This window comes from Hibiscus syriacus, unplaced genomic scaffold (assembly GCF_006381635.1).
Source record: "Hibiscus syriacus cultivar Baekdansim isolate YM2019G1 unplaced genomic scaffold, ASM638163v2 tig00110984_pilon, whole genome shotgun sequence".
In the NCBI taxonomy this organism is placed as follows: domain Eukaryota; kingdom Viridiplantae; phylum Streptophyta; class Magnoliopsida; order Malvales; family Malvaceae; genus Hibiscus; species Hibiscus syriacus.
Genome location: NW_024062938.1, coordinates 741,299 through 813,387, shown reverse-complemented (window position 1 = coordinate 813,387; position 72,089 = coordinate 741,299). Strand labels below are relative to the sequence as shown.

Below are 72,089 nucleotides of genomic sequence, written 5' to 3'. Positions count from 1 at the left end.
CCGAAAACAAGAGTGGGTTGCTGGTGGTATTGCACTTCTGATCGGAAAGTACACAGAGAGAACTTTAGAAAACACTTGGAGAGTGAATTCTGAATGTTGAGAGTGAGTTCAGAAGCTGAATCCAACTCTCTATTTATAGGCTAGAAATAGGGTTAAAATCGTCCATAAAATATCAAGATTAAAACCCTTCATTGTAACAGTTGAAACATCTATATGAACCTGACTCAGAAATAGTCCAGGTTCATTGCATAATTATTCAGCTGTTATAACTCGTAAAATTATATCATGTAACTCCTGAAATTAAATCAATGTAACTCCTGATATTAACAACTTGTCACCTTTGTACAAAGCTGGAAATCAGTCCAGATACATCTTAACGTTTTTTATTTAATTTAGGAAAAAACTGTTTAATTTCATATAACTCATAAACCAGCTGTTATCATTTAAATTTAAACAGTCATCAGTAGCCTATAAATATCAGTTGAAATCTTTATCATTTTCCATTTATTTCTTTCAAAGAGAAATTCCTCAAGAATTTTCTCTAAAAAGATAGTATCTACGCGGACGTGTCGAAGACACGTATTACCACGACCACGACCATGACTTCGACCTTGACCATGACCACGAGCCGAGCTGAGCCATGTCATGTCGTGTCGAACCGAGCCGAGACGAGACAGATGGCAGAGGCGGCGGTGCACGAGAGTCCCTATTATTCTCTTTCACTCGAGAATGAAGTGGGAAATCCAAACCTTAAATACCCATTCACAATAGTGTTTCCAATAATATGTGGGATTGAGCATTACCAACACCCCTTGCCAACTGGATCTCTATAAACTTGAAGGTGCAGACCCTTCACTTGACGTATGATATCCCATGGAATAGCTTACTTGGTTCTCTAATTCGGCATACTTAGAAGAGAGAAAATGATCGCATATTCAAAGATGACTATGCTAGCATGATGTCCCTCCTCCATCAAAGTTTGACTTTTGCCAAACAAGCAACTTTCTATTAAAAAAATAGCTCCCACTACCAACTTTGGTGTGATGGAAATACAATGGAAACTGGCTCCATGCGATTGGGTTTCTCTTAATACAGTTGGTGTTATGTGTAATTCAGGGAAAACCTCAGTAGGTGGTGTGTTCAGGAATCACAATGGCAAGTTCCTTATGGGATTTAATAAACATATTGGTTTGACTTCAGTCATCATTGCTGAACTTTTCTTGGAGTTATGGATTAGAAAAGTTAGAACTTTAGATGGATAGTTAGGACGCTTTTAAAATGGTTTCAAATGTATCCACCATCAGCCCTTATTCCTTGGTGCGTGAAGTAGCTAATCTTTTGGATCGAGCTGTTGGGAAATAACCAAGTAATTTCCCTATAACTAGATTAGAGAGAATGCAAAATAAAAGCAGAAAAATAATACCCGAAATTGATAATGAAGTTCAGCCAATTTTACCTACGTCTCCGGCTGCAGATCTTTTACTAAAGAGAGAAAATTTACAAGTGTTTACAAAACACTCACAACTCACAAGAAAGCTCTCTAGTATTTGGAGAAAGAAATGATTTGGGGATGATTTTAAAGCTAAATGGGTTAGGGTATTTATAGTTGAAGCTTAAGGACTAATCTTATAAATACCCTAAATTACCTAGACTAATTACGAAATTTGCCCTTCCCACTTTTCAACAATTGCTGTTGATTTCTTCCACAAATTCGTTGTGCACCAAAAGCCACCAAAAAATTGCTTTAATCTTCAACAATTGTTGGCCACCGAATTGACTTTTAATAATCTCCCACTTGAAGACTGATTTTAATCTGTCTTCACACCTTGATCAATGCAGCATCATTTCTGGTCTTATTACTCTAGCATTCCAATTGAAGCTGAACACAACTTCAGTTTGTCTGTAGTCATCGTATTTGTTAACATGTCTGCAAGATTTTGAGCTCCACTAATCTTTTCAAGTTTCAAAATCCCATCTTCTAGAAGAGACCGGATAAAATGATATCCCAATTGTATGTGCTTCGTCCTGGAATGAAAAGACAGATTTTTCGCTAGATGGATAGAACTTTGAAACAACGTGCTCCATCTGATATCAACATTTCCGGCTAAGTCATCATCTACATAGCCTTTCAGTATCGTATCTCCACCTTTGAAACAAAGTGTTTTGTTTGTGGTACCTCGTAGATATTTTAGGATCCATTTGATTGCTTCCCAGTGTACTTTGCCCGAATTATTCGTGTACATGCTAATAGCTCCCACTGCATGAGCAATATCTGGTCTAGTACAAACCATGGCATACATCAGACTTCCAATTGTTGAGGCATACGACACAATCACTATGTGTGCACGTTCTTCCTCCGTCTTTGGTGATTATTCTTTGGAGAGTCTAAAATAAACACCTAAATGTGTACTTACTGGTTTAGCATCTTGAATGTTGAATATGGAGAGTACTTTGCTGATGTACTCAGCCTGTGATAACATCAAAGTCCCGGACTTTGTGTCTCTCTTAATCCTCATACCAAGAATATGCTTTGTAGCGCCCAGATCTTTCATTGCAAACTGCTTCGACAATTTTTGCTTCAATTTTATAATCTCTTGCATGTTTGAGCATGCAACGAGAATGTCATCAACGTACAACAATAAAATAATGAAGTTGTTGTCGAACTTCTTGATGTAGCAACAATGATCTGCTTGGCATCTGGTAAAACCACTACTACTCATGAAGCTATCAAAGTTCTTGTACTACTGTCTAAGAGCTTGTTTTAACCATAAAAGCTCTTCTTCAACCTGCATACCATGTTTTTCTTGCTTGCCTCTATGAAGTCTTCTGGCTGCCTCATATAGATTTCTTCCTCCAAATCACCATGAAGGAAATATGTCTTCACATCTAACTGCTCAAGATGTAGATTCTCTACAGCTACAATTTTCAACACCAGTCTGATTGTAGACAGCTTCACGACTATAGAGAAAATTTCATTGTAATCAATACCTTCTTTTTGATAAAAACCATTGACAACCAATCTTGCTTTGTAGCGTTTGCTCCCATCGTGCTCTTCCTTGATCTTGTAAATCCACTTGTTATAGAGTGCTTTCTTGACTGGTGGTAATTCAACTAATTCTCATGACTGATTTGTCATAAGCGAGTCCATCTCATCTTTCATGGAAGACTCCCACTTGACTGAATCCTTCACCTGAATTGCTTCATCATAGCACTCTGGTTCACCATCGTTAGTCAGCAACAAGTAGTGCAAAGAAGGTGAATAACGCTGGGTTGGTTTAGGAATTCTGGAGGAGCATCTTAGTTCTGGTGTGCCTGGTTCTTCTTGAATTACTTTAGGACTGATCTAAATATCATTTCCATAAATCTCCTCAAACTCAGCAAATTCCTTTGTTTCAACTTCGGTATTGGAGCTACTTGATTATGTGGTTGACCTGTCTTTGTACATCACATTCTCATTGAAAATGACATCTCTGCTTCTGATGATCTTTCGATTTTCATAGTCCCAAAACCGATAACCGAACTCATCACCACCATAACCAAAAAGATACATTTGTTGGACTTGGCATTAAGTTTACTTCTTTTAGCAGAATTTTTATGTATATAAGAAATACAACCAAACACTCTTAAGAGTGAAAGGTTTATTTCTTTCTTGCTCCAAACTTCCTCTAGTATTCTGCCATCCAAGGGAACTGAGGGCCCATGGTTGATCAGGTAAGCTGCAGTGTTGATAGCTTCAGCTCATAGCAATTTGAAGCTGGCATATATCCTCATGCTTCTGGCACATTCATTTAGAGTTTTGTTTATGCGCTCTGCTATGTCATTCTGTTGCAGTGTCATGGGAACCGTTGTCTCCATCTTGATCCCATTATTTGCATAAAAATCTCTGAATATATTGTTTCTATACTCTCCTCCATTATCAGACCTCAATCGCTTGACTTTCAAATTTTCCACAATGGCCTTCCATTTTCTGAAGGTATCAAAGACTTCTGATCTCTTCTTCAGAAAATAAACCGACACATTCCTTGTATAATCATCAATGAAGGTGACATAATATAGTGAGCCTGCAAGAGATGGAACTGGAGATGGTCCCATATATCAGTATGAACCAACTCTAACTTTTCAGCCTTGGGTGTCTTGCCAATCTTTGCAAAACTGACTTTCTTTTGTTTGCCAAAGATGCAATCCTCACATAGTCCAACATCTATATTCTTTAGATCCGATAGTTTTCCTTTTGACAAAAGTGTTTTCATCCCTTTCTCGCTCATATGGCCAAGCTTTTGGTGCCATAGGTTTGATTTTTCATCAGCATCTGCTACTGCAATGATAATCTCTAAATTTGAGGTTACATAGAGAGTATCAGTCTTCTTACCACGAGCAATGACGAGTGCTCCTTTGGTAATCTTCTATTCACAGCCTGAAAAGGTTGTACTATATCCTTCTCTTCAAGCTGTCCTACAGAAATCAAATTTCTTTTGAGGCTAGGAATATGCTTCACTCCTTTCAGCTTCCAAGTGGTCTGGTTTGGCAACTTTAATCGGATGTCTCCTTTTCTGACGATCTTCAAGGTTTCATCATCAGCTAGATGAACCTTCCCAAAATCACCACTGACATAGTTCTCCATGATTTCTTGGCATGGGGTGGAGTGGAAAGATGCCCCTGAATCCAAGATCCATGATTCAATTGGACTGTTGACGCTTAGAATCATGGCATCACCTGTCTCCTCTGTCAAGTTGGCAGATTCCTGTGCGCCAGTATCTTTCTTCGGTGCTCAACAATCTCTTTTAAAGTGACCCTTCTTGCCACAACTATAACAGTTAAAATCTTTCTTTCCCGTTCTTCATTTTCCCCTTCTGGATTTCGATCTGCCACGATTTGAATTTCTTTATGAAGTTCTCCCTCTAGACTCCGTGTGCATGGCTGAGGAGCTTAATGCTTCACCTGATTCTCTTCGTCGAATTTCTTCACTCAATACCAGATTCCGAACATTGTAGAATTTCAATTTAATGTTTTCCGACGAGCTACTGACTGCTGTAATAGTAGCATTCCAAATGTCTGGTGGAGATGATAAGAGAATTAAAGCTCGAACTTCATCATCGAATTTAATTTCCACGAAATTCAATCGGGTTGTGATTGTGTTGAGTTCATTTAGGTGTTGAGTCACTGATGCCCCTTCCTCCATCCGTAAATTGAATAATCGCCTCATCAAGTGAACTTTGTTTGAGGCTAATGGTTTCCCATACATACCGGAGAGAGCCGCCATATGACCCGTCGTGGTCTTTTCCTTTGCTATGTTGAAAGCAACATTGCGGGATAACGTCAGCCGGATAACTCCGAGGGTTTGTCTGTCAAGAAGAGCCCAGTCTTCATTTTTTATGCCCTCTGGTTGCTTCCTGAGAGAGGTTTATATAGATTTTTCTGGTACAGAAAATATTCAATCTGCATCTTCCAAAAGCCAAAATCCGCACTATTGAATTTCTCAATTTTCACATTCCCTTCGTCTGCAGCCATCGCTCCCACTCGAATCTGGCTTTTTTTGGACCGTTTCTGACAATTCTTGCGAACCACCGTGTATTAGAACACCTCCGTCGACAAACTCGTATCGCCGACCAAATTTTACTATTCACGAAATTCATTATTCATGTGAATAGTAATCTAGCAGAAAAATTGACAAAATTAACAACCAAAAGCTCTTGATACCATTTGTTGGGAAATAACCGAGTAATTTCCCTATAACCATATTAGTGAGAATGCGAAATAAAAGCGAAAAAATAATACCCAAAATTGATAACTGAGTTCATCCAATTTTGCTTACGTCTCCGGACTGCTGTAGATCTTTTACTAAAGAGAAAAAATTTACAGGTGTTTACAAAACACTCACAACTCACAAGAAAGCTCTCTAGTATTGGGAGAAAGAAATGATTTGGGGATGATTTTAAAGCTAAATGGGTTAGGGTATTTATAGTTGAAGCTTAAGGACTAATCTTATAAATACCCTAAAGTCGAGGGACTAATTACAAAATTTATCCTTCCCACTTTTCAACAATTACTGTTGATTTCTTCCACAAATTCGGTGTGCACCGAAAGCCACCAAAAAATTGCTTTAACCTTCAACAATAGTTGGCCACTTAATTGACTTTTAACACGAGCTTGGCTTGTGGAATTCATCCTCATCCGTCGTGAAGCAAACATGGCAGCAGACTTCCTCTCCAAGATTGATATCGACTCCTCTAGTCATCTATCCTTGTATACATCAATACCAGATCCTCTCGTTGAACTGTTCAACCGTGACATTTTAAGTCCACCTTATGTTCGTTATAGACATGCCTAATTAATATTATTAGGCTCCTTTTAATTCCCAAAAAAAAAGTCTTTTGATCAAAATAACAAAAGAAATAATGAATGAAGGGAGAATTTTCAGTTTTCAAATATGAACAATGGAGATAAAAGATGAAAAGAAATAAAGTGTTTGGATGCAAAATGAAAGGACGAAAGGAAGTTGTTAAAACCAATCAAAAGATAGTTATAAAAATTAGTTAAAATGAGAAATAAAATCAAGGAAAATGGAAATAAAACCCACTGCAAAACAAATGAAACTTTGGAGGGAAATTGATCTTGGACAATTTGTTTTTAGATTTGTAAATTTTGATCTTTTTACAATTTGATCACTAAATCTAAATTTTGAAAGGAATCAATTTAGTTCTTTAATTAGAAAATCAAATTAAATTAATTAAAAAATATTTTTAAATTTCAATTATTTTATTATTATTTTAAAAATTCCAATTTCATATTAGTTAAAAAATTATATATTTCTCAAAAATTACAAAAATTACAAAAATTCATTCGATTAAAGACATGATTTAATTAACTCGAACTTTTGGATATTACAAGAACATAAATCAATCACAGAACGACAAATGAAATGTATTTTAGGCTAGTAAGCCTTATCTATATGAAAATTCACTAAGTCTCCGCAGGTTGATCTAGGGATGACAAGCGAGCTGGCCGATACAGATACCCCTTCCCGATCCTTATACCCATATAATATTTTTGTATCTACCATCTACTCACCACCTACAACAGGTAAAATATTTAAATTCACATCCGACCACACGGATATATTCTCAAATCCATCCCCACACCTACCACCTAACTGGATACCCACCATCTATTATGTGCCCGTTTATACCCACCTATACCCACTGATAGGAAAAATGACAGTCTTCAATTCTAAAAATATTTATACCTTAACGTTTGGTTAAATTACAAATTATGTCCAATAAAATCTTAATATTTATATAATAGTCTCTAAAATTGTACCTAAATTCATAATGGTTCAAAATTTATATGGTGGTAGTTAGTGGGCGGGCGGATGTGGAACAGGTAGATGTGGTGCGGCGGATACGGAGCGGGTAAGGTTTCAAACTCATCACCTACCCACTACTCATGCGGGTATGACTTTTTACATCCACACCCGCCCACTAACCACTAAACTTATATTCATCCTTGCCTCAATTAGAGAGGATACGGTACGAAATTATACCCGTTTGTCATCCCTATATTGAACACCTCAATACTAGCAGTACACGTTATTTCTCCGGCAGACAATAATACATAGTCGTGTTATAGAAACATGAAATAGTATGATACATACTAAAAAATAGTATCTTCCTCTTATGGAAAAAGAAAAAAACCCAACTCATGCACTATACAATATGATATACAAAATATAGATATGTTTTCAGTCCAGAACATCAGACTTTCCGCAATCCATGACATATAGATGAATCAGTAAATAATATGTAATTGGCATGCTTATAAATCATACAAAGTAACATTCTTACACAAAATAATTTAGTCATATTAAGTTACACAAAATAATCTAATTAGGATGAGTTACATAAAATTTAGCAAACAAGTCACAAAATTTTCAAGCGACAACATACGTAAATATTTAACAAAAGTGAGACACGCTTACATCTAAGGAACAAAGATCACAGAGCACATTCATTTCTTTTGTTGCTAGTAGTACTAGATCTAGCGAGATTAGAACCTACATAAAAGATATTATTTTTCAAATCAAAACGAGTAAATTATGATAAAAATCTATAATCAACGAGTCAAGTGAAAGTCAACGATTAGAATAAAAGTTAATGATTAACGGTCAATGAATTAATTTGATTAATTAATTAATTTGAGTGATGGTTCAGTTCAAGTTAGTGGAATAGTTCGAGGTTATTTGTTTTGGTTCTTGCAACTTACATTCAACCTGAAGCTTTTGGGCCTCAGTTAGGTCTTGGGCCTCATGCATGATTAATAATCGTAAGCATGACAGAGTCAGATGCACCTTGAGCTAGTAGGTTGATTTAGGGGTAGATTTATTAGATGGACTCTGATTGGGTCTGCGAGAGTATTCTAGTTGAGTGGGTTTTAGGTCAAGTTGTAACGGGTTATATAAGAAAACTACCATATAGATAGTTATTTATGAAACTATTATGATGAAGATCACCTTAATATACTAGAGGGATATCCTATGCTGATAATTACAATATATGATGTATAATAAAGTTATGAATATTGTGAATGCAAACCTGATAAAATGAATAAGGTAATCTGATGACTCGAGATAAGCTACACTCTAGACCTCTAGTAAGCATATTGAACTATGTTAATAATATTGAATGCTATAAGATTAAATGATTAATGACGTTGAGTTCATAACATGGTAGCATGCTTATTCTTATAAAATTCATTAAACAATTAGAGTATGTCCAAAGTTCAATCATGAGATGATTGTAACAACATATTTGTTTTACCTTGTTTATTAATATAAGACAGTGTCATTGTTATTTCAGTTATTATTTTTGCATATAAATAATCTGAACTGTGATAAAGTCCTGAAATAGTATTATTATTCTTAAAACCCTTAATCAAGTATATTGTGAGCTTAGACAGTACTAATGCATTAAATCTAACATATAGTTGATTAATGACAAAGAGTCATCATTGATATAGAGATGTCAAAATCAATACATAAGTATGTGTTGGAGAATAACATAGTGGACCGACCCGGTATGAGTATATTTATTAGATCATTATGTGGTACTCACAATATTATTAAAAACTACCATTTTGGAGTTTGAAAGTTTTCTCAAATTGATGAATTTGATGTGTTTGTTCGAAAATTTATGATGAGAAGACAAACACCATATCTCAAAACTAGCATCATTGGGAGATTATCAGAGGATATTAGAGTATTATCATGTTGAACCTTTAGATAAATTTTTGTTGACTTAATTCGAGATTCATGGAAATCAATCTAATGAGAATAAAGATAAGTGAAATGTGAACATTTTGATATTTATTTTATCATGAATGACGACTTATAACAAGCATTGATTGGCTACTAATGACAGCTAAAAAAGGCTAGTGACTAAAACTGAACCATTTTAAAGTTTAGTGAAAAAATGGTACACCTCTAAAGTTTAGTGTCTAAACTATCGTTATTTTTTGGCATAAATAGTCGCATAAAAATGTTGTTATTTTTACATTATCACAGTGATAAAAAGATCCGCTCACATTTTCGTGATGTTAAAATCTAACAATCCGGTGATATAATTAAAATAAAAAATAAAATTTAATATTATAATTGAACAATTAAAAGTTTAGTGTTATAAATAATACATCACTTAAAATTTAATGATATATTTTTTTAATTGAAAGTAAACCAAGAGGTTAAACTAAGGGAACATTGCTATGCATTAACAAGATGCATAACAACGCTTAGAGGAGAGTCGTAGAAGCTAGTTTCAGGAGCGGTAGGTACTTCTAGTTTGGCCAACCCATTAGTAATAGAATTATCAGCTCGAGGGATCCAAATCAAGCATGTTTCCCAAACGAGAACGCACAATGAAGCTATTGCTCTTACGAGAGGGATCAGACTTCGAGCAGCATCAGCATAATTTAGAAGTTTAACAGCCTATGTATAGTTGGATTGGATCATGAGTCTCGGAACACCCTTGGACCAGGCCATGTGAATTATTTCATAGATTGCCCACAGCTCAGCGTGGAGAACGGTTGAGTGGCCGAGGGACTTGCTAAAACCAATTAGCCAATCCCTATTACTATCTCGTAAACAACCTTCTGAAGCACCAATCTTTGTTGCTGAAGCAACACTGTTGTCGTAATTTAGGTAGCACCTACTACGATCAGCGGGTACAGGTCGAGAAAAACTGTGCGGATAGCGGGAAGAAGGGGTTGATTGTTGAAAGTAACACGCCCAGTTGTATGCTCTTTGAAATGTCTCCCTTAGATCGTGCATCTCACTTGCAAAGACTCCCTCAGTTCTTCGCTTCCAAACGTGCCAAAGGATTGACATGAAGAGAAGGTTCCAAGGGATGTCAAACCCCGGTCGGATGGAAGAATCTTTCAAATTAGAAACAAACCAATAACCAATGTTAGATGAAAAAAAACCTGTCGAACTTGTGGAAGAAATAATACCCTCCCAAAATGATTTCACCTCGGGACAACCACAGAGAATGTGTAGAGAAGTTTCATCAGTGGCGTGACAGGCACAACAAGATGCATCAAGAGTGAGATTCCGTCAAGCCCGCTCACTATTAGTCATGAGTCGCTACTTGAATAAGAGCCAGATAAATAGGCGAATACGCTGGGGGCGGGAAGAGACTAAATAAATTTCCAGAGAGCACTGTGTTATTCCAAATCCCTTCAAGAAGATGGGCGTAAGCTGATTTTGTGGCGAAGGTGTTTGCTTCTGACCAACGCCAAACAAGAGTATCGTTCATGTCCGTTGGATAAGAAATGTGTATGCTTAGAATGTGAGACAGAGCCATCGGGGAAACTAAGGAGGCAATGACATTAATATCCCAGACACCATCAGGAGCAGGGATTTAAATAGCGTTTTCGGTCGTATCGCGTTTATCGCGGTTGCGGACATAACGGATGTCATCGCGGTCACTGCGGTGCCACGGTCGTGAATTATTTTAAATTTTGTACGACTTATCATAAAACATAATAATTATAATTATAATTATAAGGAGTCATTTTTAATGATTTTTAGAATGTTTTCTAAGATAAAATGACATATATATATATAATATAGTTTAACAATATAGAAGACTTTAAAACTCTGGTAATAGGTAAGATAATTAATTCATGATAACATTGTGAACCCATTATTATTTAAATTACAGATATTAGGACTAAATTAAACAAAAATTAAAGTTTACATTCTAAACTATAAATTAAATTATAAATTTTAAAAATTGGAAGGATAGCAAATTAATATATTCCTTAAAGATATATTTTATAACTTACTTAATAAAATGGGTCCATAATGTTTTGTTTTAAAACTAATAAAGCCTAAAATATTTTAATCATAAACTCTATTTCCCCCCCCACGTTCTCTCCTTTCTTCCTTATATCTTCATACTCTCTTCTCTCAACACTCAAGTATCAAAATCAGGTAAAAAAAACTCCAAAACCATAACATGTTCTAGCCTAAATCCAAAGCGTGAATGTTTTTCTCTTTTTCTTCAACAATCTTAAGCTCCGACGAAGATTCCTTTATCCGATTACAGTGAATTTCACTCTGGTGAGACCTACAAAACAAGTTCGTTCTTCCTTTTTACTTTTCCATTTTACTTTTCCTTTTAAATCTCCACATGCATATATAAAAAACGTGAATTTGAAAAGGACAAAAAAAGCTTGGTGACGATGAACACAAAAAAAATCATATTTCCTTAATTTCTTTTAGTAACGGTTGGAATAACGGTGGTTGCATCCAGTTATCGGCGCAATCGTCCATTTCTCGTTAAATTGCAGGTGTAATCAACCGCGATCGGTGTGAATCCGTGACCTACCGCAAAAACCATGAATAACAGTTTCGGACGACGACTTTTTGGAACGCTATTTGTTACCCTGATCAGGAGTACTAAGAGCACTCACAAGCAAATTGTTGCAGATAAAGAAAGGGTTGAGAGAATGATCAACTAAATGTTGAAAGTCAAGCATGCAAGCACATGTAATTTCGGTGGAAAGCATGCAAGCACATGCAATTTCGGTGGAAAGTATGCAAGCACATGCAATTTCGGTGGAGGTGCACTTTCGGTGGAGGTGCACTTTCGGTGCAAGTGGCAACAAAAATGTTTATTTTTGGGAAATGATATAATTGCAATTTAGTCATTGTACTTTAGGATATTTATAAGATTAGTCCTTAAGCTTCAACTATAAATACCCTAACTCATTTAGCTTCAAAATCATCCCAAAACATTCTAGTTTTCTCCCAATACTAAAGAATTTAGAGAGTTTCTTGAGAGTTGTTTTCTCCTTTTTATCAAGAGAGAATTATCATTGTTTTCTCCTTGTTAGATCGAGAAAAGTTGTAATTCCTATTTTCTCATAGTGAAATTCTTCTACCTTTGCCTGTGGTTTTTACCATATATTATTTAGGGGTTTTTCACGTAAAATTTGTGTCTTCTTTATCTTCATTTTTATTTTCTCAAATTATCACTTGCGATTTTTCTCTATCCGATAGTTGTATTCCTCAACAATTGGTATCAAGAGCCAGATTAGAGTGTGTAATATTTATTTTTTGTCTTTTTGGTTGCCACCAAAAGGTGGATCCTCCAACATAAGAAAGTAAGAAGGTATTACTCATTCTTTGAAGATTTCAGAGAACTATTCACGATAATGAAATTGTAGGAGCTATCCGTAAAAGAAACTATGGTAACGAAATTTGATATTGAAAAGTTCAATGGGAGAAATTTCTCATTGTGAAAATTAAAGATGATGGTCATCCTGAGGAAAGACGGTTGTCTAGCAGCTATTAGTGAAAGGTCGGTAGATTTCACAGATGACAACAAATGGATCAAAATAGACGGGAATGCTATGGTAAACTTCCATATAGCATTAGCAGATGAAGTATTGTCAAGCATCGAGGAGAAGAAGACAACTAAGGAGATATGAGATCATCTCACCAAAACGTGACAGAGCACTTAAACACATTAAACACTTTATTTTCTCATCTTACATCCTTAAGATGTACAATAGGAGAACAATAACGTGCTGAACTTCTACTTCAAAGTCTACATGATTCGTATGATCAACTCATCATCAACTTGACAAACAATAATGTCACCGGTCTAGTCTTCGATGACGTTGCAACTGCTATTCTACAAGAAGAAAATCGATGCAAGAACAAGGAAGACAGACAAGTAAATCTGCAACAAGCATAAGCATTGACAATGATGAGAGGGAGATCAATAGAACGTGACCAAAGTAGCAGTCACAAATATGGTAGATCAAAGTCAAGAAGTAAGAAGAATTTAAAGTGCTACAACTGTGGAAATAAGGGTCACTTGAAGAATGATTGTTGGAGTCTAAATAAAAACTCCAATCTACAAGGTAATACCGCAAACACTTCAGATGATGGAGATGCTCTATGTTGTGAAATGTCAACCACCATGGAAGGTAGAAAAAGATTTGCAGATATATGGCTCATTGATTCAGGGACAACATATCACATGACCTCAAGAAGAGAATCGTTTCATCATTATGAACCTGTCTCAAGAGGATCTGTGTATAGTTGCAATGAACATGCCTTAGAGATCGTTGGCGTGAGAACCATCAAATTGAAGATGTATGATGGAACAATTAAAGTTATTCGAGATGTGCGGCACGTGAAAGGCCTGAAGAAAAATTTATTATCCTACGAATTGTTGGATAATAATGCAAGCAAGATTAAAACACAGAAAGGAATCATGAAGGTGTTCCGTGGAGCACTTATGGTGATAAAAGGCGAAAAGATAGCATCAAACTTGTAAATGCTGAAGGGAGAGACTTTGCTAGAAGCAGAAGCCTCTGTTGCCTCATATAGTTCAGATTCTGCAATGCTATGGCATCAGAAACTTGGACACATGTCAGAACAAGGAATGAAAGTCCTTATGGAGCAAAAGCTACTTCCAGGCTTAACAAATGTATCACTTACTTTGTGTGAGCATTGCATAACCAGTAAGCAACACAAGTTGAAATTCAACATGTCAAATTCTAGAGGCAAAAGTGTTCTAGAATTGGTTCATTCTGACGTATGTCAAGGACCAGTTACATCCCTAGGAGGAGCAAAAAACTTTAAAGCACGGGTGGAACTTGATTATGGAAATAAGATCAAGTGTTTCAGAACAGATAATAGAGGAGAATACACAAGTGAAGAATTTGATGACTTTTGCAGGAAAAAATGCATTAAAAGACATTTCACAGTGGCGAACACTCTTCAACAAAATGGAGTGGCAGAGTGGATGAACATAACCTTGTTAGAAAGAACAAGAGCAATGTTGAGGGATACAGGCCTAGAAAAATCATTCTGGGCAGAAGTAGTCAATACCACATGTTATTTGGTGAATCGAGCTCCATCAACTGCAATAGAACTGGAGACACCATTGGAGATGTGGACTGGTAAACTAGCTGATTATTCAAACCTCCATGTATTTGGAAGTATTGTGTACGTGATGTACAACTCCCAAGAAATTTCAAAGCTGGATCCAAAATCCAAGAAATGAAAATTCTTGGGGTATACTGATGGTGTAAAGGGGTATCGCTTGTGGGATCTCACTGCCCACAAAGTGATCATCAGCAGGGATGTTATCTTTGTTGAAGATAAACTACAAAGAAAAGAAGACGGTGATAGCATTAAAAAGTCAGAGACTACACATATACATGTGGAAAAGGAGTTTGAACAAGGAGATTCTTCTGAAGCAGAACCAGTACATAATGAAAAAAACCCAGAGAGTTTTGAAGCTCCAACAACTCGTCAATCAGATAGTGTGAGAATGCATCTCAATTGACACTCAGATTATGTTATAGAAGGAAATATTGCATATTGCCTTTTAACAGAGGACGGTGAGCCATCGACATACTAGGAGGCAATAAACAACTCAGATGCTTCACTGTGGATGATGGCGATGCAAGAAGAAATTGAAGCCCTTCATAAAAATAATAAATGGAACCTTGTGCCACTACCACAAGGAATGAAGCCAATTGGTAACAAATGAGTCTTCAAAATCAAGCGAAATAGTGACAATCAAGTTGAGAGGTATCGTACAAGACTAGTGGTCAAAGGATATGCTCAAAAAGAAGGTATTGATTTCAATGAAATCTTTTCTCCTGTGGTTCGACTAACAATAGTTCGAGTAGTTTTGACAATGTGTGCTACATTGAACTTACATCTAGAGCAACTAGATGTTAAAACAACTTTTCTTCATGGAAATCTTGAAGAAGAGATTTATATGCTACAACCTTAAGGTTTTGAAGAAAACGAAAAAAAGGACTTGGTTTGCAGGTAGAACAAATCTCTGTACGGACTAAAGCAGGCGTCGAGGTGTTGGTATAAGAGATTTGATTCCTTTATTATGTGCATTGGATACAACAGACTTAATGCAGACCCTTGTGCTTATTTCAAGAGGTTTGGTGATAACGATTTTGTTATATTGAGGTTGTATGTGGATACCATGTTGATTGTAAGACCCAACAAAGATCATATTGAAGAATTAAAGGAAAAACTGGCTAAGGAATTTGAAATGAAGAACTTGGGATCAGCAAACAAGATTCTAGGGATACAAATTCACTGAGACAGAAGTAATAGAAAGATTTGGCTTTCACAAAAGAATTACTTGAAGAAGATCTTGTCACGATTTAGCATGTAAGATTGTAAGTCAATTTCTACCCATCTTCCTATTAACTTCAAATTATCCTCCAATATGAGTCCTAACAGTGAAGAAGAGATGATGGAGATGTCTGGAGTACCGTATGCATCAGCAGTGGGAAGTTTAATGTTGGCTATAATATGCACAAGTAGTGGGAGTGGTTAGTTGGTACATGTTGAATCCAGGAAAAGAGCATTGGAATACAATAAAGATGATCCTGAGATACATCAAAGGGACCTCAAATGTTGCATTATGTTACAGAGGATCAAATTTATTTATCAATGGGTATGTCGATTCTGACTATGCAGGAGATTTGAATAAAAGCAAATCTACTACAGGATATGTGTTCAAAATTGCTGGTGGAGCTGTAAGCTGGGTTTCAAAATTGCAGTTAGTTGTGGCTACGTCCACAACAGAGGCATAATATGTAGCAGCTACACAAGCCAGTAAAGAAGCAATATGGTTGAAGATGCTATTGGAGGATCTTGGGCACAATCAAGAGTATGTCTCTCTATTTTGTGACAGTCAAAACGCCTTGCAGCTAGCAAGGAATCCAACATTTCATTCAAGGACAAAGCACATACGAGTTCAATACCATTTCATTCGTGAAAAGGTGGAAGGAAGATGGGTTGGTAGATATGCAGAAAATCCATATCAAAGACAATATAGCAGATTTCATGATGAAGTCAATCAATGCTGATAAATTTACCTGGTATAGATAATCTTGTGGCCTATCAGAGACGTAAGCAACATGATGGTACAAGGTAGAAAGAATGATGTGAAGATATGATTGTTCCAATCAAATCTTCAAGTGGGAGATTGTTGAAAGTCAAGCATGCAAGCACATGCAATTTCGGTGGAAAACATGCAAGCATATGCAATTTCGGTGGAGGTGCACTTTCGGTGCAAGTGGCAACAAAAATGTTGATTTTTTGGCAATGGTATAATTGCAATTTAGTCATTGTACTTTAGGGTATTTATAAGATTAGTCCTTAAGCTTCAACTATAAATACCCTAACCCATTTAGCTTCAAAATCATCCCAAAACATTCTAGTTTTCTCCCAATACTAGAGAATTTATAGAGTTTCTTGAGAGTTGTTTTCTCATTTTTATCAAGAGAGAATTATCATAGTTTTCTCCTTGTTAGATCGAGAGAAGTTGTAATTCCTATTTTATCATAATGAAATTCTTCTATCTTTGCCCATGGTTTTTACACTATATTATTTAAGGGTTTTCCACGTAAAATTTGTATCTTCATTTTTATTTTCTCAAATTATCAGTTGCGGTTTTTCTCTATCCGACGTTTTCCACGACACTAAATGACCAATTTTCGGCACCCAAATATCAGTCCAGAACCGGCATGAGGAGTTGTTGCCGTTTGACCAGGATAGGAAAGGCAATAAGACGTCCCAAGCTTTCGATAATCCGCGCTAGAGAGAGAAGTAAATGGGTCAATGGATCGTTAAAGGATAAAAATCAGTAATCTTATACTTTCGCCTTAAGATTTGGACCCGATAAGTGTCTTGTTTTGTAAGAATTTCGTACCCAAGCTTCATCATGAAGGCTAAGTTTTTTTCATGAAAAAGCGGGATTCCAAGACCACCTCGATTACACGACTGGTAGACAACTTCCCAATTGATTAGTAATAATTTATGAGAATGGCTATCGAGCCCCAGATAAATTTCCTAATGCACATTTCAATCTCCTTGAAAATTTGCTTGGGAAAAACCATGGTTTGCATGAAATAAACTGGAATAGCACTGAGGAACGATTGCGCTAAAGTTAGGCGATCGGCTAAAGACAGAGTTTGAGCAGGCCACCTATTGAGCTTTCCACGGATCATGTCTATTATGAAAGAAAAATCTGCAGATCGGCCATGAGTTTTGCCTCCAAATGAAGCAAGTAGCTAGATCGACGTCGTTCCAAGGCTTTTTGGACTCCCCGGAGACGTGCCATAATAATCTTTTTATTGTTCCCAATGTAGCTAAAGGTGGTTTTGTTCCAAGATTCAACCTCTTTTGCAAAACTATCGATGGCATCAACATGAGAACTGAAGAATTTCAATTAGCCAAGACCATTCTAGGAAAGTCTTCATGAGTGAGCCATCCAGAGAAGTATCGAAAATGATTAAAACCAGAGCAGGTACGCGTGGTTCCCACAGAGACAAGTAAAGATGATGGTTCAAACGCATCTGGAGTAGATGGAGAATAGTAGCATCAAAAAATTGTTCATCCCATTTGGTATTACAGATTACCCTGTCTAAGCGAGCCGAAATAATACCACGGGTCCAAGTATAATTGGGTCCCTGGAATCAAATATCCTTTAAGCCAAAGTCAAAGAAAAGATTCTGAAATTCACGACTCGAACGGGAAGAGCTAGCATTGCCGCACCTTTCAGAGTGGTTGAGGGTTATATTGAAATCACCCAAGATAATCCATGACATATGAATAGAAGAAGCAAGGTGATGGAGCCAGACCCAAAGACATTTACGCTTCGAAACATTAGGGATAGCGTAAAGAATAGTGGCCAGAAAAGACTTTTGAATAGCAGTACAAGTAACATGCATGTGAATGAACTAAAGATGGTTGGTAATAACCTCGATGGAGACCGAATCATACCAACAGAGCCATATTCCACCTGAGAAGTTGATGGCCTTAATGCGATGGGAGTTCAGAAAGCTAATAGAATGGATGATAGAGTCAACCTTACTGCCACTTACTCGTGGCTCAACAAACACAACAATAATGGGCTTGTAGTCACGAAAGTATTACCGAACAACATAGACAAATTTAGTATGTCCGTAGCCCTGGACATTCTAGCAAATAATATTGTAATTCATCAAAAAATAATGAGAAATGAGAGAAGTTACACATGCATAGCTTCAACATGGTCACCAGCTTGGTCAATAGGCGGGGCCATTCTTGAGTCCTCGAGGATAACAAGACTTGTTCCAGTATCAATTAGGTTAGTGGGGCCTGGTTCAAACGGGTGGGTGCCACATAGAGCAAAACGAGTCAGACAAACACGCTCGAGATTATTGATGTTTCCTTCCTAGGCCTACATTGACATACAGTTTGGGTCCAAATTCTCCGTAATTTACAGAGCTGAATGATTTGTCTTATCTAGGATCACTTTCCCTTGGACAGACGCGGAAGTGTACTTAAAGTTACTGGTCTGACCCAATGAGGAGATTCTAAGCCGATTAGCTCGGCTGACGAAAATGGGAGCAGATAAGTGTTTACGGCTGCCTAATCGAAATTTTCCTTTATTTGTTCGTGAATCTTTAACACTTTTGGTAGAAGTGAAAGGAACAATCACATTCACATTAGTTTCAGGAACAATAGTAGCCGTGAGGGCCATGATTTGAGCAGGTGGAGGTGGATCAACAGTCTCAGAGGTTTCGGATATGGGAGCAAAACGGGACCCAAGACTTTGTGTGCTTTCTGAAGTGTTATAGGTGATAATAGTTTGGGGTTTGCTCTTATGGGGGCGTCGTTCTACCACTATCCATGGTCCAAACAAGGGTTTAGATTTGTTTTCATGGATATTGGAGGCGTCCGTTTGGTTACCTGCAAAAGCATCATCTGGCACAGCGGGGGTGCAAGTCGGACAATTATCTTTCAAATGTCCATAACGACCGCAGTTAAAACATATCAAAGGAAGAAACTCATATTCCACAGTTTGGACGGACACATTAACAATCAACTTCGATACCAGGGGCTTGTTGAGATCAATCGGGATGGCCATTCGGGCAAATAGTCCTCGACGACCATTTTTTGTATGGTAATTGATTTTGAGAACATGTCCAATGCATTTACCAATCTCAGTGATGATGTTTCGTTTGTAAAGGGTGACGGGAAATCTTGAAAGTCTGATACAGGAAATAATCTTGTTGGGATAGGGCTGCGTCGTTAAGAAGTCTGGTGACCATGGATCAACTGTCAGGTAATTCCCAAATATGGTCCAAGGTCCGTCCTAGAGGGCTTTGAGATAATCCAATGGAGTGCGGGGGAGACCATGTAATAGTTATTCTCAATATCCATAAGCTTGAATGGTTGAAAGGGTTTCCAGAGATCATACAGGCGGTTACGAAGGGCTGTGTAGCCAATTTTCCTTCTGAGAAGCTTGACAACAACGGTTTAGCTGAAACTTTTATTGGAAAGGTCTTGCATCTAATCAGAAAAATCAATGGAGATTAATCTGTTAATCATCCCTCTTGTAACATCATTATCGAGAACTTCAATATCCTCTTCGTCGAATATCTCCTTATCCATGGGAACAAAGGATTTACCACTTATCAGGGTATCTTTTTAGGAAATGGGCAGTAGACGGTTGACGATGGCAGAATTCCCAGATTTCGGGGGGAACGAAGAGGGCATGGATCCATAGAAATTAGGTGGACCTCATCGCAGCGGTAGACGTTCATAGTCGAGGGAGAGAGCATTTGGCTACTTTTAGCCAAAGTTGAACCTAAAATTTATTGATATATAAATTGTAGTTTACACTTTAAAAAATAGTCACTTTCGTGTGAGTTTTATAAATTTTTTCTTACCGGGTTCAAAAAAATAAGATTTGATCACTTTCATTTTGTTTTAATAAATACGTGGTCACTTAAGGTTAACAAACATTAAACATTTAACGGTTTGTTGACGTGGTACAATAAATATATAAAATTAAATTACATCATTTTTTACGTAGATAATACGTGAATTAAGTTTCGGACACTTTTCTTTCATATTTGTACACTTTTGCTTACTAAATTTTTAAAAAAAAAACATAAGTTTTGGTCACATACGTTATTGTTTTATTAAATTTTGGTTACTTACATTAACATTTTATTAAGTTTTGTTCACTTAGACGTTGAATGTCATTAGTTTGGTGATGTAACCCATTAGTAAAATGGTTTACTTTTATTTTAACTCCTAAACTTTAGACAAAATATTAATTATGGGTCTTTTTGTAAATTCAAATTAGTTTAGGAGCAACATTTCAATTTACCCCTTTTTTAATAATTTTTTCTCCCAACTTGCAATATTGCTAATATTCTCCTCGTTTCTTCTTCAGACATCTTTGCTCCATTGAAATAGCCTTCTTTTTTTTATAATAATTAGTTGTAATCATTTGAAGTCAAATTAGGTGGATTCTTAGTCGTAAGAAAATAAACAAAAAAGTAATGAATATCGTGAAAAATGCAGAGAATTCATCATTAAAACTCTGAAAAGATTCACCACCACCACCTCGAGCTAAGAAAACTAGAGCTTCTTTAATGACAACGTTATCGACTACACAATACCAGGTTTCCATCTTCGATGCGTTCTTAACCAATGAAATCCCTATGATGCAAAAGATTGTCGAGAACGTTCATCGTATCGGAACGTGATTGACCTCCACGATGTTTAGGAAGATCAAATCGGTGTTCACTTAGTTCTAGAGCTTTACTTTAACGATGAGTTGTTCGATCGAGTTGTAACGAAAATGAGGTACTTAAAGGCGGGCACGGTCGTGGTGGTGCGACATATTGTGCAGCCGCTAGGATTAATGGTGATTATTGAGGATCTAGAATAGAAAATTTGTTTGTTCTTGAGTAAAAACAAACATTTGACGTTGAAGATCGTGGATTTTGGATTAAGTTCGGTAGATAAATTCACTCATCCAATTATTTGTTTTGTTGGATCCATTGATTATGTTTCACCAGATGCATTTTCTCAAGGGAAAATCATTACGAAGAGTGGTATCCGATTATCAGGTTATTTAGATCTATTGATTTGTCTTGTTGTTCCTTGTTGGATTTGACATTCTACGATATTAATATTTGGAAATTGAATTTTATTTTGTATAATTGAGATTACCCAGCTTCATTTTATCTCTAGATGCATACCCTCTCATTTTTCTCTAAACTTGTGGTGTTATTATTTGTTATCGGAAGTTGGAAATCTTTTATTATTCTTGAAATACAACATGAGTTCTTGAAAGAAGGCAAATGGAGCAATGGAGCAGAGATGTCTGAAGAAGAAGCAAGGAGAAGATGAACAACAATGGGATTGGGAAGAAAACGTATTAAAAATGGACAAATTGAAATGTTATCCCTAAACTAATTTGAATTTACAAAAGAATTGTAATCAATATTTTATCCAAAGTAGGGGTTAAAATAAAAATTAAACCATTTTACCAACGAGCCACGTCATCAAACTAATGACATTCAACGTCCAAGTTACCAAAGCTAAATAAAATGATAACATAAGTGACAAAAACTTGATAAAACGAACATCAACAAATCGGTAAATGTTTAACGGTCATTAACCTTTAGTGACTACATCTTAATTAAAACGAAACAAAAGTGACCATTTCATAATTTACCCTAAAAAAATTGTATCCTTGAGTTAAAGAAAATCTCGTTCCGCCATAAACATCTATGACGCCGTGTACGAGATATGCTGAAAATTTGCTACACACAAAAGTATCTTATGAAAGTTCTTTATTTCCTACATTATTTGTTTTTATGTCTAAAAATTATATTAATAACTTTTTCATTATAAAATTTTACATTTTACTTTCTGAAAATCTAAAAAATATTTTATTTTATTTTATTTGACTTATTAAATTTAATTCTCATATTTTATAAATTTTAAAATTTAAGTTTACTGTAAGTTGTTGATTTAAAAATCAATATTTTAATAATTTATCGGTATAAAATTTAATAGTTTAATAATGTACATACTATAAATTAATAAAGATAAAGAATTTCATGTGTTTATTAATAATTAGATAAATTTCTGAATTTTCACGTATTGTGAGAATGAATTTCTGATAATTAAAGTAAAAGGATGTGTGGGATAGGGATGAGTGTTCAATTGAGTCAAGTTAAAAATTTCGAGCTATTAGAGTTGACGAGTCGTATTTTACAACTCGAACTTAACTTAAATTTTTTTTGAGTCGAGTCGAGTTTAAGAAATTTAAGTCGAGTTATTCCAGTTTCTATACTAATTTTATTATAATTATTTAAAGTATTATGGCAATGATTTGTTTCAGTTTTTTGACTTTATTTAACCATATATATATATATATTATAATGTTATTTAATATATCAAATATAATCTAAAATTATGAAATATATTTGTAATATTATATTTTAAAGAAAGTATTTTGAGGATAAAATATTGATGATAATATAAATGAGTCAAGGAATTGATGATAAGAAAGAATTTGTAAACAATTGTAGTCAAAAGATCAAATTGAGTTAAATGCAAAATTAAAGGACTAAATAAAAAAGAGAGTACATCTTTAGTAAAAAAATAACAATTGAAGTTACATAGATATTCTATTATGGTATATGAGCATGTGGTTTAAATTTGTTGAAAAGCGAACTTAAAATAAATGATAAATTGAAGGGATAAGGAGATTATGAAAAATTGAATGATTAAATTGAAAAATAAAAAAATTATTATCAAAAAGAAGAATTGAAAGTACACACGTATTATACTATGGTTTAGGAGCATGAGACTCAAATTTAGTAAAAAGACATACTTAAAATAAATTACGAATTGAAGAAATAAGGATATTATGAAAAATTGATGGACTAAATTGAAAAATAAAAAATTATTATAAAAAAGATGAATTGAAAGTACACATGTATTCTACTGTGATTTAGGAGCATGTGATTCAAATTTGGTAAAAAATGAACTTAAAATGAATGAGGAATTGAGAAAATAATGAAATTGTGACTAAATCGTAAAACTGTCAAAATACTTAGTTAAATTTTTAGCTTTTCGAGTAATTCGAAAATTTAAAATTTCAACTCGACTCGAACTCGAAAACCGAATTTATAATTTAAGTTAACTCGAATAACTCGAAATTAAAAATAAAAATCTAATCGAGTCGAGTTTTTCTTACACCCACTAGATATGGAAATCATAGTTATAAAAATACGACAAAAATGTTAATTCTGATCAAAAATCAAATCCTGGCCGTCCAGTAGCCAACTTAGTATTAATGGCCATGATTGTCCCAACAGGAAAACGGCACTCGCAGTTCGAAACAAATACAAATTAATCGAGAGAAAAAAAATTACAATCATCTTTGCTCGAGTCCGGGAAACTTCTTGTTGGCGAACTTTCCCAAAAAGAAAAAAAAGCGCCTCCACCAAAGGCTCACAGCCTCCCATCGCCTCTGCCGCCCTTTCCTAGGGTTTTGCGGCCTTGTATCCGCGAACAGAACCAAAAACACTGCCACTTATCCATCTCGCCTCAATCTTCAGGTTATTTACTTTCCATGCCACTCTCTTACCCCTTCCGTTTCTTGTTTATCATAATCCAAATTTTTGCACTTCATTCTAGTGTATTTAAACCTGTTTTGGTGTTGCACCATATCTGTGGCCACTTCGCTATCTTAAGCTTCAATTTCTCATTTATTTTATTTTTCTTTTTGTAGCTCTTGATTTTTCCGAATGGCTAAATCATCGAATCCGGAAGGGAAGACCGGGGTTCGTATAGTGGTGGCCGGTGATCGAGGCACTGGAAAGTCTAGCTTGATTGTGACAGCCGCCGCCGAAACTTTCCCAACGAATGTGCCTCGGTTGTTGCCGCCCACGAGGTTGCCGGAAGATTTCTACCCTGACCGTGTTCCAATCACCATCATCGACACCTCCTCCAAGTATAGTTTTTTTTTCGTACACTATTTATTACTCAATTTTCTTTTTTGAAAATTAATATTTGAAGCAATATCTAATTTCCGTTGGTGTAAATGAATTTATAGTGACATAACTATAAATTTCGTGTAACAGCTTTAGGTGCGACTTAGTTGGATTTAACGAAAAAAATGTTGAATGCGATTAGAAAATTTCTTGTTTGTTTTGTTTATTGTCGTGTTTTTGGCTTAATTTTTTAGTTTCTTTTTGGTTAGTCCGGAGGATAGAGGTAAACTAGCAGAAGAGCTGAAGCGAGCTGATGCTGTTGTGCTTACTTATGCCTGTGATCAGCCTGAAACTCTTAACCGATTGAGTACTTTCTGGCTTCCGGAACTTCGCCATTTAGAGGTTTGTATCTTAATTTGCATTTGTACTAGCACTATTATTTTTTCTGGAAAACATGTGAAGGGGAGATGAAGTTAAAAAATGTTGCTAAGCTCTTCCAGCCCTTAATTCTGCTTTATGTGTCTGAGTTGGATTCAATTCAAACTCTACAAAGTTGACATTGATATGAGCAAAATGACTTGTGAATTAAAATCATATCTAATATTACATTTTCATTTTTCAATTTAACAGTATTTGAACCTGTGTCTTAGAAACGTAAATATGCTTTTGGCAGCTAATTGGCTCAGTTAAGGTCACCATAATATATGCCACTATGTTTGCTTAGGTGACCTTGTAAACTGGGTGGGGTGTTATTTTCTTCATGAATCGACTGCTGCAGAAACTGATGTAAATTATTATTGACCAGGTGAAGGTGCCTGTAATTGTAGTAGGCTGTAAGTTGGATTTAAGAGATGACCAGCAACAGGTGAGCTTGGAACAGGTGATGTCACCAATAATGCAACAGTTTCGAGAAATTGAAACTTGTATTGAGTGTTCAGCATATAAACACATTCAGGTTTGGATATAGGCCCTCTGTTGTTCATTTTTTCAAAGTTAATATGAAATGCAAATGCCATAAACATGATAAAATTTAGACTGGTTTCAGCAAGGATTCTTGTTTTTTTCTTCTTGATCCGATTTGTGCAAATGTGATAGCTGACATCATTGTGGACTTGTAGTTAGTTGTATGACACTAATTGATATTTGTAGAACCCGCTGGTACTATCAGGAATTGAAACTTTACTGTATATCCTTTTTTTTATAGATCCCTGAAGTTTTCTACTACGCGCAAAAGGCAGTGCTTCATCCAACCGGGCCTTTATTTGATCAAGAAACACAAACTCTGAAACCACGGTGTGTTAGAGCCTTGAAGCGAATTTTTATTCTTTGTGATCATGACAGGGATGGTGCTCTTAGTGACGCTGAATTGAATAATTTTCAGGTTCCTCAAATGTTCCTTTTTATATCTTTTACTCTCAAAATGGGTGGTATGAGGTTGAATGATGGGCTGACTGACTGTTTCATGAATAATGATTCTGCTATCTGTTGCTTGATGTATTGAAATGCTGATCTATTTAAAATTTAAATAATCTTTATGTCAATGCTAACTTAAGAGATCTGATGCTCGAGCATCTAGGAATCTAATAATTTGTTGTAAAACAGGTCAAATGTTTCAATGCTCCATTACAACCTTCGGAAATAGTTGGTGTGAAACGTGTTGTGCAGGATAAGTTGACTGAAGGAGTCAATGAACGTGGTCTCACGTTGACTGGTTTTCTTTTTCTTCATGCACTATTCATAGAGAAAGGACGCCTTGAGACAACATGGACTGTCTTGAGGAAATTTGGATATAACAATGATATCAAACTTTCAGATGATCTAATTCCATATGCTTCATTTAAACGTGCTCCTGATCAGGTAGTGCTTAACATGAACTCTCTTTCTTATGAAAACGCTGAATAAGCGCATTTAAAGCTGTTGCTCCATTTGTTTTCATTTTCAACTTGCATTGTCTGATCATTAGTTTTTGCTTATAAAATTGTCCGCATGAGCAATAGTTAGAATTGGTAATAATTCTTTCTGCTACAGAGTATTTTTTTTAAAATTTCTCGTGAACTCTGGATTTTGATATGACCAATCTTATTAGTATTACATTCGGTGACCAGTGGAATACCTGGCTGTGGTTTAAGTTGAGCACCGCCAAAATTGGCTGATTTTCATTAGGCCAATTATGAATTTTGCTGTTTCTGATTGGCAATAATCTAGTATAGATTCATCATTTTTTGAACTACTGCTTATGACTCTTTGCACTTTTGTGTTGCCATTTGTGTAGAGCGTGGAGCTGACAAATGAGGCTATTGAATTCCTGAAGGGGGTCTATGAATTATTTGACAGTGACTTAGTATGTCTTTGCCTATATTTATTTTATTTGTAGTTCCCTTGCCTTTTCCATTGTCCTGTCCAGTTTAAAATGTTCAATATTCCTATTTTCTTATAAAGTTTTTGAAGTTATATGAATTGTAATATTGTTATTTTCAGGACAATAACCTTCGGCCTATCGAAGTCGAAGATGTTTTTTCAACTGCTCCAGAAAAGTATGGTTCCCATTTGATACATTTTACTTCAATTTCTTCTGCTAGATTGTGATTTTTTCAACTGTTGTAATAAGCTTTATATGAATTTTGCACACCTAGGAGATCTTTATTATTATAAGTTGCAAATGTGATAATGTTTGAATCATGCTCGACATTTTCCCTTCAACTTCAGTCCTTGGAATGATGCTCCATATAAGGATGCTGCAGAAAGAACTGCTCTAGGAGGGCTATCACTTGATGCATTTTTTTCAGAGGTATTCCTGCTTTGCTCTTGAAAATGGGAATATTATACTCAGAACTGCATAGTTTTGCTATTATGGGTCAGACGAGTACTTTAATTTATGAGTTATTTTGTGTATTGTAGTGGGAGCTTATGACACTCTTAGATCCAGCTCGTAGCTTGGAGAACTTGATATACATTGGATATCCTGGTGATCCTTCCTCTGCCATCCGTGTGACGAGGAGAAGGCGTCTGGACCGAAAGAAGCAACAATCAGAAAGAACTGTTTTGCAGTGCTTTGTTTTTGGTCCAGCAAATGCTGGGAAATCTGGATTAATTAATTCTTTTCTTGGCAGGTATTCATTAGAATTCTTTTCCTGATAGCTAGTTCTTTTTCCACGATTTGTTTAACTTTCTTTTACTTTAATGTAGGCCGTATTCCGATTCATATTCCCCAACTGCTGATGAGCAATATGCTGTGAATGTTGTGGAACTACCTTGGGTAATTGCCATTAAATTATTATTGTGATTCAATAATGAAAGAAGTCCCCACCTCTAAACCGAGGGATTTACTTTGTCCTTTGAGGGAATTGGGGACTTCCACACACATGCATTTCTTGCTGTTATGGAGTCTATACCATAAAGTGGGGTGTCATGGGTGCACTGGAAAGACATTTTATAAGGTTCAAGTGGGATAATATTCGAAGTTGTATTTACTTTAAGATGTAAAAACTGTCAAAATCTACATGCTTCTTGCAGTATCAAATCAATTCCTTTTGTAACTCTTAACACAATATATATATATATATTGTGTTAATATTTCAGCTTTTGGGTTAGTGATTTCTTTTTAATATTTTTTCTTTGTCATTTTTAGGGAATAAAGAAAACTCTAGTGTTGCGAGAAATCCCTGAAGATGGAGTTGCAAAACTGCTGTCTAGTAAAGAGTCACTGGCTGCCTGTGACATAGCAGTATTTGTTTATGACAGGTAACTCGAGGCATGGTTGTTCTGAAGTAGGATTTTAGATTTAGAGGTATCAGCTATTCTTGGTTATTCATTTTCAGTTTTGTGATCATATTCATGAAAAGGGTTACTCTCATGTGCTTGGATTGTGCTCTTTGTGCTGATAAAATGATTATAATATCATTTTGTTCCATGTTTAATTTTGTAAAAAGTCATATAGGTGCATATGCCCATCTTTTTCTTTTTGTAAGTTCTACTTCATGATTGTCTGGTTTTGTTAGTTCTGACGAGTCTTCATGGAAGAGAACAACTGAATTGCTTATGGATGTTGCTGGTCATGGTGAAGACACTGGCTATGAGGTGCCTTGCCTCATTGTTGCTGCTAAAGATGATCTGGATTCATTTCCAATGGCAATACAGAATTCTACCAGGGTATCATGCTTTAGTCTTTTTTACTAATTTAATTTTCTTGCGTGAATAAGTAGAATGTCTTTTTCTTTAATAAGTAAAATGTCTTAACAGTGTCATAAAGTGAAACTTGTGTCCTTGAAGAGGTAACAGTGTTCTTGACATTGTTGATCTATCTCTGATATGATAGTGAAATAAGTCCTGCTAAATTTTCATTTTGAAGAGCTGGAGTGAAAGTGCATTGTGTTTCAAAATTTTCTTTTTCAGGTCAGCCAGGATATGGGGATAGAGGCACCGATACCTATCAGCTCAAAATTGAGTGATTTCAATAACATATTCCGAAGGATAGTAAATGCTGCTGAACATCCTCATTTGAGCATTCCTGAAACTGAGGCTGGTAGAAGTCGGAAGCAGTACCATCGGCTCGTAAACCGATCACTCATGTTTGTTTCAGGTATGCTGATTGTATAGTATCTCAGAACTGTTTTATTTTCAATGCACTTGAAGCTTTGGGTTCTTGAAAATATTGTTTATCACGGTGAGATATTCTGATGACACGTTGCTGTGCACATCTTTTACAATTTTCTATCTTCTTCTGCGGGTGATCAGTACTGGGCATTTCTCTGCCTTCGTCCACTTGGATATAATATATAGTCTTAAACCCTTTGATAAGATCTAGTTCTGATTCTGTTTAAGCCTGTGCATTGGAAATTTACACACCTCAGCTTTAATGTTTGTTCCAAGGGGTGTTGTCGGTACAATCTTGCGATCTTGTGTTTACGATTAATGATTCAGCTGGTCGGAGGGAGACCGAAACCTTTAGGACTAGTTTGAAGAGAGATCAAGATCTTTTAGGACTTTTGATGAGAACCTTGTTTTCTTTATTCAGCTCTCAATTTGCCTCTCTTATAAGAAAGTAACTAAAAACCACGACTCCAACTAAGGAAGGACTTCTAATAGTATAAGATATTCATAAATAATATCTTTAATACTTTCCTAATAAAATAGTAACTGATATCTCCTAAAATAATAATAATAATCTTTTCCTAAAAGTAATTAACCATTACTCTCTATTAAGCAACTGCAACAGTTGTGACTTTCTTGGAGGGATTAATACGTAAGCTGAAGTATGTATTTGAGGCTTTTCCTAGTAAAAATTATCGTTAAACTGAGATGGTACTTGCACTGCTTCAAAATTGCTTCAACTTGAATGGCATGCCCTTTAGCTTTATCAGTCACTATACCGAACTGTTGATCATTTCCAATGCTTTAACCTTTTGCAGTTGGAGCTGCTGTAGCCATTGTTGGAGTTGCAGCTTACCGCATATATGCAGCAAGGAAGAATGCCTCTGGTTGAGGGACGATGACTCTCCCGTCTCCGAGACATGGATGTGGTAATCTTAGAAACAATTTTGCATGCTTTGTCAAATTTCTGTGGTCCACTTTTCTGGATTGTATTCAAAATCCTCGTGTAGGGGAAAAATTGCAAAATGCGACTCCCCTATTTAGTTGTGGAATTGTTTGATCTGTACAATATCAAGAGAAAATGAGTGAACCGAGTTATTGTGAAATAAAAGTTTTGCCTATACCTTCCGATCCATTTTGTTGCAATGCTCGTTGCTTCCCTATTTACTCTTTTTTTTTCTGAAAAAATCTCTGTTTTTGCACATTTTGAGATACAATTGAATAGTGTCAAAGGTGTTGCCTTCAACCTCATCTTGAATAGGGGTGTAAATAAATCGGGTTTGAATGAATAAGGTTGTGTTCCTATTCGTTTGTTTATTTTTGGAAGTTTTCTTGTTTGGTTTATGTTCATTTAAATGTTTAATAACATATTTGTTTAATGTCATGCTTGTGTTCGTTTCTTTATTTTTAAAGATGTTTGTGTTCAATTCGTTTAGCATTCACGAACACATTCATTTAACATTTGCGATCATGTTCGTTTATATGTTCAAAAATGTTATCGAACTAAACAAACAAAGAAAATTAAATAGAGCAAAACCAACTAAATGATGAAATTACGCTATTAGTCCTTAAGTTCCTTAGGCTTTAAAGCTTGAACTTCAAAGGTTATCTTATATTCAATTTAGTCTCCATCTTCATTAATATTTAAAATTTTAAAAATAAAAGAAAAATGAGAAAAATAAACGAGTCGATAAATCAACTTATAAATGAGTTTGTTTGTTAACATAAACAAATTGACATAATTCTATTTGTGTTCATTCATTTATTAAATAAACACAAATTTTATTCATACTCGTTTGTATAAACAAATAAAAACGAACATTGTACAAATGATTCACAAACAGTTCATCAAATGTGTTTTTGTTGTCATTTACACCCCTGATCTTGAATTTGGAGATTTTTCTTCTCTAACAAACAGGAGGCCTCATATTTTAGTTCTTTCAGTATTTACGGTATTATTTAGACGATTTTGGATTTAGATTCAAATAAGAATCTTTGGTTGGTGTTATACAATTGAACTGTGTAATTTAAATTCACTTCCTCTGCATCTGTAACAGATCTGAATATCTGAATTTGATATCATATTTTAGATCTGAAGTTGATATTATATTTTGAGCTTGAAATTTTGATTTAAGAGTTGAGATGGTTAGTGTATTGAGATAGATACTGGGTTGATATTACTATATAAATTGTATAATAAAGGGTCTAGCATACCAAATAATTTTTCAAGTCACAAATCATCCCTATGCCATTTGAACTTTGGGTCATCGATTCCTTAAGGTTGCACTATAGGGCTGGTTCTACCTGGTGATTCGCCGGCCTCTTCTGGTATCATCTTTCTTCGAACGACGGCGGTGAATATGCTGGTCAGTTCGGCTTTCCCCATCATCTTCTTGTTGGATCTTAAGCCAGTACTTGTCGAAGACGTCGGTCTTGACATGAAGTCGAAAATCCAAATTGAACAAGAACTTCATCTCCAATCTGTTCAGTTCCTCTCTGCTAACTCCCCCAACTTTCGCGTAATAAGCATTGTTATAACACCTGCACATCATCTCAATCATTGGCTAAAACAAAATTTATAGCATGTATATCTAAACAGTGTTCTCGAATTTGAAACTCAATCAAAAACAAATTTTATAGCAGAACACACAAAAAACATCCTAGCCTCTTCTCTATCTCTGTAACAGAAGTTAAGACATGGAACATATGTACTGAACTTACTGGTCATCCATAAATTTGGCAGCCACCAGGACACTTGTGATCAAGAGACGATGCACGTTGAGCGAAGTAAGGTAGGCATCGATTCGTTGCAGGAACCTGTCGATATATATAACGGCAACAACAAAGCAAGAGTTGCTGCATTTGCAGTACTTGAAGATGCGTTCCACGTACTGTCTAATGTTCAAGGAAGGTTCTTTTGAACCATGGAATATGGTAATACTATCCTTGATTTTCGATCTAACCAATAACTTTTCGTTCCCTCGGACCGATCTTTCGAGAACCGAAGACAGAAGAGATAGAACTGTGGGAGTTCCAGGAATCCAATTACCAGAGTCATCGAATCCTAAACCAATATAAGGATTGGAGTCCCCAGGTTTGCCTCCACCCATCAATGTTGCCATATGCTTGCCTGATTCTCTGTTTTCCTTTTTGTGAGGGCTTGATTTGTAGTTTGTTCCTTTCTTTTAGGGAGAGTCACAAAAGGAACATACTTGTTTTGAAATTAATTGCAAGACTTTGGTCCTGGTGGGCCAATTCGGATTGCAATTATTCAAGCCTTTCTTTCAGTCACCCTTATCCTCCGACTCTATAAGCATAATGAGAAGAAGAACCATAAATCTGGGTTTAGTATAATAAATTTATGCAATCACTTATAAAAGATGATATTCTTAATAGATTTTAAATCCGTACCTAAGCACGAACCAAGCGATTTCAGTGGTTAAAGGAACGATCTTAGAGGTTTCAGGTTTGAGCACGACGTCTGCAGGGTCATTTGTACATTTATTGTCAAATAATTGAGAATCATTCGAACAAATATTACCTTATAACCATCACAGATCAATCAAAATAAATAAATTTATATCTCAACCTTTCTTGAAAATCCCAGATAATCTTTTCATCGGTGGTTGAAAGAATGAAAGTGACTTCCTAATTCTAATCTTTAGATTAATTATGATTTACTTTTTAGCTTAAAAATGTGGGCAACCTTTCTTAGTGGCCATAATCGTTTCATCTTCAAACACCATTTTGCATATGATGTAAGATCCCAAATTCCTCAAATGCCCTTTGAGATATGTTGGCATCTTTATATATTTTCTTCCCACCGTTTTGCCTTTGATATAGTCTAAAGAAAAACGGGTAATTTCATTCCAGACCCTTGATGATTTATGCAATTATAAATTAGTGTAAATAGAAATTATACTTTGACTCCCCCAAACATTTATAAATTCATTTTGACCCTCAATGTAAAATGGGTAAATACTAGAGGTCAACTATGCTCAAATGAACATTTTAACCACTAAACTTTCAAAAGTTACAAAATGGTCATTAAAAATTTCAAATCATTACAACATGATCATTAAATTTGTCAAACTATTAAAAAACGGTCATCAAATTCTATCGAAACGTTACAAAATGGGCATTAAATTTGTCAAACTATTAAAAACTGTCATCAAATTCTATCGAAACGTTACAAAATGGGCATTAAATTTATCAAACTTTTAAAATTTATTGCAACGCTGAAGTGACCGTTTTGTAATAGTTTAATAAATTTAATATTCATTTTGTAATTTTATAATGTTCAGTGAACAAAAAAAATATTTAAACATAATTCAGTAACCTCTAATGTATTTCACCCATAAACATTCTAGCCTGGTCTCTGAATTTGCATGCCATGTTTCATCTCACAAGGTATCACATCAACCAATAAAATGAGACAAACACATAAGAGAAATCAAGTATGGACAGCGAGGTCAAACCAATCAACAAATGTAATTTACAACCGTGGCATTGTGAAACAAGTTTCTTTTATTTACTTCAAGCCATACCTTGTAAACAAAAACATGTTCGTCTCATGACCTTAAAAATTCTGTCATTTAATAACCGAATAGGCATTAAAGACGAACCCTGATTTAATCCGCTCACGGGTCATATCTGTCTTGTAAACCTTTTTTGCTCATCAATGGGGATATCAATCTATTTGTCAACCGGGAAGGGAAAAATGACATGCGTAGCTTGGAAACGGATGACACTTTCAGTGACTTCTTGCTCGTGTTGGGGCTGGTGGGAGCAGTTGCACCCTTGAAATTTCATAAATTCATTCTACTCTAAAATTTTACAAGTTTATCTCCTAGTATAAAATCATCCGATCACAATCATACATGATAATACTATCTTTAACAATAAATAACACATCAATCGATTTGAATTTTTGTAGAGATCTAATTTCTTTTCTATATCCTCAACAATAAAACATTGTGAATAAATAATTATATTTTTCATGTTATTATTCCATGTAGAGAATTGAACTGTCTTCTAATTTTCTTAAATTATTTATGCCCAACTCATTATTCCTAAAAAAATAGTTCTTTTCTACTTTCTAGAACTATTATGCTAATGTTGTATTATTCGACACGAAATCTTTTTTTTTTACTTGATCTAATTGAAACATTTCTCATTAGAATGTTGTGTTCTAACACACAGGAGGAAACAATAGATGACCTTGAGCCGGTGGTGACACATTTTTCTCGAGTTTATTTTGCTTACATCCAGTCCAACAGTTTTATTGATGTATGCAAATTCCCTTGTTATCACCGGAAAAATCAAAATTATCGTCGATGAATATCACACACTAGCTCAGCTCACATAGTTTCCATCTAATAACTGATGCCCATTAAAGCAATTTCTGTCCATAATTTGCATTAAAGATTAATATTTATTAAAGCAAAGGTATCTTTAATGACATCATCCCATTCTAAAATAGTAAATGTTTTTGTTCCTAAAAGTATGTTGGATAATATACGTTTATAAATAAACCTTTCCAAAGAGAGGCTACCAACACGACCTGATAGGTACGAGTCAGACTTTGGGTTCTTTACAAAGGCTGGAACTGTTAATAACTTGATACACACTCCATTGGCTCAAAAAACGTAGAAAATACTTTTAGTTGAGAAGCATCGGGTACTCTTGGTTCTTGGTACAATTTACGACCGCAATGTTTTCTCGACATTAACACTCGACACTATGCATCTTTATAATACATGGAAAAACAGTTTTAATAGTACATGCTAATGAAGGAAATATAATTCATTACCTGCTGCGAATTTATGCTCCCTTTCCATCCCATGAATTCAAATGTACATTTCCATCTAGGCCAACCCTGTCTGCCTCTCCCAATTGAGGTCTGAAGAGAATTGAGAGAGTGCAGCTCTGGGATCACCATCTGAAATGGACAAATAGTATTGTGCAGTTCCATCATCAACTTGCATGCTTCTCTTTAAAGAATCTATCACCCTTCTCTTGCCCCGATCGGAGGTCACTCTATTCGACAATGTTCCGAGCTTTCCCTCAGGCTTGCTGCCAGGATACAGCACGGCCACTTCACGCTTTGCGTAGGCATCTAACTCTATATAGCATGTTCCATTTATAAGAATGTCTGGATTGCTTATAGGGATCAATAACCTCTCCCTTGAATAAATCCCATGGTCGCTCATCATGTTATTCACTCGCTTTATGTCCATAACCTACCAATACAACATGGAGCTCAATACAAAGTTCATGTTGTCATACTAAAAGAAAACACTGGCAACAGAGTAGGGATAAATTTTAATCACCAAATATATGAAAGTGGTCAGGAAGTCATAATTATCTTCGTTCAACTCACATTTGAACCCAGTATAGGATAAATTTTATTAGGTTATTGTGATTATTAGTGTGTGTGTATATATAAATATATATACTTGCATTTTCGATTCACGGAAAGTGAATTTATGGACTTCCATTTAATTCATGTTTCCTTGTGTTCAAATTGTATTCCATGGGTACAAATTGGATTCATGAACAGTAGCACACCCTATGCCACAAGAAAGAGCAACCTATATTCAAAATCAATGGTACAAGCTGCAAGGCTCAAGGAAGAATCATTATGTAGATAGTATATGAAGCATGTGATGCAAGAGGCTAAGTCCATAGAAAAATGATATGATTTCAAAGGCTTTATATGAAGAACCACCAAATGATTTTGGGTTTATCATTTATGTGATTTATCAGCACCATTCTACCTTAAAATAGGCAAACTATGTGTAGAACTAATATTTTGATATAACAAATAAGGGCAAAAAATTTTTGGACCAAATTGAATTTGTTTAAACATTGCAAAAATAATTCAAAGTTTTTAAGTTTTTCAAAGGTGAAACAGGCAATTTTAGGCCTGTTTTCGAAACCCCCTCAAAGGTTTCGAAATCCCTTGTTCAAATGATCAAAATTTTAAATGAAGGTTTCAAAACCCTCTTTAATGGTTTCGAAACCCCTGCACAGAATTGCAGATTTTTCAACTCCCAAAGACTCCAAATCATCCCGAACGGCTATAAACGACTAGTAACTCATTCTAACATATAAAAACAAGTTGAGGAAACTTGAAGAAGGTTACCAACACCTATCCAAACATTCATACACAAGGTAAAAAAAATTCAATCGTATTTTATTTCTCTTGTAAATATTTGTGTTTTGAGCTTAATTGTATATCCTTAGGTTTTGTTTTTATGAGCTAAATTTTTGTAAACACCAACCTAGAGAGGTCTTATTGTTTAGACATTTCTTATCCTTTGTAAAGGGGTTTTGGTTCTAGTTTAACCAAGTGAAAAACTAGGGAGTTGTAAAGGTTACTCTCTATCCTTGAAAAAAAAAGAACAAATTAGTGGATTTGTTGGAAAATCCTAAGTGAGGAACTTAGGTAGTGGATGTAGACTTCTTTGAGGAAGTTGAACCACTATAAACATTGTGCAAATTTTCCTATCTTCATACTCCTTACTCCCTAAATTTCAAAAAGCCAATTCACTCCCTTGACATATTTCCGTTGATCGATCGAGCTTCATAAATCCTAACACTATGGATTCTAGAGGAGGGAGGCAATAATCAAAGATCGTTTTTAGCCAAGCTTGGAAGTAGGGCTATTGCTTTATGGTCCTCCAAGAGGTAAATCCACCACAATAGCTTCCATGATGATCTTTTAGTCTTTGACATCTACGATCTTTAGTTGCTAACAATAAAGAATGATGTAGTGTCTAGGGACACTTTGATTAATACAACACGTAATTCTATTATTGTTGTCACTGACATAAGTTGGTCACTTGATCGGAAGGGATGCAGGAAAATAAAAGCAAGGCAACGATAGGGCTAATCCAACCATAAGAATCTAAAGCTGAAGTGGTAAAGGCCACTGGTCAAAGCAAGGTTACACTATAAGGTTTTGAGTATTCTTCGGTCTGCTTCTGAAGGAGAAAGAATCTAAAAGAAGAACTACTCATGTTGACCTACTTGACCCAGCTCTCATTCAAAGAGGAAGGATGGATGTGCTCATTGAATTATCATATTGTTGCACTGAAGCATTCAGAAATTATTGGGCTGATCAGTTTTTCTATTCAATTATAAGCATGAAAAGACTTCATACCATTAGAGAGTTTGGAATCAAGACCAGAGTTACGTTCAACCATGAATCATTAAATGAAGATCTTCTGAATTCTTATAAATTCTCCTGTAAGTCCTATCAAAAAAAAAATTCTCCTGTAAGCTGTGATCTAATGGGAATTCTTAGTAACTTGTATAGCTAAACCACTAATTAACTTGCCATTGAGCTAAGCACGAGGTGAAAGTTAAATTGCTAAAATACAAAGGTTTCACAACAGAAAAGCAAATGACAATCAGTGATCAAGTAATTTCAGCTACCATAGTCACCAAACCCAAAAGCTCTCAAGTCTCAACCAACAATAACACTGATCAAATTAAATCCTGTGTTCGTACCGTTTCCCTTTTTTTCTTTTGGTCAACAAGACAGAATTCATTTCATTAGAAATTAAACAGAGGTCCCTACAAATATTTTCCCAGCAGCAGCATCGACAAGCAGAAAAGTTTGGATAAAGCCGGGCAATTCAATGAAGGATAACAAAATGATTAAAAGAGTTCATTAAGATAAGACCAAGGCTCCTTCCTTTTCTTTGTCAAATTTCCTACCCATTTTGCCTTAGGGCTTAAGCCTCTCCAATCACATCTCCATGCAAGTCTTAAATTTCCATTAGAAGCATAACACGCAAATTTCAAGAGGAATACAGGAAAAGTATAGACAGTCAAGGAAGTTCATTATTATAAACTGTTCATATAAGTAAAATGCGATTCACTTTTGACCTTTTGATTCAATAAACAGACAATTGTACTAATAAAAGGACAAAAGATTAAACAAAAAAGAATCATAAATTCCCCATTTCTACCCTTTTAATAATGCAAAAGACAAATCCAGAAAAAAAATCATAAAATTTCCCATGAATTGTTTACCTGAGAAGAGTACTTAACAGCAAGACTGGCGACAGTCTCTCCCCTCAAAATCCGATGCGAGATAGCGAACTTCCCAATCCCATTATCTCTCCAGAAATTTCTAGAGCAAGGCTTCCCTACCACATCGAGAAGCTTCCAGGGAGCCTTGAATGCCTCCACAACCATATCTTCATCGGAAGCGACGGCGTTCCAGGTCTTGCATACGCAGCTGGCACGTGCCAAATCCGAGAGAGAGAGGTTCTCGAAAATGAGACGGAGAGTGTCTGGGCACATGAGAGCTGCGAAATGGGAGTTCACCGGGGAGATTGTGGCAGTTGAATCGATAACGACGGAATAGGAGGAGGAGATCAGGGGGGTGGTGATGGTTGATTCGTCATCGTAATCATCGCAGCAACACCTCATTTTGAAGACAAAACAGATAAAATTTCTGACTATCCCTTTTATTCATTTAAATCTCATGAATCATAGCCCACATTCCCAAATCTTTGGGTCATTTAAGCAGCCTGTTAAGAGTTGAGAGGGATTTTAAAAGTTGGGTAAATTATATGAACCACTTAGTTGTGGGACAGTTACAAATAGGGTTGTAAACGATTGACTCAATTCGTAAAGGTAAAATTGAGCTCGACTCGATTTGAAATCTCACGAGCTTAAAATTATTAAATTCAATCAAACTCAAAATAAAAAAAAATTAAAGCTAGACTTGCAAGCTCACTACTCACTAGCTTAAAAATTTGGAGATGGAATCTAACTCAAAAAAATTGAACTCAAAATATTCTTAGACTCAACTTGATTGAAGCTCAAACTCAAGCTCAACCTTTGAGTTGATGAGTCGTATTTTACTTGAAATTTTGATTTAACGAGTCGTATTTTATATCTCGAACTTAACTTGAAAATTTTTCAAGTCCAATCGAGTTTAAAAAAATTTGAGCCGAGCTATTCGATGCGAGTTAGTTGAGTTTCTATGTTAATTTTATTATAATTATTTATAGTATTATGGTAAGAAGTAATTCTAATTTTTTTGACTTTCTCTAACCATATAAGATATATATATATATATATATATATATCATATTTTTTCACATTATAATGCTATATAATATATCAAATACAATCTAAAATTATAAAATATATTCACAATATTATATTTTAAATAAATTATTTTGAGGGTAAAATATTGATGAGAGTATAAAGTAGTCAAGGAAGATGGGAATAAAGAATTTATAAACAATTATAGTTAAAGGACCAAATTGAGTAAAATGTAAAGTTAAGAGACTAAATAAAAGGACAATACATTTTTAGTAAAATAATAATAATTAAAGTTACATAGGTATTTTATAGTGGTATATGAGCATGTAGTTCAAATTTGGTGAAAACAGACTTAAAATAAAGAACGAATTGAAGAATAAGAAAATTATGAAAAAATGAGGGATTAAATTGAAAAATAGAAAACTTGTTATAAAAAATAGGAGTAGAAAGTACATAGATATTCTACAATGATTTAGGAGCATATGATTCCAATTTGGTAAAAAAAATAGACTTAAAATGAATAAGGGATTGAAGGAATAATGAAACCCTGGACTAAATCATAAAATTGTTAAAATACTTAGTCAAATTATTGATTTTTCGAGTAACTCAAAATTTCAAATTTCAAATCAACTCGAACTCAAAGAATTTATAATTCGAGTTGAATCGAATAACTTGAAATTAAAAAATATTAATTTTTCGAGTCGAGTCGAGTTTTCCTCACGCCTACCCTTAAGTATATGAAAGTCTTATATTATATTGAAAAAATAACATATAAATGTTAATATTATGAATAATTTAATTTAAAAATCTAAAAATTTATTTTTTGAGTTGCTCGCGAGCTTTTGGAGTCAGATATCAAGTAGCTCCCTTCGGCTTGTTAAGAGTTCGAGTCGAGTCCATTCACTTCGAGAGTTGATCAAGCTTTGATTGAGTCGATATCGAGCAGCTCGCGATCTATCTTATCTCGTTTATAGCCCTAGTTCCAATTTGATCATTGATCATTAATCATTATCATATTTAATTAGGCACTTAACTATGTAAATGATATTAATTAAATCATATGTAGTTAACATCTAACGAAGAAACTGATTTGATAGTTAAAAATTTGACATAATTACATATCTAATTTGTTATTATTTACGTATTCTATTAATTTTTTACTAATTACAATATCACTAGTAATATATGTCAGTGTTTAATTGGATGAAAAGTTTTGAATCCAAAATTGGGGAAAACGAGAGTTGAACTTCAAGCTACGTTGGAGAGGTGGAGCAACTATAACCATTAAAACAAGTCATTTTGTTTTGTTAAAAGTTTACAATATTTTTTTATTAAAATTTATCTAATGTGTGAAAAGTGAAAAATTATTAATAAATTAAATTTAAATTAAAAAAAGATAATGACATGTTAGAGAATAAAATTTATTGAATTAAATTAAATTTATTACCAAATTGATAGAATATAACGAGATTAAATGTGTAATTATATTAATTTTTAATCACCGTGGTAGTTTTTCCATTAAATATTTTTTAATGAAAAGAAAAGCAATCAACTAGCTTAATTTAAGCTCTACGTTGCCTGCAAGATAGTACATCCAGATTATACGCAGTTGCAGTAGACTCCATGGTGTCACGACCGTCTTTTGGGTGGGCTCGAAATTGGGTTTCGACTTGAATAAAACGTTAGAGTAGCCACTGATTATTTATTTTAAAAACAAATAGGTTGATCGGATACCTCGATTTCTCACCTAACCTGCATCTTACCAAAGATATGTCAGATTCTAGAGATAATTACAGTCAAGGAAGGGTTAACACCCTTGAACTGCCCTTTTAGTATTAATTAATTTCCAGTTGTCTTAATTATGAAAATGATAAGTTAAAGTAAAAGGTAAAATTTGATCCAAAATACTTACCTTTAATAGATTTTAACATATACCCTTAAGAAAATCAAGAAAAGTGTTAGATGTAATAAAATGCATAATCGAATTAAAAAATACATACCGATGAATTAAAAGGAATAAAATAAAAACAAAGCAAATAAAGGACAGTCGAATTGAAATAAAAAGAAAGAAAAATGCATAAATATAGGAATACTAATTGAAAAATTAAATATAAACAAATACTATAATAAAGAAAAGAAACAAAATAGAAAAAAATAAAAATACTAAAAAATAGCTAAATAAATAAAATAATAAAAATAAATAATAAAAGGTAAAAAGGAAAAATATTAAAATAAATAAAAGAAAGATAAAAAATAAAATAAAATAAAATGATAAAATAAATAAAGATGAAATAAAAAATTAATAAAATTAAATAAAAAATAAAAGGAGAAAAAATAATGGAATTAAAAAAATGAAAACAAAAATAAGAAAAACACAAAAATAAATAAATAAATTTATATCTAATAAAATGTATTATTAAATAAATAAAAAGAAAAATAAAAAAAGAAAAGAAAAAAGTAGATAAAAATTATATAAATATTAATGCTAAATTAAATAACAAAAATAATATATATATATATTAGTAATAAAGGACTGATTCGAAATAAAAATAAATTGGGGGGGGGGGTAAATTTCAAAGCAAACCGAAGTTAAAATGAGAATTTAGGGGAAAATTAGGGTTTTAAAAACGGGGGACTGAAACAGTAATTCTCCTTTTTATACAAAAACATGGTGATCTTGAATCCCTGGATCGAGTCAGCGGGTCCAAAATACGGGTTGATGGGTCACTATAAAACCTAAAATCTTAATCAAATTTTCATAATTTCCCCTCTCAATAGATCAAATCGAAGAGCCCGAAAAACCTTTGAAATGTTCTTCATGGAAATGAAGAACACGGCCGTGAAACCCAAAAATTGGTCGGTCGCCGCCTCGTCGACTTCCGTTCATCGGCGGCGAACAATAAAAAAAATTATTTTTAAAACTAGCATCGGGGAAGGCTAGATCTGAGATTGAAAATATCGGCTCTCCCCTATGTTCATCGCCGTTTTCGAACCCAAAAAATAGGGAAGGAAAAAACTACATGCAAAGGCACAAAACGAACGAGGTAAAAAAAATACATTCTTTATTTCGATTTCACTTTCGAAAGTTTACAAAAATTTCTTGCTCCGATTGCCTTGTATTTCTTTTGTATTTTTTCTTGTATTTTCGTGTTACATGTGCATAGATATATATATAGTCTAAGAAAAATCATATTTTTAGTTTGTTTTAGAATTTCTTTTGGACTAAAACATTTCATTTGTTGGTTGTTGGTGAGTCCCACGAGTCCACGACGTTGATGGCCGAGAAGAACGGTTGGTTGATTGAAGAAAACGACAGGTTGGTGCGTGAGGCGTGAGGCGTGAGGAACCTTCGAAAGGTGGATACGACACTGAGGAAATGGTGGGAAGCTAGGGTTTCAAAGCCTAGCTGACTCGGGTCTGGACCGATTCGGGTTGCTCCAGTGGATCCGGGTTGCGGTGTAATGCTGGGCCGTAATTTGTACTTGTGTTTGGGCCTGAAAATGTAATAAAAAGTGTAATATATATATATATATTATAAACATAAATGTAATATATATATATATATATATATATATATATTATAAATATGTGATATATAACGTGTATACCATATGATATACAATAAAAATGGGACGAAATAGTGTGTGTACAACTGCCCCTCTTTGCCCATTATCGTGTAACGAAATAGAGCAAAGATTTAAAGACATCAATTTCGCCCATCATGAATGTAACATTTAACGTCCTCTGTTACGGGAGTCAATTCTCGTCTTATCAAATATCATCTATTATAGAGTTGGAATCCGATGATTGATTTGTTATAGCTGATTTGGTATGAATTACAAATGACTCCCCTGCCGTGGGGTTGAGTCGAATTGAGCATGATATCCTTCAACGTGAAGTTGAAACGGAGCTTAAAGTATTGGAAAGTGGCTCCTGGATCGTCTTCTAGCCCAATACATTTTGTCGTGAAACTTGGCCTGAAAACTTTTACATGAAACTGGTTTTTTCTTGTTGTGTTACAGATTACTCATTCGTCGTGAAGTTAAACACAATCCTCATATTCTGCCATGTTGTTGGTACAATCGAAATTCAGTCTGCTAGTGAATGGGTAATGATTCCCTTCTGGGGAGACCAGTATGGCCCCGATGACATGTCCTAATGCATTTGATGCACAATCAAAATGCATTCTCCAAGAACTATCTGTTAAAGTACTTGTTTCTTCTAAGGATATGGTCATCAAGTCTTCGTCTGGGAAGTCGAAGTCTAGCGGCTTATATTTTTCATTAGTTCTGTTTGCCAAGAAATCTGACATGACACTCCATTTTATGGATTTCTGGCTCACATACTCGATGTCAAAATTCAGATAACATCATATGTCATCGGGCAAACCTTCCAGAGAGAGTAGACACACTCATCATGTATTTTAGTGGATTTAACTTGGAAATCAGTCAAGTGGTGTGATACAACATGTATTGTTTGAGTCTCCTTGTAGCCCAGACTAATGTACAACAAATCTTCTCGATAGGAGGATATCTGACCTTGCAATCAGTTAACTTCTTGCTCAAGTAGTAAATGACCATTTTCTTCTTTCCAAATTCATCATGTTGACTCAGGACACACCCAATTGAATTTTCGAATATGGATAGATATAAGAAAAGAGATTTTCTCGTGATAGGGGACATCAAGATAGGAGTGTGATATAAGTACTCCTTTATCTTCCCGAATGCAGTTTGACATTTCTCATCCCATGCTCTAGGGTTGTTCTTTCGGAGAAGGTGAAAGATTGGGTCACATTTATCGGTTAACTGAGATATAAAATGTGCTATGTAGTTAATCTACCCAAAAAACCTCTAACTTCTTTTTGTGTTTGTGGAGGAGGTAGATTCTAGATAGCCTTAACCTTATCGGGATCGACTTCGATGCCTTTTCTACTGACCACGAAGCCTAACAGCTTCATAGATGTTACTCCGAAAGTTCACTTTCGAGGGTTCAATCTCAATTGAAACTTTCTTAATCTCTGGAAGAGATTTATCAGATTCTCGGCATGTTCATTCTCGGTTTGTACCTTGATAATCATATCGTCGACATAGACCTCGATTTCTTTGTACATCATATCGTGGACACAAGGTCACAATAGCTCTCTGATATGTTACCCCAATATTCTTTAATCCAAAGGGTATCACTTTGTAGCATAAAGTTCCCCACATTATGACAAAATGGTCTTTTCCATGTCTTCAAGATGCATCTTAATTTGGTTATATCCTGAGAATCCCTCCATGAACGAGTAGAAGACGTTCCCGGCAGTATTGTTCACCAGAGTGTCTATGTACGGCATAGGAAAGTTATCCCTGGGACTTGCCTTGCTAAGGTCCCGATAATTGACACACATGCACACTTTCCCGTCTTTATTCGAAACCAGCACTATGTTGGCCACCCACTCCGGATACTTGGCCACTTGAAGGAAACCATCATCGAATTGCTTATTGACCTCTTCTTTGATCTTAAGGAGCATTTTGGGTCGCATTCTCTTTAGCTTTTGTTGCACGGGTTCTCATTCTGGTTTGATTGACAGCTTGTGGACAACCATATCTGTGTCTAGCCCCGGCATATATTGATACGACCATGTGACCACATCTTTGTATTCTTGAAGTAAGACTATCAAGTTTTGTTTTGCTTCAACCAAAAGAGTTGTGCCGATTTTAACTTTCTTACTCTCATCTTCAGTGCTCAGATTCAAGATTTCGATCTTCTCCTCATGTGGCAGTATTTTTTTGTCTTCTCCTTCTACCATTCTCAACAATTCAGTAGGCAAGTTGCACTCCTCTTCATTGTCGCGTTCATCAACTTCCCCGAGACAAATGACCGATTCAAAATCCACCTCCGGGTCAGGATCATCAGTGTCTGCATTATCGTTATCTGGGGACTTAAAGGAAAAAAAGAAAATGTGTATGCGTGAGAGGAAAATATCCCACACGGAACAACTAAAAATTAAATTCGAAAGAGAATGAAGTGGAGTACTGAAATGAAGAAAAGTAAAAAATTGAATTTAAAATAAATGAAACAAGAAAACTGTTTGCCATGAAAGAAATTGCATGTTTTATTGAATTTAAATCAAAATGTTTATTCACCCTTACAAAAGATCGCCTACTGCCCCGAGTATAGGCAAATAGGGATAGTTTGAATATTACTCTAAAAGACACTTGAAAATCACATGTAATTCTTCCACCGACCAATTGCTAAGCACAAACCCAGGTGGTAGTGGGCGGATTTCGAATCTATTTACATCTTCCGCATTTTCTGTGATTAAGACGTTGATACTCAAATCTTTCAGAGTCACTTCCAAATTTGATGAGGTGGTCTAAAACACATAACCACCTGACTTAAATATGTCGTAAAGAGGTGAGAAGACCATAGGTTCCCATTGAAACTCAGTTCCAATTAATCTAGTCAATCGTCTTTCTCAGTTCTTCTGAATTTCTTTCCTCTTTTGTTGGTGATTGGGCTGAAAACCAATCTCAAACTGATATAGTTTTGATATAGGAATGAATGGATTAATCATTCCTTGCAGCAGCTTCCCAAACCCTCTTCCTGTCTTGACACCTCTTCCCAAAGTCTACCTGATCTTCATTCTAGTACACTTGGAAAGTCGGGGCTTAAGAATATTTCTTCCTTCAGCCATAAATGTGGCATTCACAAATTATAAGGAGAAGAATGAACATTCTACCGCCTCTTCATCTACTTCAATGTATGGAGCATCCGTGGTCACACTCGCCACGATATATTCTTCAGCGTTAATCAGGGATTCAAAAAACAATCGTGTAACGGTATAACGGCCGTTATATTACGGTATCGGTGGCTCCCGTTATCGATATCAGCCAAAATCACAGTGTGAAACGGAATCAAACCTATAACGGCCGATAACAGCCGCAATTTAACGAGTAACGGTCGATCGCGGCTATAATAGACCGTTTTTCCCGTTAATCCCCGTTACAACACCAAACATCACCAACAACACAGTTACTTCAAAAAATGGTATTTTTCTTTTTTTTACAGGCAATTCAAAGACGGAAATACCATATTATCTCTTAGCCTTACCAACTGGGAATGAAACTTTGTGGGTGAGAATTGCGTATCAAGCTCGCTAGCCCTCTTACTGGAGGGAAAAACATCCATAACTGTAACATACAACAACAAAGTAAGATTTTTTGGGTATTTTTGGTAGGAATCAAGCTAGCAAGCAAAGAAAAGTTAAAAACATGAAAAAATAAAGAAGAAAATGGACGAATTTTAACAAAAAAAAATCTATATTTTCACAATATTTGCTCTGCGTTTCTACCTCCCCTCTCACTCACGATACAGAAGAAGGGATTTAATAATTTTTTAGTTATATTTTATGTTTTAAATAATTATTTTTTACTTTTAATGTTTTAGGCTTGGACCAAAACAGGCCCAATAATAAGTTTATTAATTTTTTACTTTTAATGTTATAGGTTTGAACCAAAACAGACCTAATAAATTAATTATTTTTTGGATTTGATATTTTTTTACTTATGTTATAGGTTTTTAAAAAAATAAATAATGTGTTATTTTTAATTTTATAAGTTTTAAGTTATAATATGTTGATTTTGGTAAATGAATAATAACGGGTAATTTATTTTTATATATTTTATTTTTTTGAGTTTTTCCTATGTTGATAGTCTTATTTCTTTTAAATAATAATATATTCACAATGTTATTATTAATTAATTATCGTATCTTATCACTGAGTTTAATATTTGATTAAACTATATTATATATATGTTATTTTTCGTTTAGAAAACATTCTAAAAATCATTAAAATGATTTTTTAAAATTATAATTATAATTATTATAGTTTAGGATAAGTGGTGAGAACTTTAAGAAAATTCACGATCGCGACATCCGCAGTAACCGCGATGGCATCCGTTATGTTCGCAACCGCGATAAACGCGACGCGACCGAAAGCACGACCGCAAACGCTATTTAAATCCCTAGCATTAATAATTACCAGGGCTCTATCGATAATAAACTTAACTTTTTGATGCAGTGTGGATGGTACTGCACTAGCTTGATGAATCCAATGTCTTTCCAAAAGACAATTGTAGGAAGACATGTTGTTCATTACTAAAAATTTAATATTATAGGTGACAGGTCTGATGGTTAACGACACCTCAATCTTGTTAATCACCTTCCTTTTGGTCTCATCAAATACTCGAATTACGTTCTGGTAGATTCTCATGTGAGAAGTATCTATTGGCAGTCTTTTTAGTCTAACTAAAGGCATTATGTTCAGGGATGAAACATTTTCGATTAACACACTCGGTATGACGTGCCCCTTACGATAGGTAGTGATGTTTAACGCTTTAATTCGATCATTTTCTTTAGACGAAATCTCATTATCCGAAAATGAGATGAAATTATTGAATTGAATGTTGTTTAACAGTCCATCCATCTTTGTGACTGGTATATGGAGAGGAATTGGATTGCAAAAATGGTTAAAAATGTAGAGGAAATGGTTAGTGGATGTAAGGTTTATGATGTTGAGACTTCAGAAAAGATTGAATTAAATAATCCCAGACTTTGTCAGTTTGCTGACAGAGAGGGTTGTGATGATAATATTTTATATTGCCTGTCATCTCAAGATATTAAAGCAGAAGGGATTGCTGATTTTAGAAAGCATTGGAGCAAGGGTGAACCTGTGATTGTTAAAGAGGTGTTTGACAGCTCTTCCATATCAAGTAGGGATCTGCGGGTTATATGGAGAGGAATTCAGGAAACGGCAGATGAGAAAATAAAAGATGAGACCAGAATGGTGAAAGCCATAAATTGCATAGACTGGTCGGAGGTAGGCGCTATGCTGCTGCCTGCTTATATGTGTGATTTTGATATGTCTGTAATTTGATTGAAATTATGTGTCGCATTCTTCTTATATATCCACGTCGGGTTTGAAATGATGTCAGGTTATACACAGAGGGACGGACACATGAAAATGGGTCCTTGGAAATGTTGAAGTTAAAAGATTGGCCTTCTCCCAGTGCTTCAGAAGAGTTTCTGATGTACCAGAGACCCGAGTTTATTAGTAAACTCCCTTTACTTGAGTTCATTCATTCTAGGTTGGGTCTCCTAAATGACGCTGCAAAATTGCCCCATTATTCCTTGCAAAATGATGCTGGACCTAATATTTATTTATCTTACGGGACCTATGAAGAACTTGATAGAGGGAATTCAGTAACCAATCTCCATTTCAAAATGCGAGATATGGTAAGATGCATTTTCCCTGTCCCTGACTACATTTTGTGCAGAATTTTTAAACGAAAAAGAAGAAAATAAAATCCTGTTGATTGATTATTACAATGATTAGTTGTATCAGAAATGTTATATGTTTTTATTTTTGTCTCAAAAGTGTATCGAAGGATTAATCTGTGTTTTATGCTGGAATTTAATGCTTGAATAAGACTTTGGTTTTTGGTATCATCTTGCTGCAATTCCAATCTATCATACTTGCAAGATCAAGGCCTCTTTTTGTATAATTCTAGCTTAAATGTTTTCATCTGAAAGAGACAATGAATTTTCTATTGACACATTAAAGAAGTCTGGGTACCTCCTAGGCTTTTTCATAATGATTAAAATCAAATCTGAATCTTCTGTGTTGAAGTGTACTCATTGACTTGAATTGTTTTTCAGGTGTATTTGTTGGTTCATACAAATGAAGTGAAGGTAATTGGTCAGAAAACAAAAGGGGATATACACAAAACCAATGGGGAATCTGAGGTAAATGAGTCCTTGGGGGATCCGAACACAAGGTCAGATGAAAAAGGGTTATGTGTTTTATCTATTGATGGACCTGATATGGATGATGAACACAAGAGCACATCTGATGTACATGAGGATCAAGAAACTGAAACAACAACGATTGCAGAGAAACTTGTGAATTTTGAACAGTTAAATGGGGATAGCAGGGATGTGATAGGAAATCCTAAAGCGGGAGCTAGTTGGGATGTCTTTCGTAGACAGGATGTTCCGAAGTTAACTGAGTATATGCAAAAGCATTGGAAGGATTTCGGGAAGCCTGAAAACGCTGAAAGTGGTTCTGTATGTTTATGCTCTTAGTTGTAGAAGCTACATCTTTAAGACATTGTATAAAAACCCATGTTGATGATTTTCTATTCTCAATTTTAGGTGACGTGTCCTCCGTATGATGAAGTGATGTACCTGAATGAGCATCATAAGAGAAAACTTAGGCAAGAATTTGGTGAGGATAAGATGACAACCTTCTTCTGTAAAATGTTTTTAGACCAATTTTATAGTATATTAAATTGGAGTTTGGGTTAAAACAAGTTTTCCCCTACTTCTGTGAAAAGTTTATAAGATTAAATTGGAGTTCTGGGTTAAAACAAGTTTTCCTGGAAAATCTTATTCTAATTTTTAATGCAGTGAAATATCAATATTTTCTTTTCGTTGCTATTATATAATCATTAGTATAGAAGATGATGAAGTTGGTCCTTTTCGTTTACAGGAGTGGTGCCATGGTCATTTGAACAGCATTTGGGGCAAGCTGTCTTTCTCCCTGCTGGTTGCCCTTTCCAAGTGAGGAACCTTCAGGTAGGTCTCTCTGATAAATAACCTTCCATGTTTGTTGGTGTTTGTGGTCATTGAATATGTCCAATATAACAATGTTTGAAATTAACTCTGCCGACAGACAAACAATTATGGCCTGGTGTTGTATAAAATAAAGGTCACGTTGTTCATAAACTCTGGACATAATTTCTGTTGTATCTAATTTAAAGTTATGGAACAATAATTCCTTCCAGGGATGGTGCATTATTATGGAATTTAAATGGGAAAAAAATGAATTTAAGTGTTTAATCTGTATCTTTTTGAATTAGTAGGCTGAGATCGGCGAGACTTGATAAACTCAACTTTTACTGTATTTAAGTTAATGATTTTATCTCATTTAGAAGTTTATTATTTGGATTATAGCCATACTAAAATTGACTTATTTCCTTGTTGAACTTTCAGTCGAATGTTCAGTTAGGATGACTTCTTATTTCCGGAAAGTGTGGGGGAGGCTGTAAGAATGGCTGAAGATATCCGCTGTCTTCCAAATGACCGTGATGGAAAACTTCAAATTTTGGAGGTCAGCCTAATAAAATTCTCCCCAAAAGTATTCAGAGCTTCTTTTTCGTGTGTTTGTGAAGTTCATGGACTTTAAATCACAAACTTTACCATCATTTTCAATCAGGTGGGGAAGATCTCATTATATGCAGCTAGTTGGGCTATTAAAGAAGTTCAGAAAATGGTGCTGATCCAAAGTAAGTAAATTTTAATTTATCATCATGGTCTCTATGTTAGCATTTCACTTTGGTCTTATTGGGGACAGAGAAAATGGTCATCACCCTAGCTGACCATTTTCCTTTTAGAAGTGCAAGTGCAATTAGGCATTCGATTTTGCCAAACTATGGGAGTCAGGGTGAAACACTAGGCCATTCAGTTCTAGAGCTTACCCTCCCCATAACTGCTCAGCTTTTCCGACATGTTACTTCTTCATTTTCCTTTTCCTTTTCTCTTTTGCTGAATCCACTCTTTCAAATCCTACCTCACCGCAGACTGGGTACCGAGCTTGGGTTTGAAGATCCTAATTTAACTGCAGCGGTTTCCGAGAATCTAGAGGTTGCCAAGAGAAGTCAAGTAAGTTGTGCCTGAACTTCTGTATAGTAATTGTAGCTTTGATAATGGAACTATAGTTTCTCCAGAAGCCATTGTGGGTTCCTGAAGGATTTTTAATGTATAAATGTATTTATATGTAACCCTCTAATGCACTAACTGTGGAGAGACCTAATTAAATTTCTTGAATTCAGCCAAAATTCTTAAATATTAATCCATGGCTACAAGAATTTTATACTTGAGAGCAAAATGAACTAAACAAGTGTAGTTTTTGTTTTTTCAAGCAAAGTCTTGTTGGCCACGTGGACGGGCGCAAAGTTGTGTTAGGAGGGTAAATTTAAAAAGTTTTAGAGGAGAACGAACTTATAAAATTTTAGGGGACGAAAATTGTAATCAATAGAAAATATGCATAAAAATTTAAAATATAGGAAAATTTCAAAAATTTCAGAGGGACTGACTCTAGGAGATTTGTTGGTAACACGTTAGGAGCAAACAAATGTACCTTCCACAGGCTTACCTTCGATGTTGCATTGACTCTACTATGTTAGGGCTTGATAATTGGGTTGCTTGTCCTTCCACATCAAAATTGCTTATGTTAAATAATTTTACCCTTTGTTCTTAAAAAGTATTTTGATGCTATTCTCAACTCAAAATATTACTTTACAAAATTAAAACATGCTTATGCTTATATTATACTATATATTTTGGCAACTTTCACATGCCGTGTTAATAAAATAAATTCTAAATCAAATTTTGACACGTTGAGTAATTTAATCCAAACATGACATGCATATGGTTTTAATACTAAAAATCCATAAATTTACTTGCTAAACATTACACATATCAAGATAATATAAACCAAAATATCTCATGTACGTGTCACTCCTTATCAAGAACAAAAAATATATGTGATTTAACTGTGTTGTTTCTCGAACATATAATAGTATATCATAACACATAACATTATGTTAGGAATTTATAAAAAAAAGGAAAATAAAGGAAATAAAATCAACATAAAATAAGACACATGTAAGAGACGAGATTTAACATGATTTAGTCTTATCTACCTCTACGAACGAGAGAAACAAATAATCCATTATAAACATAGAGATCACAAAGAATACAAATACATAATATTCTAATAAATATATCAAAACCTCATGTATCCCGAAATAGTCTTCCAACATTCATACAAAACTCACTTTGTAACTTAAATTATGAAAATTACAAAGACTACAAAAGGATTATATATCTCCAAAACAATTCTCTTTCATTATTCTATAGGTTATGACATACTCTCTATTTATAGAGTCACCAAGAATCTTTATTTCATAAGAATTCTTCATTAAGTAAACTTAATTATCAAGTAATCTTCAACCAATATAATTACAACAAAATTCAACTTAATTTTCAATTAGAATTTGAATCAATATATAACAATCTCTGTTGACACAAATTTCATTAGAAAATTGATCTTTGAATCTTCAACAACTTCAATTCTTATGTAACATATGTTGAAGTATTACTTGATCGATTAAGAATTATTCCACGCAACTGAAAACTCATTGCAACAAAACTCCTCTTGCATTTCTCCAATATCTCTAACAAAATTCCGTAACAATAAATTCCTTTGAAACTCCATTGTCACAACCTAAAATTAGAGTTAGAAGTTTGAAGTGGTATTTCGAGGACCAAATTGATCTCTTGGTAACCTCTTTGTCCTTTTTGTGAAATTGAGGGGTTTAGGGACACTTAAAGTGATTTAACCATTTTCCAAACTTGGAAATGAAAAAAAAAAGTTGCGTGGATACGGCCAAGGTGATTCGTGTAACACCCAAGAATTTTTTTAGGACTAGTTTTACGATTTCTTTAAAGATAAATAATAATTAGAGAAATTGTAAAAATTTAAGTCACGTGTAATAATTTTTTTTAGAAGATTAATGTTTCAATTGGAAGAAGAAAAAATACATTTGAGTAACAGCGAAAATAAAGAAAAAGTTGTCTTTATTAACCCATTTATCCTATTAAATTATGGATACTAGCACAAGCAATAAACATGAACCATTAAATTTTGATGCAAATTTTATCTTCATTTCCACTCATTGGATTTGAAGTAATTTAGAGTTTTTTAGGGTAAACTACATGCTTAGTATCTAATTATCGCTTTCATTTTATTTTAGCCACCCAACTGTTTTTTTAAATCATATCTAACGTTTAGTTTTAGTTTCATTTTGCTCATTTGTCGTTAAAAATAACAATAATGTTGACATGTCATCATAAAATAATGCCATGTCACCAATGAAAAAATAAATAAAATTACAACATCAACAGTTATGTTAGTTTTTTAACAGTTGGAGACCATAATGAAACCGAAAACGTAATATTATGTATGATTTTAAAAATCAAAACGAAACAAAAGTGATAATTAAGATACTAAATGTGTAATTTACGTGGCGTTTGGTTCGCTGGAATGTTTCTGAGGGAATTGGAATCTGTGAAGGAATTGAAATCTGTCAGGAATTGTAATCCAATTCCATATTTTGTTTAGTTGGCAGGAATTGAATTGGAATTCAATTTCATATTCTGTTTGGTTCGCAGACATGTCAGATGAATTTGATTTCAGTAATGTAAAATGACAAGATTGCCCTTATTATTTTTTTTGCTTAATTTTAGTTTGTTTTATAAATTACATGTAGCAATATATTATAAAAATTTTTAAAAAATTAAATTTTAATTTTATTGATTGATTATTCATTTCAATAAATTATAAAAATCATGCTAATAAACATCATAAGTTAAAATCATCCCAATTAGGGATGGCCATGGGTCGGGTTTTTGGTCCACCCGACCCGACCCGAGAACAAGGGAACCTCCATCTGAGACCCGACCTGACCAAAATAAAGTTTTACCCGACCCGACCAAAATAAAGTTTTACCCGACCCGACCCGAATATATGAATTAGAAACCCGACCCGAAATAATAAAAAAATTATTTTTATTAAATAAAAACAATGACTTAATTGAAAATATATATATATATAGGGGTATTATTGTAATTATTCTTAAATATATAAGGTAAAATTATATATTTTTTGGGTCGGGTCAGGTATTTTTCACCCTAAACCCGAACCCGACCCGACCCGAATATCACACTTAAAAAACCCGACCCGACCCGACCAAAATAAAGTTTCACCCGACCCGACCCGAAATAATAAAAAAATTATTTTTATTCAATAAAAACAGTGACTTAATTGAAAAAAATTATATATAGAGGATTATTATTGTAATTATTCCTAAATATATAAGGTAAAATTATATATATTTTCAGGTCGGGTATTTTTCACCCTAAACCCGAACTCGACCCGACCCCGAATACCACACTTAAAAAAACCAACCCGACCCGACCAAAATAAAGTTTCACCCGACCCGACCCGAATATATGAATTAGAAACCGACCCGACCCGAAATAATAAAAAAAATATTTTTATTCAATATATGAATAAGTTACCGAAAGATTGATGAGTGTAGTATGATCAAATTTCAATTCCCTCCAACAAGGGAATTGAATTCCATCATAGAATGGATGGAATTCACTTTCCCTCATTTGATGGAAAGTTGAAGCCATGAGGGATTCCAATTCCCTTGGAAAACTTGAACCAAACATGGGAAAGTGGTGGAATTGGATTCCAATTCCCCCTAATTCTAAGGGTTTCATGCGAACCAAACGCCACCTAAGAGTGAATATATATATGAATAAAATAAGAAAAAGACGCACAAAGTATTCATCATCTTCCTCAAGAGCTTGGCACTAGGGTTGTAAAATCGGGTAATCGTTCAGTTTCAATCGGATCCTAACAGGTCGGGTAAAATCGGATACAAGTCAAGTCACGTAAATTTGATGCTTCAACTCGGATCAGGTCGGATCCATGTCAAATCTGGTCGGATCATTTTCAAGTTGATTTGACACCAGCTACAGTTCGGGTTCAGGTCGGGTTACTTTCAGTTCGGATCGATGTCAGTTCAAGTCAAAACAGTTCAGGTTCGAAGTAGTTAAAAAGCAGGTTAATTCAAGTTCGGATGGTCTTCAGGCGGATCTCGTTCAGATCGGGTCACATCATTGGCAGATAAAATTCAGGTCGGATCTCTATCAGATTGGGTTGAGTTCAAATCGGATTAATTTTTATTTTTGGATTAATTATTTTCGTCTTTCGCAAATGTTGAATTGCAATTTGTAATTATATATGATTTAGAGTAAATTACTAAGAATATAAATAATCATGGTTCAATTTTATGAAAAATACAAATTTAAGAATTAAATTGAACATTCTTAAATTGAACAAATATGAAATTACAAATAAAAGTTTAAATAAATTAAACAACACACATTGATGAGGGATGAAATCAAAATAATTTTAAATTGTGAGGTTGAAATTAATATAAAAAAGTACTAAATTATACCCATTTAAAAAGTTATGGGCCAATTAAAAAATAGAAATAAGTAATAAGTATGGATCAATTTCATATGCAAATAAAATTTAGAGGACTAAATTGAACAAATACGAAATTACAAATAAAAATTTAAATAAATTAAACAACACACATTGATGAGGGATCAAATAGAAATAATTTTAAATTGTGAGGTTGAAATTAATACAAAAAAGTACTAAATTATACCCATTTAAAAAAGTTATGGACCAATTAAAAAATAAAAATAAGTAATAAGTATGGGTCAATTTTAGATGCAAATAAAATTTGGAGGACTAAATTGAACAAATATGAAATTACAAATAAAAATTTAAATAAATTAAACAACACACATTGATGAGGGATCAAATCGAAATAATTTTAAATTTTGAGGTTGAAATTAATACAAAAAGTACTAAATTATACTCATTTACAAAGTTATGGTCCAATTAAAAAATAGAAATAAGTAATAAGTATGGGTCAATTTCAGATGCAAATAAAATTTGGAGGACTAAATTGAACAAATATGAAAATACAAATAAAAATTTAAATAATATTAAACAACACAAAAGGATCAAATATGAAAAATATTGTAAAATGGACTAAATTGCATTAATTTCAAAAGTTGAGAAAAAAATTAAAACAACTAATATATATATATATATAAATAATATAAACTATATAGTTTATATATATATTATGTATAAACTATATATACCATGTATAAACTATAATACTATATAGTTTATATATGAACTATTGAACTATATAGAAACTACATAGTTTATATATAAATTATATATGAATTATATATAAACTATACAATTTATATTTATATATTATCTATAATTATAAATAATATATATTGTATAAATTATATAGTTTATTAATATAAACTCTATAGTTTATATATAGTATATATGGTTTAGGGTTTATATTTATATTTATATAAACTACATACTATAATTTATATTTATATACTATATTTTATACTATTTATATAAACTATAGTTTATATTTATATAATATATATATGAACTATAGTTTACATATGAACTATAGTTTACATATAAACTATATAGTTTATATACTAACTATAGTTTACATATAAACTATAGTGATATTTATATATGAACTATAGTTTACATATGAACTATATATATAAACTATATAGTTTACATATGAACTATATATATATACTATAGTTGATATTTATATATGAACAAGGAATGGCAACGGGGAGGGTTTTGCTCCCCCTGTCCTTGAAATGAATCCCCGTCCCCGCTCCGTTCCACATTAGGTTTTTTATCGGGGCGCCCCGTCGGGGATTTTTTTTGCCCCGTCCCCGAACCCGACCCGAAATGTTGTACCCGAACCCGAGAAAAACCTAGTAGTCGTATTTTTCATAAAAATAGAAAAAAAACGATCACAAAAAACTGGAAAATTAGTCTACATGATTTACAATTCAAACTACAGTCATAAATTCAAACCCAATTCTAAATAATTGTCTAAACTCCAAAATAAAACACATACATAATTAAATACAAACTTGTTCCTATATTCAAATCATACAACGAAGATGCATACGTAAGTCAAATAAAGTCATCCAAAATCGTCGTGCCACTTTTTTCACTTTCTTTGTTAGCTCCCTACATTGAGAAATTTATCAATAAATCAACCAAATTTTACTTTAATAATTAATATAAAAAATATAAAATATTATATATATAATCGAAGCGGGGCGGGGATACCTTACCCCGTCCCCGAACCCGAACCCAAAAAAATCCCTGAATTTTACCCCGATACCCAACCCGACCCGAACTTAGTCGGGTTTCGGGTTTCCCCGTCGGGTTCGGGTCGTTTTGTCATTCCTAATATGAACTATAGTTTACATATAAACTATATAGTTTATATAATAACTATAGTTTACATATAAACTATAGTTGATATTTACATATGAACTATAGTTTACATATAGTTACATATGAACTATATATATAAACTATAGTTTATATTTATATACTATATATTATATATATAAACTATATATTATATAGTATAATTTACATATGAACTATATATATAAAAACCATATAAACTATATAATGTAGTTGATATTTATATACTATATAAAATAATTTATACTATAGCATATATAGACTATATAATATATATAAACTATATATTATATAGTTCATTAGTATATATAAAATATATGGTATATATAAAACTATACATTATATAGTTTATTAGTATATATAAACTATATAATATATATAAACTACATGGTATATATAAACTATACATTATATATATTTCATTAGTATATATAAACTATATAGTATATGTAAACTATATATTATATAGTTCATTAGTATATATTACCTATATAGTATATGGTATATACAAACTATATATTATATAGTGCATTAGTATATATAACCTATATAGTATATGGTATATACAAACTATATATTATATAGTTCATTAGTATATATAAACTATATATTGAAAAGTTCATTAGTATATTATAACCTATATATTAATTTATTAATATAAACATATATATTAATTGAAAGAATTGGAAAATATATAAGGATCAAATTGAACAAATTTTAAATATGAAGCTTAAATTAATAAACTGTAATATTAAATTTGGACTAAATTGAAAAAACTTGAAATATGAAGCTTAAATTAATATATTGCATCATTAAATTTGGACTAAATTGAACAAATTTAAAACTAGGAGACCACGCTACAATGCAACACAAAGTTAAAAAACACGGGTCATACCCAAATCCGGAACCCAAAGGAACCCGTATAAAAGGCATTTTTTTTTCATTTTCAGTATTTTCCTCTATTTTTCTCATTTCATTATTTTGCTCTCTCTGTAACTCTCCGATTCTCTCAAACCCTCTGCATTCTCTCTAGAAAATCAACCGTGTTCTTTATTTGTTCATCCCAGTTCTTCCCCAAAACCATCCTTTGATCTTCAAAACACCAAAACCAAAACATTTTCGTATTTTTTTCGATAAAACACCCAAATATTCATCTGTGTTCTTTATTTTTTCATCTAGTTCTTCCCAAAACCCTCATTTAATCTTAAAAAACACCTAAACACAAACCATTTCGTGTTTTTTTCAATCAAACACCCAAATTTTCATTGGTGTTCATCCGTGTTCTTCATTTGTCCATCTCAGTTCTTCCCCAAAACCCTCCTTTGATCTTCAAAAACACCGAACCCGAACCATTTCGTGTTTTTTTCAATCAAACACCCACAAATTCATCAATTGTTCATCCGTATTCTTCCCCAAATCCTTACAAACACCCAAAACTTAAAATCAACTTGGTTTTTTGATCAAACACCAAAACCCAAATTATTTATCTTCTCTAACCCTAACCCTAAACCACTATTCATCTTCCCTAACCTCTAACCCAAACCCTAACCCAAACCTAAATGAACCCTAACCCTAACCCTAACCCTAACCAAACCCAAACTTGAACCTAAATCGAACCTAAGCCCTAAACCCAAACCAAAACCAAACCCAAACCCAAACTTGAACCAAAACCCGAACCTAAACTCGAACCCGAACCCGAACCCGAACCCAAACTATTTAAAACCTTTATTTTTTCCTTCGGTTTCATGGATAGTTTGTCGTACGAGTTAAATTACTCAAGTATTTCTCATTCTTTTTTTTCATTTTTTTATTTTAATATTCAAATTAATTTATTATTTATTTGTTTTGTAGGTCTAAACCCAGAAGATCAGAATTACCATCATTCTGAAAGAAGTAAACTGCCCATTCTTTTCTTTGTATATGCTTGATATATATTTATATATAATAGTTTATTGCTGTTGATGTAAATTATATACTGGTTTATTACTGTTGATGTAAATGATATATTGGTTTATTGATGTTGATGTAAATAATGTACTAGTTTATTGTTGTTGATGTAAATGATGTACTGGTTTATTGTTGTTGATGTAAATGATATACTGGTTTATTGCTATTGATGTAAATGATATAATGGTTTATTGCTATTGATGTAAATGATATACAGATTTATTGCTGTAATGTAAACTAACCGTGTTTTTTTTGCAAGGGGATGTAAATGATATACTATCCGAAGCAATTGATTTAAATAAATCCTCTAAGAGGAAATCCACTGGTTCATCCGATTTTGGGAGAAGAACCTCTCTTGTTTGGGACCACTACACATTCACCAAATCCGATGATGGTTCTGTTTATGCCGAGTGTAAGTATTGCAAAGTTAAAAGGTATAAAGCTTATTCTTATATTGGTACATCTAACCCTAAAAGGAATACTGAGAAATGCCAAGCATATAAGGATTTTCTTGCTGAAAATCCCGGTAGTGTAGCTTCTTTTGATCAAAACAAATAATGTGAATTGTTTGCTGAGGCTATTTTGTGTCATGGTTGTGCATATAGTATTGTTGAGCATGAAAAAATTAGGGATTTACATCATTACCTTAATTCTTATGTTAAGGATATATCTAGGTATACTGTTAGGCCTGTTCATTCGGTTAAAACCGAACCGAATTAACCAAACTTTTTTTTCTTTAACCGTTAACCGAACCAAACTTTTGTTCGAAAATATTATTCGAACCGAATCAATTTTGGTTAATTCGGTTAATTTTCGAATTAACCGAAAATTTTACAAATTTAATACTTTATATAAAAATTAAATGTTTTTTAATTCAAAAAAAGTTTATAATTAATTTAAATAATATATAATTATAAAATAAAAATTTCAGATAAATTTTCAATTAATTAATATTGATTTAGGTTTAAAAGTTATTGGATCTTAAATTATTAATTGGGTTTTAAATGGTTTGGGGCTGAGCCCATATGTTATATATAATATATTTAATATTTTTTAATTAAAAAAACAATTTACAATTAATTTAAATAATATATAATTATAAAATAAAAATTTTATATAAATTTTTTAATTAATTAATATTGATTTAGGTTTAAAAGTTATTGGAACTTAAATTATTAATTGAGTTTTATATGGTTTGGGCTGAGCTCATATGTTATATATAATATATTTAATATTTAAAATTTAATTTCGGTTAATTAACCGATTTCGAACCGAATTAACTGTTAACTGAATTCTAAAATTTTTCTTAACCGTTAACCGACTGAACTAATTCGGTAACCGAATCGAATTAACCGAACTAATTCGGTTCAGTCGGTTAACCGAATTAGTTCAGTTATTTGAACAACCCTATATACTGTTACCAAGTATTGCATGTTGGAGCATGAAAAGTATAAGAAATTGCTACTTGATTCAATGCATATTATTTCAAGTCGTGTTTGTTTTACATGTGATGGTTGGTATGCATACACTTCACATTCTTATTTTGCTTTTACTACTCATTATGTTGATAACAACTGGAAACTTCAGTCTAAAATTCTTAATTTTCGTCGTTTTCCTCCTCCTCATGATGGGGAGTCAATATTTAAGTTTGTTAAAAAGATGATATGTGAGTGGGGTCTTGAAAAAAAGCATTTACCATTACACTTGATAATGCTTCTGCAAATGATAGAATGGTTAAGAGACTGAAAGATGATTTGAATGTCATTTCTTCTCTTCCCTGCAATGGTAAGTACTTCCATATAAGGTGTGATGCCCACATTTTGAACTTGATAGTTCAAAAAGGTTTGAAGGTAATTGATTCTTCTTTTAATAAATTACGTCATATTTTTTAAGTTTATTGATTCTTCTGATTCTCGACTTTGTGCATTTGAATTAGCTGTTAAAGACTGATACTTCTTACTCTGGTAAGTTAGTATTGGATCTTCCTACTTGATGGAATTCTACTTACTTGATGGTTCATAGGGCACTTGAGGTTAGATTAGCAATTAATTTGTTTGTTAATAGGGAAAATGAGTTAGATTTCATTACTCATCATGAGTGGGAAATTGTTCAAACAATCTGTGATTTTTTTAGCCTTTTTATGAAATTACTACTCTGTTCTCTGGTTCTATGTATCCCATTTCTAACTTGTATTTGGCTAATGTTGTTTCAACTGAAAAATTATTATGTGATGCTCATAATGATCCCTATGAAGGTATTTCTGCAATGGCTAAACACATTCTTGAACTATTTGAGAAATATTGGTCTGATCACTCAATGATTCTGTCTTTTGCTGTTTTACTTGATCCTAGATATAAATTACAACTTCTGACAGAGTTGTACAATGTTCTTTATGTTGAGGATAAGGTTCAAAGGAGGGTAAGTCTCATTTATAATGAGTTTCTTGAGTTATATTTATTTTATTCAAAAAAATGCACCTTGTGGTTCTTCCTCTTCTTATTCTTTCCAAATTAACAAATCCCTAGGCAAAACTGAGTCAAGTTCTAATCAACCTCAAGCTTTTAGAAAATCAGATCTATTTCAGGTTAGTAATTACAATTTTAAGTTGAATTTATCTTATTTATTTCTTGTTTTCATTTACTAATCTTTGTCTTTTATTTTTTAGACTTTCGATGTCAATTTAGCTACTTCAAGGAGTGGACGATCTGATGTTGATTCTTACATCAGTTTGCCTCTTGTCCCTCATACTGGAGAAATTGAATTTGATAATTTGGATTATTGGAAAAATCAAAGTATTTTATATTCAGTACTTTCTCGCATGGCGAGAGATATATTGGCTATTCTAATTACTTCGGTTACATCCGAATCCTCCTTTAGTATGAGAGGTCAAATTTTGAACAAATTAAGAGCTAAACTCTTACCTAAAAATGTTGATATTTTTGTAACAACCCGTAATTGGTTGTATGATTTTGAGTTGGAGGATAAGGACGAAGAATACTTTTCTGTGGTTAACGAGTCTTCGTTGTAAAGGTAATTCAAATTGTTTTTTATGTTAATGTCATTAATATTTCAAATTGTTTATTAATTATTTTAATTTTTCTTTGTAATTTTTAGGGTGTTTAAAGGCCTCTGAAATCATTCAAATTAGAGATTTTGTCTTCTTTATTCCCTTCAAAGGTAATTTAATGTTTTATATTTATTATGTTTATTTAATAAAAGTTTCAAATAGTTCATTAATAATTCTTTTCTTTTGTAGGGTGCCTTACTGCCTTATAAGATGCAATACTTGGTGCTTGATTATGCTTGATTCTGTTTTATATTGTTTGTTTCTGTTTGATATTGCTTGCTTCTACTTGATATTTGTAAGGGTTTGGTAAAGTCAGAAATATTTGGCACTGTTGGCCATCGAATTCCCTTTGGCTTTACCACTGATTTTATGCTTTCTTAATACAGGATGCTTGCTGAATCGATGCAACGATGCTTGCTGAATTGGTACATTGATGCTTGCCCATTGCTGTTGTCTATTACTCATTGATGCCTTGTAAATTATTGTTGATGGTCTGACTTAAATCAATTTTATAACCTTATAAATTCTTATCTAAATAGTTACTCATGTTGAATTATGTTGGTGGCATTTTGGCTTTTAAAGCTAGAAAGTTGCCCATAATTAAACATGTTGGCAGCATTTAAGTATAAGAGCTCGATGATGATATTTCTGGTAGTATAGTTAGGCTTTTTAGCCTTGTAAACATTAACTGTAAGATATGAGAGCATTTATTTCAACATAAATTTATTTTGTTTAGTTGATTTTATTGTAATTTTAGTGTTTTCAAGTGTAATAAAATTACCTTCATTTATAAATATTTTTTTAGTATTTGTAATGTTACTCAGGTTTTTAATCTTTAATAAGACCATCATTTCAATTAATACATTTTGATTTTAAAATTTCAAGTTAAGTTTACTTAAATTATTAATCGATTTTTACATTAAAAGTAAATTAGATTTATGAATAATTTAACTCAGTTAATATAATTTAATAAAATCAAATTCAATAAGATAATATTTAAATTTAATTTAGTGATTATAAATAAAATTTATAATATAAGAAATATAATGAAATTTATGAATTGGAATTAACATAAAAATCAAATTTATAATATACAAATTATAATTAATATAAAACTAAATTTCAAAAAGTAATCATATTAATTTAATTATCATAATAATTTATGATAAAATTTCAAAAAGTAATCATACTAATTTAATTATCATAATAATTTAATTATCATAAGTTTATTATAAATTTAAAATAATATAATTATATTAATTGTAACTTCACTTATAAGTCAGGATAATATTAGATCACTTTAACAACATGTCAGATCATTTACAGGTCAAGTTGAAAACAGGTCGGGTAATACCAGTTATTTACCAGGTCAATCTCGGGTTCAGGTCGTTCTCATGTCGGATGTAGGTCGAGTTCAGATCCACAATTTCCAGGTCCAACTCGGGTTCAGATCAATACCAGTTCTGACTCAAGTCGGTTTCGGATCTTCACAGCGCATGTCAAAAACAGTTTTAACTCGAATCAGTTTCAGTCAATTTTACAGTTCGGTAAGCTTTTTACACCCTACTTGGCACCATTTTCTCTTAATGCGAGGGCTCCTCTTCCTTTTTCATTTTTCACTCATTTTCACTTGGAATTTATTTTAGCTCAACAATTTTTTTTTATCTCCATCAAATTTCTTTTAATTTGAGAGCCATAAATAAGATTTGAGGGATTTTGGATATATCCTAGGTTTTCATGAAAACAAATTAGAGAAAAAATTAGGGGTTTTAATGAGAATATAATTTAGGGATTGAGCATGTAAAGAATTTACCTTTGTTTAGGTTAGGAAACGAATTTCTAAAATTTCAGAAAAATTTTAGAAAGAGATGAATTTATAAAATTCTAAGAGGGAGAAAATATATTTTTAATAAAAAAATACATAGAAAAAAATCTAAAATATACTATAATTTTAAATTTACATAAACATGTCTGCTCTCATCCGCTTGGATACAAGTCTTTAATGCGTATACATGTAATATGTATACATTTTATATAAAATTTCATGTTAATTGGTGGATGATATTTTCATCATTATATGCTCTTCTATTTTCAAAAGAAGAATAAGGGATAGGAGGAAAAGCTTAAAAGTAGAACATCATCTAATCTTTTGATATTTTGGTAAAATAGTATAAACCGAGAGTATTTGTAATAATTATGTTGAAAATTGTAATCCATAGAGGCTTGTAATAAACCTCTCATGATTCATGTTCCATAGATAACAATAGAACAGCGAGAATCCCCATCTTAGTGACTGAATAATATGAAAATTGCTTACAAATATTAATCAGTATTGCATACAAATTGAAGCATATCACAATAACAAATTCTAATTGGACACTAACTACATAAGACTCCACAAACTCTTATCCAAGCATATAATAGTCGAGTCGAACCCCAAGTTCGATTTAACTTAAATTTATGTTCGAATCTCGTCATTTAACATTTTTGTCCCTTTTTCTTCGAAGAACAAACTCAATACAAAACAAAAACCCAGTTCAATTAAAGAGGAAACTACAAGATACGCTAAACCCTAGAATCTAATTCCATGATGGTGCTGAGGTTCATTGGATGCATGTACTTGGTGGAACCAGTCATGATATGTTGAACAATCAGCCTATTAGCCCTCTCAGAAGGATGGAAAGGATCCCAAAATGCGTAAATGTCTCGGTTCGGGCATAGGTTTGATGCTACCGTACATAGTCCGATTCCATTGTAAGCCCCTTGTCCACAGCAGGCTACCTTTGATGTAACGAAACCTAGCCAAAACATATTATGCACAAGATTAGTATGTGTATTAAACCATTGCCAATACATAAGTTACTTGGATGCAAGTCTGAGCAGGGATGGATCGAAAGAGTGTTGGAAAGTATGGTCGTACTTTTAGAAATTTTAAATTCTTACGTCGTTTAGATATTTTCTATAGACAATATAATTTCAAACCCCTAAATTTTGTAATTTTGTACTCCTAATATGAAATATTTCGTTTGGCCCGGGTCTGAGTATCGAGATACGGGTGCCTCTCTTCTAATTTCTTTTCTGTATATTTGAAGGGTTTGTTTTAAGAGAACCCCTTGGCTTCTCAAGGTTGCAAATAGTCATTTCCATTTATAGCTTCAACAATAAATTTAGGGTCCTTTGTTTTTATCATTTCCCAACAAACATCTATCCATCTTTTGTATCTACCAAATCTTGTCTCAAAGCTTTTAGAGTTTGGTGAAGTTTGTGGATTTCCACAGTTACGATAAACGTAAGGCAATCGAAAACGCGACCGCAAGTGCAGTTTAAATCCATGATCCGGATATGTTAGAAAAAAATGAAAAGCTAAAGAAGAAACCGTACCGAATTCTAGAGGGTTACCGATCCAATCCATGTGCATTTCGTTTGCATTAACGGTAATGAAAACAGTTGATCCAAGCTCATTGTTGACTTGGTTGAGCATTTGAACGAGCTGTGGGTTGAACAAGGCTGCGGCTCGTTGCAGCTCAACCGCACATTCACCGGCTCTGCTGTGTTGAGCCAGTTCGGCTGGGACGCACCCAACGGTCCAGTTCCGGTCACCAAAACCCTTCTTGCCCCCAACTCATGTAGCCTCTGCAAAGTCAAATCTATTATATTAGGTTTCGTACTCATGTCTCCTAAATAGTTATAGTTACGAGGGTATGACCTTTAAATGATTATTCAAATATATCAAGGGTCTTAGTGGCAAGAAAAATTATTTTTCTTAAAAGTTTTAGGTTCGAATCACTACAATTGTAAAGATATGTACTATCAATAGATTTTAAAAGGTTTTTGTTTGATTGATTTGTATACTATATAATATTTAATAAATATAAAATTTTGATATTAAAATCTATAATCTATAATCTATATCCACAAGGTAGTGACGAAACACAATAAAGATTAATGGGGCTACGAACTCTGAAATCTTGAGAAATTATAATTTAGGTTTCTTAAAATTTAGAGTATTTAATTTAAATCCTACAAAATTTTTAGAAATTCATATTAATTTTTAATATTTTTGAATATTCTTAATTATATCCCTCTCATAATTTTAAAACTTCTCATTAAGTCTTTCAATTTTTTTTAAATTTTAGTTAGATCACAATTTTTTGAAAAATATAAACTGAAATTTTCAAAATTTTAATTTAAACCTCTAAATTTTTTAAAGTTTAAAGTTATAAATTTTAGGGTTGCTAATGAATGGTTGCTAGTTTCTAGACATTAAGGGTCCATTTGGTTCAAAAAAAATATAGATTATTTTTATTTTTATTTTCTAAGAAAATAAAAAACATTAAAGAAAACATATTTGGTGGTAAAATTAGAAAATGAATTTTAGAAAATGAAAACAAAAATAAGTGAAAATATAAAAATATAAAAAATATATTTCAGCATTTTTCATTAAAATTTTATTTTAGAAATTTGAAAATAAAAAATACGAAAGCTAGATTTTTAATTCAACTTACGCATGTTCTAATCATTTTGACAATAATATTTTTTGATTTAATGGTAACTAAAACCCTCAAACTTTTGAAAAAAATCAATATGATCCCTAAACTTTTTTTACACTCAATATGGTCCTTAAACTAATTTTTTTTATAATTTAATTTTTTAGCATTTTTATATTTAATATATTTAATATCTTAATAATTGTTTATATTTTAAATTTAAATAATACCTTAATTTTTTTAAAATTTAAATAAGTCTTTAAACTTTCTAAAATATTAATTAGGGCCTCAAACTTAGTAGAAAATCAATTAAATTCATGTACCACATCATTATTCATCATGCACTGCCATAACAACATAATGAACTGTCACATCAACATTGTAGATTATCATGTAAACTTTGTGAACTATCATGTAATCGTCTTGACGGTTTGATTCAATAGGTCAAAAAATTAAATAGATTTTTTTGTGTTATGAATTTTTTTATCAATTTTATTGTTTTTACATAACTCACATGTTAAATTTATGTAATAAAATTTTTAATAATTATATTTAATTATTTAATAACTATTTATTCATATATATTTTAATAAATTAGACACCAAATATATTTTCACAATTTTTATTTTTGAATTTAAGCTTTCACTTATATTAACCAACATGTTTTCTAATTTTCAAAAATATGAAAATGAAAACTATTTTCTAAAAATAAAATTAGAAAATAAAAACAGGAAATAATTTCTGGAACCAAACGTACCCTAATTCTTTATGTTGTTCATATTTTGTTCTAGTTTTTTACACTTCACGGATTTTGTAACCCACATGCCTCAAGTAAGTAAAAGCATATGTATTTGTGTATCAATGTGTCTCTCATATCTATAATTTATCCGGGCCAACTTGGCAAGTAATGTGCTTAGGGTTGTAGATAGGGGCGTTTAAATTCGGGTATTTGGTTTTGGGTAGTCGAAGTTTTGGGTACACGGGTCTTCGGATATTTGATTTTTCAGCCTGTGTCCCGACTTAGATATTGTAGATACCCAGTATCTGAGTATCCGAATTTTGCGTGTACTCGTAATTCAGTCAATCGGGTACCCCATTTTTTATAATTTTAAAATTATTATTTAAAAAAAAAACTCGTGTTATTAAAAAATATTATATTAATTATTAAACATACAACTATTGGGTGAGTGGGTTTTTTTTTAAATTTTATTAGTTTAATTTAATATATAAAATTATTAATGGTTGAATATGTAATATTATAATATATAAAAAATTAAATGTAATCGGGTATTCAGGTAATTGGATACCCGAAAAATATCAGGTCGGGTACCCGCCTGATCGGGTATTTATTTATATAGAAAAATACCTGAATTTTTTTAGTTTAAGTCGACATGTCGGATCAATCGGGTTAGGTATTTTTTAACACCCATAGTTGTAGAGAGTGCTTTAAATCTAGAGAGGGAAAGGATACAAAAATTAAAAGAATTTGAAGAAATAAATCAATCACTAGATAAATTTTAAATCGTATATTTCTTTTATATACATTTGATTTAACGTGATCCAATATAAAATAAATATGATAACTAAAAAGATAAGGAATCATTTTGAATTTATCAAAATGTGTATTCGTAATCATTAACCGACACTTTTAGCAGTTTAGTTAATTGAAACCGTCTAACTTTAACGACTCAGTTAATAAAATTGTGAAATATAATAGTTATATCAATTAATGATTACATGTTAATTTCAACACTCTTACATATAATTATTTACTTGTTATATATGTCATGTCCATATTGTCCATCATATAAATCATAAAAAATAATCATAGAAAAACTTATGTAAAACTCGTTTAATTTTATTAGATCATTCTTATTAAAATAAATATAATATTACATGATCAATAAAGTCAAGGTTGTGGGTTCAACCAGACCAGAAATGGATCCGAGAAAGAGGAATGAGAAAGTCCAAGCGCCAATGCACTAATGGAAACAATATATAAGCAAAAAGCTTATATATAGGCAACGGTGCTATCTACCCTCTCACAGTTTAAGGGTATCTTAGAGCCATTTACCATGCATAATTCGTTCGTCTTTGTTATGATTTTTGGTCTGTTATTTACATCAGAAAATGTAGGTCATCAAGCTGAGGCTGCCAGGGAATTTTTCGTGTTTGGAGATTCATTAGTCGATAATGGTAACAACAACTATCTCGCTACAACAGCTCGAGCCGATGCTTACCCCTATGGTATCGACTATCTGACTCACAGAGCTACCGGCCGGTTCTCTAATGGCCTTAACATTCCAGATCTTATAAGTACGTCCTTTCAATCATTTCTTACATGTTTTTCTATCTGTCTGAAGTAAAACATGGTTCAATCTGCTGTTTTTATAGTGTTTTTCACGTGTTATTTAGGTGAGCAGATCGGCTCAGAACCAACATTACCGTATCTTAGCCCGGAGCTCACTGGACAAAGGCTTCTTGTTGGCGCCAACTTTGCTTCTGCCGGAATCGGAATTCTCAACGACACCGGAGTTCAATTTGTAAGTCTGATTTCCTTTTACAGGGGAAATAGTGTCTGAATTGGAACCAGGCTAAACTCGGAGTCAATTTTGATTTATTTTCGGAATGTCCTAAAATAGTGCTACATTTTGTAGGTCAATATGATCAGAATCTACCAGCAATTACAGTACTTCAGGCAATATCAGGAGCGAGTGAGTGCACTTATTGGACCTCAACAAACTCAACGCCTAGTGAACCAAGCACTTGTTCTAATGACCCTTGGTGGCAATGACTTCGTAAACAACTATTACTTGGTTCCCTTCTCGGCACGATCACGGCAAATCGCACTCCCCGATTACGTCGTCTATATAATTTCCGAGTACCGGAAAATTCTAATGGTAAACTTGCCCCATCACTCAGACTCATATTTTGCTCCCCTTCCATCTTTATTGTGCTCAACTACCATTTCTAAGGGCATTGGTACAGTTTGATAAAAGAAAATGCCACAATGTGATCACAAATTAAAGTTCTAAGAATAATATATATTTTAATATCTGTAAATAGTAACGGAGACAAGTTTCATTGTTCCGGCTTTCATGGAGTCTAGAGAGAAGAGGGTGAATTACTGTTATTTTTCAAGTTTGGTTTGGTTGGTGAGGCCAACATGAATTTTGATGCTTTTTTCAGTGACTACAATTAAAGCTAAGGCTTCCTTTTCTTTCGATAATAAAAATTTTGACTTATGATACACCCAAATTTTTATGTTATGTGAATTTCTAAAATTTTAGGAGGCCATTAACATATATAATTTTATAAATGAAAACATATTATCAATAAAAAAATATGAGTTTCGTAAGGCCAGCTCCAAATTTATATTTTAGGATGTCTAGTGTGTTCCAATCAAAACCAATAAAAATATATAAATCTTTTTAAAACCATAGTGAAACCCTCCAACCAAACTCCATTATGCAGTTCCCCAGAACTGCGTCTGTAGGGCTTACCCTAAACACACAGCAAAGGGAGCCAACCTAAGGATATGCCTTGGGGCCCATGCGCCTACCCAAGGGTATCCTTAGGTCCGTAAGGCCAGCTGGATCAGGGTTGTGCCTCCATACTCCAGAATCCTATCCATATAAAATCCAGTAGAAATCAATTTTAGCCATAAATCGTAATACCTGGATCGTTATCCAGTAATATGTCATAATCATAAAAATGAAATAAACCGTATAACTGATTTCCACCTGTACACCATAAGTAGTTCCATGATTAACCCAAAGGAGTGCCTTGGGGCCTGAGAGCCTACCCAAGGATCACCTTAGGTCCGTAAGAAATTTCCAGCTTGATCAGAGTTGTATCTCCAGTCTACCCATATAATATCCCAATAAAACAGTTCCATAAGTAACCAGTATATTTCATGGTCCATAAATCAATAACATTTCATAGTTTTCGATGAAAACCATAACCAGATATCACATACCATGTTGCCATGGTTCATAAACCAGTAAATCAATAGTTTTGCTAAAACTCATTTCAAAACATATAAAACAGTCATGTAGTACACGTGGAACACACTAGAGTATCCAATTATTTTCTAGAGGTATTTTATAGTTATTAGTATGGATAAAAAGAAGCTTGTGCAATTTGATTGGATTACAAGAACAAGGTTCTATTGGAGAGGATTTATTACTAACCGATCTAATCAGACACTTAAAGTTGATACTTAGAATCCCACTATGTTTTCATGTGCATCAGGAAAGTGTTCAAGAACGCCTGGAGTAATTTGAGTTGATAAAGAAGAAATGAAGATTCAGGACATTTACCATTTATAATAATCGATCGAATTATCAAACAACTCTAGAACTGATATTTGTCGACTGCTCAATTCATTATCCTTCTATGACATTAACTCTTTAATACCAAAATGTATATACATAGATCATCTCCAGAATCATCCCTGAATATATCCTCCAATAGTCTCTATTTTATTTCCACGTTTCAACGGTATCAAGAAATGCTGACGTATTTGATTTGTGGTTCGTTACCATAATAATAATATATTATGCAAGTTCATTAGTGTTCCCAGACTCATCCAAATCACTTATTTAATCCTCAGTCATAAAGATTACTTAATTCCTTTAGCAGTCAAGTTATCTCGGCTACTTCAGAGTTTTCCAAAGTAATTCAAACATTTCTAAATTTCTAATACATATAGTACTTCTGTTCAGTTCAATATGGTCTTCGTGGTAAATTTGTCTAACGAATATCCATTTCTTAGTACCGAATGCATTGTAGAGTTGAGTTGAGCTAAGTAATTACAGAATTATCATTGAACCACACTTGAGAATACGAACACGCATTCAAGTAACATCTATATCGTTCAGGTACTAACATATCATTAAGATTGATCAACTCACTTAAGTTGTGTTCCATAACTTCTAAAGGTAGTCCAACACCTATGCTTATTTGGATTCGTTAATTAATCCAAGACATTTACTTAGTATAGGCCATAAGGGTCTTTTGGAAATTTTGGTGTTCAGTTTTATTCCATTCATTTCAGAGCTCAAAGATATCCATTCATTCCTGAGTTTGGTGATATTCATGGTTCATTTCCATTACAGGTGTATTTTGGTCATTTTACAGATCTACGGTATTTCAATCTTTTCCTTCCATCCGGTCTTATTATTTAATTTAATCTTATCATCTATTTCAGTCCCTTCAAACAATTCTGATAAAAGAGCACCCTCCGATAAATAGTTCTTCAAATATTTACTCATAACTCGGTTATTTTCGGGTCAAGTGCATTCTCAGATTTTACGAACGGAATATCATAAATTTTTCTGTACAAAGACAATATCTTAACAATTAAATTCGTACTTAATCGAGTTAAGTACAAATCCTCAAAGTACTTTCTCATTCAGGGTCAACTCAGACTATTTTACCTCTCCAGGGCATTTTCGTAATTTCTTAACCATATACTTTCGATATTAGTTCTTAACGAAAATAATTATAATTTAAAGATCCTATAGTTAATTGCTTT

General features: G+C 33.3%; 4 protein-coding genes and 1 pseudogene across 4 annotated transcripts; 3 read left to right on the top strand and 2 right to left on the bottom strand.

The window, feature by feature from the left end:
- The first annotated feature begins 23,812 nt into the window (after positions 1-23,812).
- On the top strand, positions 23,813-29,850 carry LOC120148643 (mitochondrial Rho GTPase 1-like). Its single transcript, XM_039161709.1, has 15 exons — positions 23,813-23,970; positions 24,144-24,365; positions 24,615-24,747; positions 25,151-25,300; positions 25,550-25,726; positions 25,948-26,202; positions 26,618-26,686; positions 26,824-26,879; positions 27,052-27,133; positions 27,244-27,455; positions 27,532-27,601; positions 27,974-28,086; positions 28,344-28,494; positions 28,738-28,924; positions 29,754-29,850. Exons 2-15 carry the CDS (start codon positions 24,160-24,162, stop codon positions 29,825-29,827), a joined length of 1,935 nt encoding a protein of 644 aa, XP_039017640.1. The 5' UTR covers positions 23,813-23,970; positions 24,144-24,159; the 3' UTR covers positions 29,828-29,850.
- Positions 29,851-31,157: 1,307 nt separating this feature from the next.
- LOC120148697 (cyclin-P3-1-like) lies at positions 31,158-50,547 on the bottom strand. Its single transcript, XM_039161738.1, has 3 exons — positions 50,541-50,547; positions 31,657-32,071; positions 31,158-31,476 (listed from the first exon to the last, which is right to left on the bottom strand). The coding sequence occupies exons 2-3, from the start codon at positions 32,055-32,057 to the stop codon at positions 31,236-31,238; spliced, it is 642 nt and encodes a 213-aa protein (XP_039017669.1). The 5' UTR covers positions 32,058-32,071; positions 50,541-50,547; the 3' UTR covers positions 31,158-31,235.
- On the bottom strand, positions 34,444-38,397 carry LOC120148696 (F-box protein At1g55000-like). The gene is made up of 2 exons (XM_039161737.1): positions 37,981-38,397; positions 34,444-35,177 (listed from the first exon to the last, which is right to left on the bottom strand). The coding sequence occupies exons 1-2, from the start codon at positions 38,380-38,382 to the stop codon at positions 34,803-34,805; spliced, it is 777 nt and encodes a 258-aa protein (XP_039017668.1). The 5' UTR covers positions 38,383-38,397; the 3' UTR covers positions 34,444-34,802.
- On the top strand, positions 47,772-50,849 carry LOC120148694 (annotated as a pseudogene).
- A 17,739-nt stretch (positions 50,850-68,588) lies between these two features.
- Positions 68,589-69,543, top strand: LOC120148677 (GDSL esterase/lipase LTL1-like). Its single transcript, XM_039161725.1, has 3 exons — positions 68,589-68,866; positions 68,966-69,093; positions 69,208-69,543. Exons 1-3 carry the CDS (start codon positions 68,626-68,628, stop codon positions 69,541-69,543), a joined length of 705 nt encoding a protein of 234 aa, XP_039017656.1. The 5' UTR covers positions 68,589-68,625.
- Positions 69,544-72,089: the final 2,546 nt, after the last annotated feature.

Excerpts from the sequence above, each read along its gene's own strand:
- LOC120148643 (XM_039161709.1), top strand. The coding sequence starts at position 24,160 with ATGGCTAAATCATCGAATCCGGAAGGGAAGACCGGGGTTCGTATAGTG. Across the intron at positions 25,301-25,549 it reads CAGCATATAAACACATTCAG|ATCCCTGAAGTTTTCTACTA; the intron begins GTTTGGATATAG and ends TTTTTTTTATAG. Across the intron at positions 27,134-27,243 it reads TTGATGCATTTTTTTCAGAG|TGGGAGCTTATGACACTCTT; the intron begins GTATTCCTGCTT and ends TGTGTATTGTAG.
- LOC120148697 (XM_039161738.1), bottom strand. The coding sequence starts at position 32,057 with ATGGCAACATTGATGGGTGGAGGCAAACCTGGGGACTCCAATCCTTAT. Across the intron at positions 31,477-31,656 it reads GCCAAATTTATGGATGACCA|GTGTTATAACAATGCTTATT; the intron begins GTAAGTTCAGTA and ends GATGATGTGCAG.
- LOC120148696 (XM_039161737.1), bottom strand. The coding sequence starts at position 38,382 with ATGAGGTGTTGCTGCGATGATTACGATGACGAATCAACCATCACCACC. Across the intron at positions 35,178-37,980 it reads CTGTTAAGTACTCTTCTCAG|GTTATGGACATAAAGCGAGT; the intron begins GTAAACAATTCA and ends TTGTATTGGTAG.
- LOC120148677 (XM_039161725.1), top strand. The coding sequence starts at position 68,626 with ATGCATAATTCGTTCGTCTTTGTTATGATTTTTGGTCTGTTATTTACA. Across the intron at positions 68,867-68,965 it reads TAACATTCCAGATCTTATAA|GTGAGCAGATCGGCTCAGAA; the intron begins GTACGTCCTTTC and ends CGTGTTATTTAG. Across the intron at positions 69,094-69,207 it reads ACGACACCGGAGTTCAATTT|GTCAATATGATCAGAATCTA; the intron begins GTAAGTCTGATT and ends TACATTTTGTAG.